At 39.4% G+C, this 71,466-nt stretch overlaps 2 protein-coding genes across 3 annotated transcripts; one reads left to right on the top strand and one right to left on the bottom strand.

Moving 5' to 3' along the window:
• Positions 1-15,425: 15,425 nt before the first annotated feature.
• Positions 15,426-61,367, top strand: TOP2B (DNA topoisomerase II beta). 2 transcript variants are annotated; one of them, XM_024738175.1, is made up of 35 exons: positions 15,426-15,591; positions 16,408-16,498; positions 17,810-17,873; positions 23,440-23,585; positions 24,422-24,519; positions 25,230-25,442; positions 28,720-28,893; positions 30,774-30,875; positions 30,958-31,095; positions 32,986-33,124; positions 33,441-33,598; positions 33,731-33,856; positions 34,787-34,897; positions 34,983-35,088; positions 36,546-36,655; positions 36,992-37,084; positions 37,181-37,295; positions 38,379-38,500; positions 38,708-38,856; positions 39,413-39,644; positions 41,654-41,788; positions 42,389-42,589; positions 43,556-43,751; positions 43,897-43,988; positions 46,802-46,957; positions 47,113-47,196; positions 48,782-48,976; positions 51,467-51,611; positions 51,836-51,997; positions 53,524-53,725; positions 54,646-54,722; positions 55,882-55,992; positions 58,170-58,292; positions 59,846-59,937; positions 60,866-61,367. In XM_024738175.1, exons 2-35 carry the CDS (start codon positions 16,411-16,413, stop codon positions 61,031-61,033), a joined length of 4,623 nt encoding a protein of 1,540 aa, XP_024593943.1. In that variant the 5' UTR covers positions 15,426-15,591; positions 16,408-16,410; the 3' UTR covers positions 61,034-61,367. The 2 variants fall into 2 exon arrangements, with proteins under 2 accessions (XP_024593943.1, XP_024593942.1); XM_024738174.1 differs by having other exon boundaries at positions 15,434-15,591; positions 58,185-58,292.
• Positions 61,241-66,877, bottom strand: RARB (retinoic acid receptor beta). Its single transcript, XM_024738176.1, has 5 exons — positions 66,839-66,877; positions 66,393-66,728; positions 65,446-65,650; positions 64,489-64,647; positions 61,241-62,899 (listed from the first exon to the last, which is right to left on the bottom strand). The coding sequence occupies exons 1-5, from the start codon at positions 66,875-66,877 to the stop codon at positions 62,703-62,705; spliced, it is 936 nt and encodes a 311-aa protein (XP_024593944.1). The 3' UTR covers positions 61,241-62,702.
• Between the last annotated feature and the right edge of the window lie 4,589 nt (positions 66,878-71,466).

Genomic DNA, 71,466 nt, shown 5'->3' with positions numbered 1-71,466 from the left:
AGACCAGGGTCACTTCCTACACACACACACACAGCAGGGTCACTTCACACACGCACACACACAGCAGGGCTACTTCACACACACACATACACAGCAGGGTCATTTCACACACACACACACACACACACACACACACACACACACGGCTCAGCCAACTGACTAGGCATACAGGAGAAAAATAAAAAGCCTTACATTTTCCCAGGGGACTTTGGATGCACCCTCCCTTTTCCAAAACACCCAAGGAGACTTTCCTATGGGCATTTTTATTAAGTTCTTCATTTTCTCTTTGTTTGGGTGAGGTTTAGGCGAGTTGTACCGCTAACAGGAAAATGTTTTGACCATTTATGTTTGCATGCCAAGATGATTTGCAGACTAATTTGCCAGACTGTCATTGTTGGATCTGTCCGAATTTTGTATATTACTTCAATAATGTAGTAAGTATGAACAGACTAGAGCCAGGAGAGAGAAAACGTCAGATAATAAGTTAGCCGTTCACGTGAACATGGTGGGGGGGCGGCGGGGAGGAGGGGGAGGTTTGCATAAATGCAAAAGAAGGCCTTTACCCTCGTTACTAAAATCAAACAACTTCGGAAAATGGAGTTAGCCAGATGGTTCTCATTCACCGTTTGGAAGTGTTGAGGCCTCATCAGTGTTTCCTCTGAGGACCTCTGATTCTCTGTAATGGTAAACATTTTGCTCCAAGATTTAATTGGTTAGTTTTAACATTTAAAAGCAATATTTTTGTTTACTGTTCCTTAACTTTGTAGATGATGAAATGACCACTTTTTCTTTCAATAGGAAATTTTCCTTTCATTTACAGAAGAAATTTCGTGAAACTTGGTGTCATTCAATATCAGAAAAATTCATTTGAAACTAAAATTGACTTACTGATTCAGTATTTTCTCACTGTAAACCTATATGGGAAATATAGTAAAATAAGAAATAAAAATCACTTAATCTTTTATTTATAAATTATATCCTCTTGAATTAGAAGTTTATTAAAAAGATAATCACTCCCTAAGTCTACTTTAAGATTTGCTGCTTGCTTTAAATTTGTCAGGTTATGTGAGCATCTTTATGTCCATAATATACACCATTGACCATAGACCATAGTTTAATTTTATGCGGGGGGGGGCAATATAGGGAGGTGGTTATGAGCATGGACTTTGGTATCATTGATGTAGATTCTGATCCTGCCTGACACATAATCACTGGGACTTTGCACAAAGGGACCTAATCTTTCTAAGCCTGTTTCTTCATCTGTAAGATGAGGTTGCATTGATAATTAAATGAGTAATATACATTGCTGGGCTTAATAAATATTTGTCTTTATCGGTGAAATTCAAGAAATACACACTGAGAAGAAAGTTGCTTTTACATAAAATATCTTTGAGCCAGAGTGAAAGCAGATTATTCCTTTGCAAGAGTTCAGGAGTTTGTTGCGGAGGTCATCTGTTTCTGAAGAGGGTTAATTTTGCCTGCTTTTTTGAAGCATGTCATATTGCTACTTGTTTGTGGGTAACAGGAAGAAATAAAAATTGAATCAGTCCCTGCTATCGTTCTTCTTTTTAGGGGGTGGGGGTGGGTAACACCATGTGTTGCTGGTAGTAACTTGTGTTGGGATATGTGCTACAGGGTAGTGTTAACATTGTCACTGCACAGAAGTTTACATTTCTGAAACCACAAAGCAAAGTGGTTTAAGATTATTAACTTCTCCTTAATAGTGTGTTGGGTTTGTGTTTGATTCGCAGTATCTTAACAAGATGCTTTAAAAAATTAAAAAGTGAGGGCTCCCCTGGTGGCGCAGTGGTTGGGGGTCCGCCTGCCGATGCAGAATTTCTTGAACTAACTTTTAGTTTGTAAAGCTTTTCTTAAAAAATGTTTATTTATATATATTTATTATTTATTTATTTTGGCCGAGCCGGGTCTTCGTTGCGGCGCGTGGGATCTAGTTCCCTGACCAGTGATCTTTCCCAGCACCCCCAGCCGCACTGGGAACGCGGAGTCTTACCCACTTACTTGACCACCGGGGAAGTCCCTGGTTTGTAAAACTTTGATTTGTAGACCCTAATAATCTGTTTCATTCAGTCAGTGTTTTATCATGTTTAAGTGGTTGCAAAAAACAAATTTTGGTTTATTAGAATACAGTTAATCACTATGTGAATATTGATCTTTTCCCAGTACTACTCTAATTTAGTAGATTAAGAAAAGAAGAAAAACCCACTGTAATGGAAAATATTAAGCCTGTAAAATTATGGTGGCCAGAATGGTATAAAGACACACTCCCTCTATCATCAAGCTTCAGTAGTTACAGCTCAAGGTCACCCACCTTTCCCCTCTCATTATCTTGAAGCAAAGCACATTCACTTTATCTGTAGATATTTCAGTATTCACCTCTAAACTGTAAGTTTCTTAAATATAAAACTATTAACATTGGAGTTTTTTAAAAGTAAAATTCAATGAAATATAAAGCATACTTTGTTTTGACTGTGAATATTTCTAATTTAGGAAACGTGACTATATTTAAATATTATTTAAAGATTTGTATTAAAAACTTTGTTATAGTGGCTTATTATTGCAAGTCTAAACTCCTCAACCAGACTTTCAAGCCACTTCTTTTATAAACTATGTGCCAATTGAAATTTATTCCATATCCTAATAGAGTTACCTCTTCACTTGTCCCCTGGGCATCATGTTTGTTTTTGTCACTTTGCATGCTTATCTTTCAACAGAAATGCCTCTCTCTTTACCAGTCTAAATCTTAATTACCCTTCAAGGCTAGCTCAGGGTCTCACCAAACGTTTATCTTCCAGTTTATACTCATCTTTTTCTGTCACCCTTATGGATCATAAAACATAAATATCTTTCCTTTTAATTAACTTTCATGTGTGATACTTTTGTTTTAACAATTAGATTATCAACTCCTGGAGTCAGACCATGTATCCTTTATAGTTTTTAGCAAAGAGCTGGATACATAATCCAACCTCAGTTATTGTTAACCAGTTAGATAATTGACATACTAACTTCCTCAAAAGTCTTCTGTCATTCTTAGGACAAGTGGTTACATAACAGTGTTCTTTAGATACATTCTCAAGTAACTAATTCCAGTTACAATGAGAACAATTTTTAGAAACTGTGCTAACTTTTCTGAATAGAAGTGGGTGTGTCCATCAGTAGTTTCAGATATGTTTAATACTTGGGTGATAGCAACAGTTGCATTTTACTAAGTACGTTAAAAAAAATAATAAGCCTCTTGTATTTTTAAAAATCTTAATACAAATAGGACTCAGTTTTAAGGAAGAGGTGAGATCCGTATAATTATTCCCATTTGCAGAGAAGGAAACGGGCTTACAGATTAGGTAACAAACTGTTAATCATGTGACTAAGGCAAAGGTGGGATTTAAACCAGGCCTATGTTCCTAACCATCATTTACACATTTCCCTGGCTTAAAGACAGTAACAACCAAAACAATTTGTCTTTTATTCCGTGATATCTTTCCACTAACCTTTCTTTTACTTTCACACAAAAAGCTACGGAGTACACGCCCCTTTCAGGGTGTATGTATTTTGAATAATGTTGTAAGTGTGATGCCTTTTAAGAGCATGGGCTACGAAATCACATCACTTGGTTTCGTAACTCAGCTTCTTCAATGCTAGCTTTGTTAGCTTACATTCTTCAGACCTCAGTTTCCTTGCTGTAAAAAGGGAGTCATTAGTAATGGTGTCTACTTGGAGCTTTTATGAGAAATGAGAGTACTCATATAATTCCCACAGTGCTTTGCCCATGGTAAGCTCTTAGATGAGTGTACACACACACACACACACACACACACTTGTCTTCCCCCAAAAAATCAAGGGATCAGTATTTTCACTTATTTTTTAAATTTTATTTAATTAATTTATTTATGGCTGTATTGGGTCTTCGTTTCTGTGCGAGGGCTTTCTCTAGTTGCGGCGAGCGGGGGCCACTCTTCATCGCGGTGCGTGGGCGTCTCACTGTCGCGGCCTCTCCCGTTGCGGAGCGCAGGGTCAGTAGTTGTGGCTCACAGGCCCAGTTGCTCCGTGGCATGTGGGATCCTCCCAGAGCAGGGCTCAAACTCGGGTCCCCTGCATTGGCAGGCAGACTCTCAACCACTGTGCCACCAGGGAAGCCCCGCTCACTTCTTTTGTCTGAGAAGATTTTCTTATATTGCAAAATGATCACCACAATAAGTCTAGTTAACATTCATCACCATACGTAGTTACATATTTTTTTCCTTGTGACAAAAACCAACTCTTAACAACTTTCAGATAGACAACACGGTATTATTAACTGTCACCTTACTGTACATTACATCCCCAGGAAATTATTTTATAACTGGAAGTTTGTACCTTTGACCACCTTCACCTATCTCCCCGCTCCCCCCAACTTTGGCAACCACTGATTTGTTCTCTGTATCTACGAGTTCGGTTTTTTTGTTTTGTTTTGTTTTAGATTCCACATACAAGTAAGATCATACAGTATTTTTGTCTTTCTCTCTCTGACTTATTTCACTAAAATTATGCCCTTTAGATCTACCCATGTTGTCCCAAATGTCAAGATTTCATTCTTTTTTATGGGTGAATAATATTCAATTGTATATAAACACCACATTTTCTTTATCCGTTCATCCATTGATGGACATTTATGTTGCTTCCTTGTCTCAGCTGTTGTAAACAGTGCTGTAGTGAACATGGGGATACATATATCTTTTCAAATTAGTGTTTTCATTTTCTTCGTATAAATACCCAGGAGTGGAGTTGCTGTATCATATGATAATTCTATTTTAAATTTTTTCGTCCCCTGCGTCGGCAGGCAGACTCTCAACCACTGCGCCACCAGGGAAGCCCCATACTGTTTTAAATAGTGACTGCACCAATTTATTTTAAGGAAAAAACTTTTAACCAGCTTTATTGAGATACAATTTACATACCATAAAATTCTCCCGTTTATAACATACATACAAGTCAGTAGTTTTATTTTTAAATTAAATTTTATTTTTTTTTATACAGCAGGTTCTTATTAGTCATCAGTTTTATACACAACAGTGTATACATGTCAATCCCAATTGCCCAGTTCATCACACCACCCCCCGACCCCCCCACCTCCGCTGCTTTCCCCCTTTCGTGTCCATACGTTTGTTCTCTACATCTGGACTGCACTAATTTACAGTCCCACCAACGTGTACAAGGGTTCCTTTTCTCCACATTCTGCCAATACTTGTTGTTTTGATAATAACCGTTCTAACAGGTGTGAGGTGATATCTCATTTTGGTTTTGATTTGCATTTCCCTGAGATTAGTGATGGTGAGCACCTTTTCATATACCTGTTGGCCATCTGTATGTCTTCTTTGGAAAAATGTCAGTTTAGATCCTCTGCCCATTTTTTTTAATGAATTGGTGTTTTGGGGTTTTTTTTTCTTTTGTGTGTGTGTTTTGTTGTTTTTTTTTTTTTGGTATTGTATGAGTTCTTTATATATTTTGGATATTACCCCTTATTAGGTATATGATTTACAAGTATTTTCTCCCATTTGCTAGGTTGGCTTTTAATTTTGTTGACGGTTTCCTTTGCTGTGCAGAGCTTTTTAGTTTGTTGTAGTCCCACTTGTTTATTTTTGCTTTTGGGATCAAGTTAAAAAAAAAAAAAATCATCGCAAAGACTGATGTCAAGGCATGTACTGCTTATGTTTTCTTCTAGGAGTTTTACGGTTTCAGGTCTTACATTCAAGTCTTTAATCATTTTGAGTTAATTTTTGTATATGGTGTAAGATAGGGGTCCAGTTTCATTCTGTTGCATGTGGCTGTCTAGTTTTCTCAACACCACTTATTGAAGAGATTGTCATTTTCCCCTTGTATATTCTTGCATCCTTTGTCATAAAGTAATTGACCATATACGCATGGGTTTATTTCTGTGCTGTCTGTTCTGTTCCATTGATCCATGTGTCTTCTTTAAATGACGTTCACCGTTTTGATTACTATATTACTTTGTAATATAGTTTGTTTGTTTTGGCCATGCCATGCGGCATGTGGGATCTTAGTTCCCCTGCATTGGGAGAATGGAGTCTTAACCACTGGACCGCCAGGGAAGTCCCTGTAATATAGTTTAAAATTATGCCTCCAGCTTTGTTCATCTTTCTCAAGACTGCTTTGGCAATTCAGGGTCTTTTTTGGTTCCATATAAATTTTAAGATTGTTCTATTTCTGTGAAAAATGTTGTTGGAATTTTGATAGGGATTGCATTGAATCTGCAGATTGCTTTGGGAAGTACGGACATTTTAGCAATATTCTTTTAATTCATGCACATAGAATTTTTTTCCATTTATTTTTGTCTTCAGTTTCTTTAATCAGTGTCTTATGGTTTTCAGTATACAGTTCTTTTACCTCCTTGGTTAAATTTATTCCTAGGTGGGGACTTCCCTGGTGGTCCAGTGGTTAAGACTCCATGTTCCTACTGCAGGGGGCATGGGTTCCATCCCTGGCCTGGGAACTACCATGCTGCACCGTGTGGCCAAAAAAAAAAAAAACATATTCCTAGGTATTTTAATTTTTATTGTTTTTGTTTTAATTGTAAGTAGGATTTTCTTAGTTTCTCTTTCTGATAGTTCATTGTTAGTTTACAGAAACACAACAGATTTTTGTATATTGATTTTGTATCCTGCAACTTTACTAAATTTGTTTATTCTAATAGTTTTACGGTGGAGTCTTTAGGGTTTTCTCTACATAATATCATTTCCTCTGCAATTAGTGACAATTTTACTTCTCTCTTTCTGATTTGGATGCTTTTTAGAGAAAGTATATTTTTTATTTTCACTATGGACATTTAAGCATTTCTTATGATATTAAGTATCCCTCATCTTCTACCTCTCTCCTTGTCCCTTGGTTTGGGAGGGCATTTCTGGAAGTACATTAATGCTGGGTAGATAACATGGCCCTCTCCGTGGTTATATGGGTGAAACGTGGCTGAAATGAATATCAAAGCATGGCAGCCTTGAGGGAGAAAAGAGGAGGAGATATTATAAAAGGGTAATGTGGAGTCTGAGACAGTCTTTATAGAAGATAGGAAAAGAGGCTTGTTGCTAAGCTTTTGCTGGTCCCACTTTTGTTGGCTTAGTGATGGTGAGATTTCTGTGCCTGTTGTGTGGATGAGTGGCTCAGTTCCTTTTTTGCACCAACTGGCAAACCATCTCCTTTCCCCTCTTTGGCAGCAATTCATTCTTCCACAGAAAAACAAACCATGGGCGATTGTCTCAAATTGCTGTATATCAGGTGACCACTCTGTGAACGGAAGAATCTTTCTTTTTACAGAATGATCTTGGTACATACTCTTAGTGAAATTAGGAGTTTGTTTTATTGGAATGTTTTTTTTTTTTCCTTTTCTGGTAGTTGAAGTATTCTTGATAAAGTTTGAGTCTTTGATAAATATTAAATCTATATTCTTTTATTAGAAGTTAGCAATATTGCAAAGTGCTATAAAATAGATTAATATTTTTAAATAGATTTAACGTATCATTTTGACATTTTTGTTATAATTTAAGAATTCTCAATAAAGCATTTTTTAACATGGCAGCCAGCTTTTGAACTTTAGAAAAAGTCAGTTATGGCATCATCATATGTATAAATCACAAATGATAGAATTAAAATTTTTTTAGATACCTGAAGGATATTTATCTTAATATGGGTTTATTTTGCATTTTCATTGCCTTTAGTTTTATGTGGGGATGAAAATGTGCCCTGAGTGCTTAGATTCCAGTATAATTGGGTGCTGGCGTTATTTATTACTATAAATAGTTTGGTGCTTTGTCCGCACAAAGACAATAAAATAAAATAAATTACAAATAAACTTAACTCATAAGATTTCAATTCTGTCAGACCTTAATGAAAATTTATTCTGAATGCTCTTTGTAGTTGATTATTTTCAATGGCATACTGTTAACTTTTATTCAATGTGGAATACTTAGTGCAATTACTATAGTACAAGATACCGTATTACTATGAAGATACAAGATAAGAAAAGGTTAAATCTTTTTTTTATCAGAAGACCCCTTTTTTTTATCAGAAGACCCCTTCCTTTTCATCGTTGAAAATGAGCATAATTCTGTTAGCCTGTAAATATCAAATGTATATCACTCTCCTTTTCATCTGTGCGCTTGAGAGTGCTTTTATAAATGTGTAGATATGAGTTTGCTGGACACTTTTTATAGAAGCTAATTTCTTGATTTCTTTTCTGAATATTATCAGCAACACCGATTGAACTGAATTTCTACTCAGAGTGACTTTCTTTTCAAGAGCTAGAGATAGTGGTAATAATAGCTGCGGTGAAGGTGATCAGTGAATTTTTCTCATTTAGTTTCTCTGTTCTCAGGCCAAGGATGTTTGTATTCACACCTGTTTGTTTTAGGGATGGGGCCATCCCACTGAAGCGGGGGGGAGTTGCCCTCCCTCCCTTACCTTCAGATTTTGAGTTTTAGTGGCCTGGACAGTATTCAGGGGGACACTTTCTGCTAATAAACAGGAGCTGCAAGAGACCATTAATCCAGGCTTCTGTCAGAAAAGCTGACAGACCTCTCAGGGGAGACCCTTCTGTGTTTGCTGCCCTGAGTCAGTGCGCGGTGCAGGCTGCCCTTAGTTGAGAGGAGGAACGTGCACTCCCTGCCTTCTACGCTGCCAGGACTGCCGCCTTGTTTTGTTTTCACTGAACCTTTTTGCCTAGATTCTAGTGAGAAAGTTGGGACTGCAGAAGTAATAAGTAGGTACAAACAGTGTCTCTAAAAAAAGAAACCTTCAGTTTTATTCTAGCTTATGTTCTCATATACATGGATTAATAAGCTTTTAAAATAGTTTAATATATGTTCATTGTAGAAAGAAAATGTCTATCAGAAAAGAACATGAAAAATATTTCTACTTCTCACAATTTTTATTTATATTCTGTTGGGTAAACAGCATTTCATATTTTTTCCTAGGTGTGTATGTATTGTGTGTAATTTTTTTCTGATGAAAATGGGTTCATATTTTTAAATATCCTTTTGTAACTTTATTCACTAAACAGTATAATTTTAATAACCTACTAATTTAAAATACTTGATTATATATAATTTTATATAAAAGTTATAGTAAGGGAAGTTTCTAATCAACACACCTATTTTTTTGTATAGGTAATTAATATTTACTCAATTAAATATCCAGGTTTAAAGGTTTATATGAAGTTTTGGAAATTATTTAATATCATCATGGAGAGTTGATTTGAAATATCTACAGATCATCTGTTTTATTATGGTATTCTATAAACAGTGCATAGTCCTTAAGCTTTTCATTACTTTAAATAGAATGGTACCTTTTTTTCTTTCCTCAACACCTGTCATATGACATGTAGGAAGAAATATTTTGGCATAAAATGTTTTAAGTATATTGTCACACTTATTTTTTAAGTATTTACGTATTATTATATTCCTGGAAAAGATTACAAATAATAATCTAACAAAGCCGACTACATATTACATAGTCTTTGACTTTTGAGACATTATTCTAGCAAGAATGACAACTTTTTGAACTGGATAAGGATCTGGCAGGTGCAAACCAAACATTCCCTATTCTCCTGTACCGATTTGGGAGGAAGAGATGGCGACTGGTTGTAAGGGGATGTGGAAAAAGTTATAAATCCTCGCAAAAGGAGTGAGGTGAGGCTCTACCCTGTTTTCCATACCAGTGTGCCAATTTAGCTCAGTGTTAACTCTCAGGGCTAAATGCAGAAGTCTCTGTTGGAGTCTAATCTTAAAAATGTTTCCTTTGTGGTGGGCTTTGTTTTGGAGGCGTAGCCTGGGATAGGAAAGCCTTTACTCGCATTGTTATTATAAGTTCCTGAGGTTTATGCCAGAATTGCAAAGTTCTAAGTTAATGGTGAGAGGTTACTGTTATCCACCTTTGAATGCATGGCATTTATCATCCTTAAGCACTTTCTTAAAGAATGAGATCTTGGTCATTATGATGGTTGTTCTAACTATCCTGAGGACCCATTTAAAAAAATGAGTTATGTTTTTATTAGATTTGTTTCTATAAATTATCTCATCTCGAAAAGCAAAGGGACATGATTAGAAATTTGGAGACTATCTGGCATTTTAAAAATAACAGTTCATTTTTCTGGCCAGCAGGTTCGTCATGTAATTAGCTTGACAGAAATAGAATATGAAGACTTTATGAAACAGAATTTTCTTATGTCCCAAGCTATTTTTAATTGAGCAGTGTTAATGGGTAACCTTATAAATGAAAGAATGTATAAGAAAATCTCTTTAATTTTATGTAAAATTTATGGCATTGGAAGATTGTAACTGATGTTTGAATTTCCATAGGTTTTATCTGTTAAAATTCTTGTCTTGCTTTAGACTACTCAGAAGTTATGTATTTTGATTTTTTAAACATACATTTGACATGTTTTTGAAAATAATAACTTTAAAGATGATGGTATGGCTATGCCTAGGTCTTGAAGTGGTATGTTGCTTGTTCAAATGCACAAAATCTCTCTGCCCCCCATTGTTTTGTCTTCTGATTGTTTCATTTCTCCTAAAATTCGAATACCTATGAAAATACCTTGCTGTGTCTTATATTTGAGTTATTTTGGGGCTCTGAAAAAACGGCCATCATAATAACTTTCTCTTAGTGGGATGTCTTAGTTGTCAGCATTAGGGAATCCCAGAAGGAGAGAGATGTGTTCTCTGTTGCTATGAAGAAGACAGGGAAGTCTTCAGACACTGGGAATTTTTGTTTGGGATCCTTATCTCTGTAGGAGTTAGAATTAGGATCACAACTTCTGCCTCCTTGGAAATAGCAGAGAAACTGGAATTATAGGGTGCCTCAGAAATGGGGCATTAGTGCTGGTATGTGAGGAATTATTGGCATGGCCTACAAAAGTGTGAAGTTTGAGATGTCATAAAACCATGCTTGGTATTCTCAGCCCTGTCAGTATATGCTAACTACATAGGTTACTATTCTGTGCAGGTTATTTTTGCCCACTCTTTACTATAGTCTTCAGTAGCTTAATGGCAAAGGCTTACATTTGGAAGTTTTGGGGAGCCCTGCAACCAGCCAGGTTCAGTCGTTGTCAACCTATAACCTGATAAGAATTCACATTCCTTGGAAAGTTTTGAAGACTACAAAAATTAACCTGATATCTTACAGAATTACCAAATATTTCTTTTTTTTCATTGCAAATATTTATTTCCATTATGAGATCTACAGAGGCATAATACTGTTAAAATGAGAAGAGTTTCTGAACTGTATACACTTTTTTTTTAACATCTTTATTGGAGTATAAGTGCTTTACAATGGTGTGTTAGTTTCTGCTTTATAACCAAGTGAATCAGCTATACATAAACGTATATCGCCATATCTCTTCCCTCTTGCGTCTCCCTCCCTCACACCCTCCCTGTCCCACCCCTCTATGTGGTCACAAAGCACCAAGCTGAACTCACTGTGCTATACAGCTGCTTCCTCCTAGCTATCTGTTTTTTATGGTTTTTTGTTTGTTTTTTTGTGGTACGCGGGCCTCACTGCTGTGGCCTCTACTGTTGCAGAGCACATGCTCCGGATGCGCAGGCCCAGCGGCCACGGCCCATGGGCCCAGCCGCTCTGCGGCATGTGGGATCTTCCTGGACCGGGGCACGAACCCACGTCCCCCGCCTCGGCAGGCGTACTCTCAACCACTGCGCCACCAGGGCAGCCTGTTCATATGTTTTTTATTCTCAATTTGTTAATATGGTGTATCATATTGATTTATTTGTATATATTGAATCCTTACATTCCTGGGATAAATCTGATATGAGAATTGCTACTCCAGCTTTCTTTTGATTTCCGTTTGCATGGAATATCTTTTTCCATCCCTCACTTTCAGTCTGTATGTGTCCCTAGGTCTGAAGTGGGTCTCTTGTAGACAGCATGTAAATGGGTCTTGTTTTTGTATCCATTCAGCCAGTCTATGTCTTTTTGTTGGAGCACTTAATCCATTTACTTTTAAGGTAATTTTCAATATGTATGTTCCTATTACGATTTTCTTAATTGTTTTGGGTTTGTTATTGTAGGTCTTTTCCTTCTCTTGTGTTTCCTGCCTAGAGAAGTTCCTTTAGCATTTGTTGTAGAGTTGGTTTGGTGGTGCTGAATTCTCTTAGCTTTTGCTTGTCTGTAAAGCTTTTAATTTCTCCGTTGAACCTGAATGAGATCCTTGCTGGGTAGAGTGATCTTGGTTGAAGGTTTTTCCCTTTCATCACTTTAAATATGTCCTGCCACTCACTCACTTCAGGCTTGCAGTTTCTGCTGAAAGATCAGCTTTTTTTTTTTTGCTGTACCCCGGGCCCCTACCTGTTGGCCCACGGGCGCAGACGCTCTGCGGCATGTGGGATCGGCATGTGGGATCCTCCCAGACCGGGGCACGAATCTGTGTCCCCTGCATCAGCAGGCAGACTCTCAACCACTGCGCCACCAGGGAAGCCCTGAAAGATCAGCTTTTAATGTTATGGGGATTCCCTTGTTTGTCATTTGTTTTTTTTCCCTTGCTGCTTTTAATGTTTTTTCTTTGTATTTAATTTCTGGTAGTTTAATATGTGTCTTGGCATGTTTCTCCTTGTATTTATCCTGTATGGGACTCTCTGCATTTCCAGGAATTGAGTAACTATTTCTTTTCCCATATTAGGGTAATTTTCAACTGTAACGTCTTCAAATATTTTCTCAGTCCCTTTCTTTTTCTCTTCTTCTGGGATCACTATAATTCGAATGTTGGTGCATTGAATGTTGTCCCAGAGGTCTCTCAGACTTTCCTCAGTTCTTTTCATTCTTTTTTCTTTATTCTGCTCTGCAGTAGTTATTTCCACTATTTTATCTTCCAGGTCACTTATCCGTTCTTCTGCCTCAGTTATTCTGCTATTGATTCCTTCTAGAGAATTTAAAATTTCATTTATTGTGTTGTTCATCGTTTGTTTGCTCTTTTGTTCTTCTAAGTCCTTGTTAAATGTTTCTTGTATTTTCTCCCTTCTATTTCCAAGATTTTGGATCATCTTTAGTATTATTATTCTGAATTCTTTTTCAGGTAGACTGCCTATTTCCTCTTCACTTGTTTGGTCTGGTGGGTTTTTACCTTGCTCCTTCAACTGCTGTGTGTTTCTCTGTCTTCTCATTTTGCTTAACTTACTGTGTTTGGGGTCTCCTTTTCGCAGGTTACAGGTTCGTAGTTCCCATTGTTTTTTGTGTCTGCCCTTAGTGTTTAAGGTTGGTTCAGTGGGTTGTGTAGGTTTCGTGGTGGAGGGGACTAGTATCTGTGTTCTGGTGGATGAGGCTGGATCTTGTCTTTCTGGTGGGCAGGTCCATGTCCAGTGGTGTGTTTGCAGTGTCTGTGACCTTATTATGATTTTAGACAGCCTCTCTGCTAATGGGTGGTGGTGTGTTCCTGTCTTGCTAGTTGTTTGGCATAGGGTGTCCAGCATCATAGGTTGCTGGTCATTGAGTGGAGCTGGGTCTTGGCTTTGAGATAGAGATCTCAGGGAGATTTTCGCCATCTGATATTAGGTGGAGCTGGGAGGTCTCTGGTGGACCAATGTCTTGAACTCGGCTCTCCCACCTCAGAGACAGAGGCCTGACACCTGGCCGGAGCACCAAGACCCTGTCATCCACACAGCTCAGAATAAAAGGGAGAAAAAAGGAAAGAAAAAAAAAGTTATTAAAATAAAAAATAATTATTAAAAAGTAAAAAGACGAGAGCAACCAAACCAAAAAACAAACTCACCAATGATAACAAACACTTAAAGCTATACTAAAAAAAACAAAAACAAAAAAACCGACAGAACCGTAGCACAAATGGTAAAAGCAAAGCTTATACAGACAAAATCACACACAGAAGCATACACATACACACTCACAAGAAGAGAAAAAGAAAAAAAATATATGTATTGTTGCTCCCAAAGTCCACCACCCCAATTTGGGATGATTCGTTGTCTATTTAGGTATTCCACAGATGCAGGGTAGATCAAGTTGATGGTGGAGATTTAATCCACTGCTTCTGAGGCTGCTGGGAGAAATTTCCCTTTCTCTTCTTTGCACAGCTCCCGGGGTTCAGCTTTGGACTTGGCCCCGCCTCTGCGTGCAGGTCACCTGAGGGTGGTCTCCAGACAGGACGGGGTTAAAGGAGCAGCTAATTCGGGGGCTCTGGCTCACTCAGGCCGCGGGGAGGGAGGGGTGCAGATGGGGGGCGAGCCTGTCGCCTCTGAGGCCGGCGTGACGTTGCACCAGCCTGAGATGCGCCGTGCGTTCTCCCGGGGAAGTTGTCCCTGGATCACAGGACTGTGGCAGTGGCGTGCTGCCCAGGCTCCCGGGAGGGGAGGTGTGGATAGTGACCTGTGCTTGCACACAGGCTTCTTGGTGGCGGCAGCAGCAGCCTTAGCGTCCCGTGCCCGTCTCTGGGGTCCGCGCTTGTAGCTGTGGCTCGCGCCCATCTCTGGAACTTGTTTAGGCAGTGCTCGGAATCCCCTCTCCTCGCACACCCCCAGAACAATGGTCTCTTGCCTCTTCGGCAGCTCCAGACCTTTTCCCAGACTCCCTCCCGCCTAGCTGTGGCGCACTAGCCCCCCTTCAGGCTCTGTTCACGCCGCCATCCCCAGTCCTCTCCCTGGGATCCCACTGAAGCCCAAGCCTCAGCTCCCAGCCCTGCCTGCCCCGGCGGGTGAGCAGACAAGCCTCTCGGGCTGGTGAGTGCCAGTCGGCATCGGTCCCCTGTGCGGGAATCTCTCCACTTTGCCCCCCGCAGCACTGTGGCTGCGCTCTCCGCAGTGGCTTTGAAGCTCCCCCCTGCGCCACCCGCAGTCTCCGCCCGCGAAGGGGCTTCTAGTGTGTGGAAACCTTTTCTCCTTCACGGCTCCCTCCCACTGGTGCAGGTCCTGTCCCTATTCTTTTGTCTCTGTTTATTCTTTTTTCTTTTGCCCTACCCAGGTACGTGGGGACTTTCTTGCCTTTTGGGAGGTCTGGGAGGTCAGGTCTTCTGCCAGTGTTCAGTAGGTGTTCTGTAGGAGTTGTTCCACGTGTAGATGTATTTCTGGTGTATCTGTGGGGAGGAAGGTGATCTCCGCATCTTACTCTTCCGCCATCTTGAAGCTCTTCCAGTATTTCTTGATTGAATAGTTGTAGGCTGTTCTAGCTATTCTGGTAACTATGTATACCTACTTTTTGGGCTCAGTCAAAACTGCAGTTTCACACTATATTATACAAGGTACTAGATTTTCAGTAAATAGACCTGTGTTCTCTTTAGAACTTAAAAATCAGAGCCTGAAAGATAATTTTGTTGTTAAAGAGAAAACCTATGTTATGTGTCCATATACATTTTAGTTTATCCCTTGGTAGGTTATTTAAATTTGATTTTTTGGTTAATTTTAGACTCTTTTTGATCAGAACAATGCTGCAAAAAAAGAAGAGTCAGAAACTGCAAACAAAAATGATTCTTCAAAGAAGTTGTCTGTCGAGAGAGTGTATCAGAAAAAGACACAACTTGAACATATTCTCCTTCGTCCTGATACGTACATTGGGTCGGTGGAGCCATTGACACAGGTAATTATTAAATTTTACTGAAATTAGATGTATATGTACTTCTTAATAAAATTTTGTAAGTATATGCTCTGTGAGTACACAATTTCACGTCTCTGGTAATAATAGAAAGTAGGGAGAGAGATCTAAGAGGTAGAAATGTCTTAATTTTTCACTAGAAATTAAAAAAACTGGGAGCTAAAAACTATCTGAGAAGTATAGAGACGTACAAAGTAAAATGGTGCTATGTGAACTTTTTAAAAGTTCTGAAGTTCATGCTGTGGTTTATTTTAAATTCTAGAATTTATATATACACATTGATGACTATTGTTTAATGCTTACTATGGACTGGGCTTATGCATAGCAATTTTTTTCTAGCAGTTAAATTTAAGTAAGTTGCTCAGACCTCAACTAGTGAGAGCTGGGATTCAAAGCTAGGTGTCTTTGACTCCAAAATCATGCTGCATTCATACTGTTTTACTCTGTGCTACTTATACTACAGAAAAATATAATGTGTGAAGTAAAAGTGTAAAGTAAACATTTTTTTTCCTATTTTACTTAAATACTGTTTCTAACAAGTTTTGGTGCCTTATATTAAAGCTGACTTTATGTATGAGTAAGAACACAGACTTGATACAAAATGAACAATTTCTCAATTTTGAGGCTATTTAAATTGAAGATGAATACAGCCAGGTTGACTGCAGCTGAAGTAGTATGTTTTTCTACTTTGAAGATCTAAGTATTTACAGACTAAATGACAAATATGGGTTTATGCTTTGTAAAATTTATGTTAAATATTTTTTACTCCGTAAGTTCTTTTGAATTTTTCTCTCAATGCAGCTCATGTGGGTGTATGATGAAGATGTAGGAATGAATTGCAGAGAGGTTACCTTTGTGCCGGGTTTATACAAGATCTTTGATGAAATTTTGGGTGAGTACTTGCTTAAGATTTAATGCATCTGTTTCTATTGATATCATTATAATGTCCCTATATATGTAAAACCAGACTTAGAAATTTTAAAGGCATATCTCTGGTTTTTATGCTGAGTATAAATGTTCTTCAGAAAATCTGTATTACCTTCTGTAATATGTTCATATCTCTGGACGTCATGTCTTTGTGTTTCGGTTTGTTCATCTGTAAAATGCATGTGTTGTATTTGATCAGTAATCCCAGGGTCATTGTATGGTCCTGTATGTGCAGTCGTCTGGGGGCTGCTCACATCCCAGTCAACAGGGGAGGGCATGTTAAAAATATAGATTCCAGGGCCTGATCCTTGCAGATTCAGTCGGTTTGAGTTGAGACACATAAAAATGGGCTTTTCACCAACACATTAGGTATTTCTGTTGGACAACCAGGTTTAACAACCATTGTTCCAAATACCTCTGTGCATTCCAAATCACACGATTAGTTAAATCACAACGAAGCGTGGATACCTAATTGACTCCTAGGGCAGGCTTGCACTTTGGAAACGTTTTTAGCCAAGGATTTTCTAGAGACTAATCAGTGCCACTTGAGGTTTCCTACCAGGGTTGTTTGGGTCTCTTGAAGCTTCTTTTGGTCTTTGGGAAAAAGATAGGAGAGTAAAACTGGTTAGTTACGTTTTGTACTTTTCACTCTTGTCTGCCAACTATCTGCCAGTTTTACTTTTAGGTTACACAGTGTTTATCAGGAACATGTTACTTCTGTGATTGAAGTTCAGTTTGACAGCTAGCTAACCCACTGAAGCTGTGGTTAATGTATGCAAGTATTATCAGTTATAGTTCATAGGATTTAAAACTTTAATTTCTAAGGATGCTAAAGAGTGCTTTTCTAATTCAAAAATAACTGGTTTCAGCTCAATCTGTCTATAAAATCACTAGTTTATTGAAGGAGAGCAAGAGAAAGTAGTTACGTGTTGCCAAGATAAAATATAATTAAACCCGATACTTTACTTTTAGACCCGGATAGGCGTTTGTAAACTGCAGATGTTTGTTTTTACTTAATTTGTTTTTATATATCATAGAATCATCCCCCCCCACTTTGTTTTGTGCTAGAAGACATAACCGTAATTTGGTGTGATATAAAATTTAAGAATATTATTTGGAAAATAAGATTTTGTATTAGAAGTTAGCAGTATTATTTTCATTAACTGTTACCATATGTAAATGTTTATATTGAGTAGTGATGTACGTGCAGCTGTATGTTTATGATTTATTATAACTTTATATATTTTATTACTTATCAAAATATTTAATTTTGTAGTTAATGCAGCTGACAATAAACAGAGGGATAAGAACATGACCTGTATTAAAGTTTCTATTGATCCGTAAGTATATTTCAAGTTTAATTTTTATGCTAAGTTGTTTTATTCAGATGTTCAACTTCGAACATTCCTCAAAGGAATAATGCATATAGTTAGTACTCTTGAGTTTCTTGTTGCTTGAGACCTTGTTATTTTTGCCTCTTTTGGCCAGAATGCTACCCTCTTATAGTTTCCTCTGTCATTCATGATCTTTTTCTCCAAGGTATTCAGTACTTCCTTATGGGAGCACTTGGAGACCATTTTTCTCCCTCTTTGATGCTGTGGATACTGTTTCAGCTGCTAGAATAATCAATATTTTCTTATTTTTGCTTTGGTACTCAAGGCTATGGGCTATTGTTAGTACTATTCCAGTTACATTATGGGTTAAATTTACTTTTTCATAACCAACATTTGGACTTTTCCATTTATAACATTTGTAAATTGGGAACTGCTGGTATTATAGAAGGTGTTCAGCTGATAACTACAGTGATTTTTTTTTTTGGTGGACTGAGGGGGAGTGAAAATAATAAAGTATTTCTAACTTAAAACTTTATCCTGTTTTTACCAGGATGCTTTTGTGAGATATTATGTTACATTTATCCTTTATAATTAGTAAATTAGTAATTTAGCATGATTTTAACATGAAAATTTTCTTTAACATGAAAATTTAATAATTCAGTTATAGCCTTACTGTCATTAATAATAATTTTAAGGACATGGTTAAGATAAATGATATAATAAAAATATAATTTACATTTAGTTATACCATGAAGTTGACTGTATCTTATATGAAAATATTACCACATAACTATACTGTTGAAGTTCTTGATTTTTTTCTTTCTTTCTTTTTTCATATGCATCATTTCTATAACAAATTCTTGAGAATCTGTATGGTAAGATGCACAGGACACTTAACAAGTTGCAACTTAGGCAGACACTTAAAAGGAAATTTTGGCTGCCAGGATTTCTTTTCTTCCATATTTAGGAAATTATCAGTTAAAAATGGTATCATTTATTATGTTTTAGGAGAGCTAGTAAGGAGTAATAGATGTTGAATTTTTGATATCTTTAAGCTTTTTTAAAAATCAGAACTGAAAGACTGAAAACTAAGGAAGAAGGCCTTTTCTTAAGTACATTCATGGTGAACATGATTACGATATTTGGTTCTTTTATCTTAATTGTTTTGACCACATTGATCCAACAATGTGGACTTTAAAAAAAAGATTAGAGGGCTTCCCTGGTGGTGCAGTGGTTGAGAGTCCGCCTGCCGATGCAGGGGACACGGGTTCGTGCCCCAGTCCTGGAAGATCCCACATGCCGCGGAGTGGCTGGGCGCATGAGCCATGGCCACTGAGCTTGCGTGTCCAGAGCCTGTGCTCCGCAATGCGAGAGGCCACAACAGTGAGAGGCCTGTGTACCACAAAAAAAAAAAAAAAAAAAGGATAAAACCCCATCATAACAAAGTGATCAAGCAGTGAGCTATAAAACAGCTCTATAGACCAAATAATGACTCTTGGTGGCAGGCTTTACTTTAAGTTTATTACAGATTTGGGACAAAGTAATTCTGTGTAACTAGTGCCTTTATTGCTCTCTTTCTAACTCCCTTTTCATTCAGCAGACATTTTTGTGTGAGTATAAGAGTGTCATAGAATTATAACTAAATTTATTTGGTTCTTAATGGCAATCAGATAACAGTTTCTTTTTTCTTATTTATCTCTAAGTCATTTTAACTGCTTCTGCTGGAAAGTTCTTTTATTTCATATAAAATATGTATATAAAACAAAAATTCATAGTCTACTATTCCAAGGAAAAAAGGGTGAAGGTAGTATATTTTTCACCTCTCCTTTCCTATTTTATTTTTGTTTATAAATTATTGATGAGACTCTTGAATCTGTCTCCTGCTTTTAATTAAAATATATATTTTATACACACATATTTAAAATTGGCAACAGACAACCATTTTGGGACATGTTGCTGATCCTTATATTTTATTATTTATTTATATTTGCTAATTTTAACAATAACATTTTGACTTTTGTGAATATTCTCCCATAAAATCATTCCTTATGTTTTTCCCTTACTACATATATTACAGAATTCATGCTACTTTTATTAAAATAAATTTTATTTCAGAGATGCAATTTTTGCTTAAGTTAGATTTCTAAATTAAGTCATTTTAAAGCAGAATTCAGATGGGGAAAAGTGCTGTTAGGCTGTTTATTTTATTGATCCATTTTTCTCTGTCCATTTTTTATATTCTTTGGGTTTCATTCTTTTTAACATTTTTGTATAGCAGATTTTATTTTTCTTTGTGCATGTGTGTACATGAACTCTGTGTAAAAGAGAGGTTAAATTTTGATAATGGGTTAAGTGTAGAGGATACACAGCACAGTTTAGCTCTTATTCCTCTTTTGATAATACTCTGTGACGTGGGAATAAAATGTAAGTAAATAGCCATGGTTGTAAAAACAAAACAAAACAACAAACAAAATAAAAGTAGGAATAGATTAGCAAGGAGTGCCATGCAGAATTTGGACAGTAATTCTAGAAAGAGAGTTTGAAGCAACTTCTTACAGGGGAGCTTAAAACCCATTAAATAGTATAACATAATGGTTAGTTGTTATTGAAACAACTTATTTGTTGGCATCTATTTGATTAAAATCAAATAACTGGAAAGCACATTAACCAGGGTTCTGTTTCTCTAGCTTACGTATTCTTATTTATTCAGGGTTGAAACTTAAAGCTGTAGCTTTCAGTGTACACACTCATACTGAAATATATGTACATATATGTATACATTTTTTAAAAATCACCTTCTGTATATTTTGTATCTTTTAATTTTTATTTGACATACTGTGGGCAGCCTTCTTTATTAACTTATGTAGATCTACTTAATTCTTTTTAATGTTTCTAAGTATTTTATTATGTCAGTATGTCATCATTGTTTAACCTCTTTCCAGCTAATGAATATTGGATGTTTAGATTGTTTTCCAGGTTTCTCGTTAGCTTTAATTATTTTGAAACTTTATTTATAGCTTATTCAAGGACATCATTCTTAATACTAATGTGAACATTATTGATGGAGCAAAGAATATAGTTAGAAAATTCTGAATCATTGTTTAGAGATTATAGAAATAAGTACCAGATCTAGGAAGTGAAATAGATTGAAATTTTGTAATAGGTGACTTTGATAGAAAATTTCAGTTTCATACTCATACAGGCTTATAGAATGTACTTGACATCAAGCCTCATTTTTTGAAACTGAGATGAAGATAACGCATTTACAAAGTGTCTTATTTTAATTATAGTACCACATGTACTAAGTAGCATGAAGAAATTTTAAGGGTTTTCTCATGAGTTTGTTGACTTTTTGTGTCATTCTGAGATGTTTAATATCTGTAATTTTCCATTCATTGTCTTTCTTCATTTCCTTCAGAATTCTTCTCTATAGTTTTAAACTCCATGAAGTGTCTTGTAAAAAAAAAAAATGCTTAATAAGTTACAGGTTTTAAGCCCAAGCTAGGAACTATTTGGAAGTCTAAAAAAGTAATGCAATACACGGCCCTTGTTTCTAAGGCCCACTATTTTGACATCTGCATTTAGGACACACAAGGTAAAGTACAGTAGCTAATTTTTTTTTTTTTTTTTTGCGGTACGCGGGCCTCTCACTGTTGTGGCCTCTCCCATTGCGGAGCACAGGCTCCGGACGCGCAGGCTCAGCGGCCATGGCTCACGGGCCCAGCCGCTCCGCGGCATGTGGGATCCTCCCGGACCGGGGCACGAACCCGTGTCCCCTGTATCAGCAGGCGGACTCTGAACCACTGCGCCACTAGGGAAGCCCACAGTAGCTAATTTGAAACCATTACATACTTACATATTCAGCTGTGTATTCTGTAGAGAGTGTTTACCCACAAGTGAGCTAACCTAATTATGTCCTGAGGTCTCCCGTAAATACTTTAGATTTTTTTGCAAGTTTCAATATAAGGAGGGTTGGGAAACATTGTTTTAGGCTGGGTAAAAGGCTTGTGGGAGAACTGAAGTCGTAAATTGATCCTTGAAGTTAAAGTAAAATTTGGCTAGACAAAGAGGGAAAAGGTAGTATAGGCAAGGGAAAGACCAATAAACAAAGAAATGGAAGAATTGGGAATGAACATGGACACGTAATAAAACTGACCTGTAGGAAAATAGGATGCATGTTGCAGAATAGTGGTAGTTCAGTTTGACTCTAAGTAATGATATGGATAATGGGCCTGGAACATGCAATAGAAGACACTTAAACTACTGATGTGTCCTGGAGCAAACAGTAGTGTGAGGAAAGCTGTGGTATCAGAATATAGTTAAGGGGAGTGGCTAGCTCTGTGTTTTAGCAGTGTTGCAGTAACAGTATTTAAGGTGATGCTAATTTAGACTCCTATACTGGCATTTGGAATGAAGGAAGGTCGGATACTGCTGAAACGAATCTAATAGGACAAATTAATGTCTTGATGATTAAACGACTTTAGAGAATGATCAGGAGATATGAATAAAAATGATATCAAAATTTAAGTCTCCGCGATTCGGAGAGTTGAACCTATATTGTAGAGCGAGGGAAAGAAGATGATGTGTTATTTTTTAGTTTCTTTTTCTTCTAAAAATTTAATTAATTTCCTCCTGGATCTTTGATTTTCATTTTGGCTTTTATAACTTTTTTTTTTAGTTGTAATAACTACTTCTAGTAACTCTAGAGAGATTAAGCTATGTATGTGTGAGTGAAACAGTGTGTCTAAGAATAATTGTGAATCAGATTGGCAAATGGTAGCTTTTTAAGGTAATTCTCAGTGAAGCTGTGTTTCTTTGCACGTTTGGCTAAGTGGGTAAAGGCATCATAATATATACTGCCCTGAAGCGATAGGGTAGGCAAAATTTTCCATCAGGACTATGGCCTACGTCAAGTTGCTGTTAACTGTAGGAACCTCTACTCCATACCACTTAGGACTAAAATGGATGGTTTTGTGACTGAAAAACCTAAAAGACCTGAAATAGGTAATACTTAACATAAACATAAAAACATAAACATAACATATTTTAAAACCATTAAGGTTAGTTTATAACAATGACTGCCACAATACAAACAACCCTCTAACATTTAGGCAGAGAATGGAGTACATTTCAGGCTGTTTTTCCCTTTCTGTCTGCCCTGCTCAGCAGTCAGGTAGGAAATAAAAATGGCCATGGCCACTGGCCCTGCAGAGCCCGGGTTCACAGGTGGCTCACTGGCAGGGCAGGAAGATCGTGGCTAATATGTATGAAAAGAAAATGAAGTTGATAGCTGGCTTCTTATAAAAGCTTCACTGCTTTTACTACTGAGAAGAGTTTTCCTGAGAAATTTTGCAGTATTACCTGCAGATCTTAGTGATCCTAATTTGAGTTATGACTCAGGGATAGAAATGTGTGTCCTCAGCAAGTATTTTCTTGGAAGACGAGTGAGTGTCTCCCAATTGGTAATGGCTGGCAAACTCAGGTTTATTCTGGGTTACATTACTTTTGATGTAAATTAATTGATACAGCTTATAACTATTTTAAGCTTTAAACTCTGCTTGTTTATTTACAGTGAATCTAACATTATAAGCATCTGGAATAATGGGAAAGGCATTCCGGTAGTAGAACACAAAGTAGAGAAAGTTTATGTTCCTGCATTAATTTTTGGACAGCTTTTAACATCCAGTAACTATGACGATGATGAGAAAAAAGTAACAGGTAAAATCTGATGTAGGCTGATCAGAATTTTTATTGAAAAATATTGCCCTCTCTTACTATTTCTATATAAAATATTACAGAAAAGGAAATCTGTATAGTTTTATTTATGAGAAAATCCTTTTCAGAGTTAATATATAAAAAATATCATGTTTAATTGTTTTCTTGGTTATAGTCTGATAGAGACTAACTCTTGTAGTACGCTGACTTCTGCTAGAACTCCTGGAGCTCTAACCTGGCTAACGGTTTGGGTTTTGAATTAGAGTCCTGATGAAAATAAGATGTGTATGATTCCTGTTTATGTGAATTTGTTTTTACATAAGCACCATGTGTTTTGGTATCAATTAAATTGCTTTTAAACTGATTTCTTTAAGAGAGTCAAGATTGAAAGTCTATATGAATAGAGTTGAAAGTGCTTTGACCAAAACCAGATGTTTTTCTACTTATTTACATTTCCTAAGTAGATGGATAATTTTTTTCCAAAACCAAGGCTCTAGGAAGTTATATAGATTAAAATTTTGTAATAGAGAAGTAACTTTGATAGAAAGCTCAGATTTCATACATAGACTTACTGAATTATAGGAGATACAAAGCTTAATGTTTTTGAAGTTGTGATGAAGATAATCTCCAAAATGCATATTTTAATTTTACTATATGTGCTAAATCTTAATTGTATTTTTCTTTAAATGAAAAATCTAAATATACTTTGCATTATCATCAATTGATTATTTCAGTAAGTGGAAACTGTTTTGCAACAGACCTGCTGTATGGTAGGTGAGTTAACAAAGTTTCTTTAAAGTCATTTTCATTAAACCTTTCACATTTAATTGTTTTTACAGGTGGTCGCAATGGTTATGGTGCAAAACTTTGTAATATTTTCAGTACAAAGTTCACAGTAGAAACTGCTTGCAAAGAATACAAACATAGTTTTAAGCAGGTATGATAGAAATGTGCCTAATTTTTTTTTTTTTTAATAATCATGTTTGTTGCTTTGCCAAGATAATAGACCTTAGGTAAATTGCAGTGATACCCATATAACTTTTTTTTAAAGCATTAAGCAAGTAATCAGAGTAAAAAGACTCCAGAATGCCTGGGATATTTTACATAAACCTATCTTTCTCCTATTCCTTTAAAACAAACACTTTACTTAACAGACTTTTCCTTTAACCTATTTAAGCAGTAGGGAAAATGTCTTGACCCTCACAGGCAGATTGAAATACATCTGCTTAGCGTGTTTGAAAAATTCCTTGTTGATTCGTCAAATTTACATTTCAAAGTTTTATATTTCACTTTTGTAGACCTTTGAAAATAGTTTGAAATTTTACATAGGCTAAAATTTGTCAGGAAAAGCATCATATCTTTTTATTTTTGTAAAATTCTGTATGGTCATGTTGAAGAATTTGAAAGATGTTTGAACTAACAATGTATAAAGTTGTGCAGTTTATTTTGCTTCTTTTCAGCATGAGGTTATAATAGTAGTATTAAAAATTTTTTCATTTATAATATCAGTTTCAAGAATTTGGTTTGTTGTGAAGCTGGAAAATGGATATAGTTGTGGTAAATGAGTGTTATCTCATTAGCTGAGTCTTTATGTATTATCAAATATAGAAGCATTAGAGAAACATTTGAATATTTTTTCTTTTACAGACATGGATGAATAATATGATGAAGACTTCTGAAGCCAAAATTAAACATTTTGATGGTGAAGATTACACATGCATAACATTCCAGCCAGATCTGTCCAAGTTTAAGATGGAGAAACTTGACAAGGACATTGTGGCTCTCATGACCAGAAGAGCTTACGATTTGGCTGGTTCGTGCAAAGGAGTCAAGGTTATGTTTAATGGAAAGAAATTGCCTGTAAGTGTCTTCTAAAAAAAACAGTTAATGCTTTGTGAATTTGTAGACAGCTTATAGTTAGATCTTGCTTTTCAAATCTAATCTGTTAATCTCTTTTGACCAGTGTGTTTAGATGATTCACATTTGAAGTGATTATTGATACATTTGGATTAAATTTACCATCTTGCTATTTATTCATTGTATTTGTTTGTTTCTTATTACCCTGTATCCTACCTTCTCTGGTTTTAATTGAGCTTTTTTTTTATGATTCCATTTTATCTCCTCTATTTACTTGTTATTATACCTGTTTTTAAAATGTTTTTAGTGGTTGCCCTAGGGTTTATAATACACAGTTGTGAATGATTTGAGTCCACCTTCAAATAATTTATCACTTCATGTGTAGTGAAAGGACTTTACTTTTTCATGGAAAGGCATTTTATTTTAAATATAGAAGTGTGTACATGTCAATCCCAAACTCCCTAACTATCCCTCCCTCCACCTTTCCCCCGCCGGTAACCACAAGTTCGTTCTCTAAGTCTGTGAGTCTGTTTCTGTTTTGTAAATATGTTCGTTTGTATCATCTTTTTAGATTCCACATATAAGTGACATCATATATTTGTCTTTCTATGTCTTCACTTTTATGATAATCTCTAGGGCCATCCACTTTGCTGCAAATGGCATTATTTCATTATGGCTGAGTAGTATTCTATTGTATACATGTACCACATCTTCTTTATCCATTCACCTGTCGATGGACTTGTTTCCATGTCTTGCTGTTGTGAATAGTGCTGCTGTGAACATAGGGGTGTGTGTATCCCATGTGTAGTGGAGGGACTTTATAACAGTACATCATACATTTCACTTTTACATGTGCTATAAACAACAGAAGAAGAAGGAGAATGAGGTGGAAGAAATATTTGAAGAAATGATGGCAGAAATGTTTCCACAACTAGTGATGTTGTTGTTAATGCTTTAAGCAGTCAGTTATCTTTTAGAGTAATTAAAAATACAATAAAGAATTATATTTTACCTTCATTTATTCCATTTCCAATGCTGTTAATTTCTTCGTGTGGATCTAAGTTTTTGATCTTAATCATATTCCTTCTGCCTGGAGATTTTCCTTTAATATTTATTTTCTGTAGAATAGTTCTGCTGGCAATAGATTCCGTCAGTTTATGTTTGTCTGAGAGAGTCTTTTCTTTTCCTTCACTCCAAAGGATACAGAGTTTCACTGAGTGTAGAGTTATGGGTTGATAGTTTAATTTTTTCAGTACTTTAAAAATGTCACTCCGTTGTCTTCTTGCTTGCATGGTTTCTACTGTAGTTCATATCCTTCTTCCTCGGTAAAGTGTTTTTCCTCCGGCTGCCTTGAAGATTTTCTATTTGTCTTTGGTTTTTGAGTATGCTATGCTTAGGTGTATATATGGTTTTTTTTTTTGTTGGTTGGTTGGTTTTTTTGGTGGTGTTTTTTGGTTTTCTTGGTACTTAGTCTCTTTGGTGTTTTCTGAGCTTCTTGGATCTATTGTTTGGTGTCTGTCACTAATTTTGGAAAATTTTTGGCTGTTACTTCTTCAAATATTTCTTACGTGCTTTTCTTTCTTTTCCTTTTGGTGTTCCAATTATGCATATATTGTAGGGTCCCAAGCTCTTGGACGTTTTGCTCTGCTTTATTCACTCTCTTCCCTTTGTGTTATAGTTTAATTTCTGTTGCTCTATTTTCAAGTTCATTGATCTCTTTCCTCTACTGTTTCAAGTCTTTTGCTGAGCCTGCCAAAGGCATTCTTCTTGTCTTCTACTGTGTTTGATTTCTAGGATTTCCAACTGATTCATTCCTAAAGCTTCTGTCTCTGCTGAAGTTACATATTGTCTGCCTTTTCCACTAGAGATTAACAGATTAGCCATAGTTATTTTAAATGTCTTATCTGATAGTTAAAACATCCATGACACATCTAAGTCTGGTTCTGATGATTGCTTTGTCTTTTCAGACTTTTTTTCTTGCCTTTTGGCATGCCTTGTAAGATTCTGCTGAAAATCAGCTATGTTGTATAGGGTAATAGATATGGAGTACCTAGGCTTTAGTGTGAGGGTTCATGTTAATCTGGACAGAGACTGGGCCGTATTTGCAGTCTGTTGTTGCTATGGGCACCAGATACTTTAGAATGTTTTTTGTCCCTTCTTTTCGCTTTGGGCCTTCCCTTGGAGCTGCCCCTCAAGGAGGGTCTGTCTCGTGTTGCTCTTCCAGCTGAGAACCACTGTTGTTATTCGAGGCCTGCTAGCCTGGTTGTAGGTTGTGGAGACCCCCATGTCTGACTAAGTCTCCGGCTTCAGAGCACACAGTGAGCCTGTGTCTCAGGGGTCTGACATTCACAAGAGTGTCTGCCCCTCCGTTGGAGGTGGGGATTGTCCCTTTGTCCTCTGTTCTCTCGCCCTAGTTGCAGCAGGTAATCGCCAGTGTTCTCATTCAGTATCCTTTAGGCTCCCTGCCCTGCAGAATAAGCCTTTTAAAAATGTAAACTTAAATGAGATGAGGGTGTTTTGCTGTTGTTGTTGTTTGTTTTTCTTTTTGATAAGGGAGATGGGTCTGGGTGGGATTCCCAGTGGCTGCTCTTCTCCCCCTGCTGGCCCCATGGGGGGAACTTGTTCTAGATTCTCTCTGATCTGCCCTGTGAAAACCTGCTCTACGGTTCCTGGAAAAGAGTAGGAACCCTTTGACCACAGCCCTCAAGTTATTCACACTCTCATGCCAGTCCACATGTGTCCTGTAGCGGTTAATCAGCAGCTCTGGCTTAAGGCTCCTATGGGCTTATATAACCAAGTAGCTTCTGTCCCAGTTAAGCAAAAGGCTTAGGTTCTGTGTCTCCCTACAGACACCTGTCTGTCTTCAGACTTAGGATGGCCAGCTGTCCTGTGATCCCAAGCTTTTGAAGATACATAAAAAATTTGTCACCTGAACAGCTGTTTTCTTGTAAGGGAGAAGAAAACTTCTCCTTCTTTGTCCTCTACATGTCAACTCAAACTGGAGGTCTACTTGGTCATTTTAAAAATTTAAAATTTTGAAAAATTTTATAATAATTTACCTGTCCAGCTGTCCCTTCATAACCTCTCTTTGTCAAGTACATGCGGAAATGAATTCCTTTTTAAAGGGCAGAAATCAAGGAGTAGAATAAGGTTGGGATCTGCAGATTGAGAGGTGTTGTGAATGAGGGGAAATGAGAGTATGAGTACCTGTTGGCATTCACCTAGTTCAGCTGCCAGTAGGAGAGAAATTGTTTCTTGTTTTTGTTTTCCAAATTATTAGGTAAATGGATTTCGCAGTTATGTAGATCTTTATGTGAAAGACAAGTTGGATGAAACTGGAGTGGCCCTAAAAGTTATTCATGAACTTGCAAATGAAAGATGGGATGTTTGTCTCACACTGAGTGAAAAAGGATTCCAGCAAATCAGCTTTGTAAATAGCATTGCAACAACAAAAGTAAGTCCACTAATTCTGTTTCCAAGTCAGTGGTAGAACAGTGCTTCATTAGAAACAATAAAATGAACAACAAAAACAAAAAATACCCAAATCTGCTTTTGTGAAATCAAAATTGACTTATGAATAGAAAAGCTTATTTTCTATGAAATAGCTGTCTTATAGTTTAAACATCCATTGAGAAATAAGTTTATATGATTAGTGTTAATAATTGAATACATTTATATCTTAAGACATTTAGAATGATAAATTCCTTATTCTGTGTTCTCTGAGTTTTGAGTGTAAAAGAACAAATAATAGGGGATGAGTCTGTTTTGGTGTCAGATTGTGAAATGTGTTAGCTGCCATTCTGAGGAGTTTGAACCCTTTTTTCTGTAGGCTTTTAAATTTCCAAATCAAATGAAATTCTTCTCATCTATAAGCATTTATCCATTGACCATAGTAAAATATTAGGCACGACAAGTGTGTATTTTAGAATAAGCTAATGCAGTGATCTGTCACTTTGTCACTCTTGTTCAAGTTTGAACTTATTTTTTTTTCTATTTTTTTTTATAATCTAGCATCACTTTCTCTAGTCAACAGAAATCTGTATCAGATATGATTGCATTTTGTTATGTGTAACAGAAACCTAGTATACAGTGGTTTGTAAACATGTAAAGGTTTTATTCTTCCTCGTATGACTGGGGACTGATGGTAGGCAGTGTTAGTCTGGTTCGGTGACTCCAGAGTGTCATCAGGGACCTGTGCTCTTCCTGGCTTACTCTTCTGCCACCCTTAGCATTTGGCTTTCGTTCTCATGCTGCATCCTTCCAAATTCTAGGGAGAGGGAATGAGTTTGGGCAAATGCATATGCCAACTAGAGCCTCTCCCCTTTGATCAAGAATGCAATAGTTTTGGGGCTTCCCTGGTGGTGCAGTGGTTGAGAGTCTGCCTGCCAATGCAGGGGACACAGGTTCGTGCCCTGGTCTGGGAGGATCCCACATGCCACAGAGTGGCTGGGCCCGTGAGCCATGGCCGCTGAGCCTGTGCGTCCGGAGCCTGTGCTCCGCAGCGGGAGAGGCCACAACAGTGAGAGGCCTGCGTACCGCAAAAAAAAAAAAAAAGAATGCAATAGTTTTTCTGGAAGCCCCATCCAGTAGACCTCTGCTAGCATCTCTGGCTAGAACTGGGTCAAGTGGCTACCTCTAGCTGCGAGGGAGTCTAGATTGGTGAATATTTTTAATTGGGTATGTTGCCAGTTAAAAACAAACAAATTGGGGTTTGTCAGTAAGGTAAAAGGAGAGAATGGATATTGAATGGACAACTGTCAATGGCTGCCACGGTCCCTAAGTGTCAGTCTTGTGAGTGTTACTGCCACCACCAGGCCAGTGTTTATTCTCACTTCCATGTTTCTTTTTTTTTTTTTTTTTTTTTTTGGTGGTATGCGGGCTTCTCACTGTTGTGGCCTCTCCTGTTGCGAAGCACAGGCTCCGGACACGCAGGCTCAGTAGCCATAGCTTACGGGCCCAGCCGCTCCGTGGCACGTGGGATCTTCCCGGACCGGGGCACGAACCCGTGTCCCCTGCATCGGCAGGCGGACTCTCAACCACTGCGCCACCAGGGAAGGCCCTTCATGTTTCTTTTTATTTGATTGCTTTCACTTTGTATGGAGTCTTACGGAGTTGCTAATTGGCTCTATGGCCAAAAAGACTTTATTTTTTAAATCCCAACTCTGGCATTCTGAGACTCATTTTAACTCTTTGGAAAATAGGGTTAATAATATAGTCATACTGAATTCACAAAGTTGTGAAGATTAAACGCTCATTCTAGAAAAAATGAATATATAACTATTTTGCTACCTTAACTATAGAAGATTTTGGATTCTATTTTTTTTCTGTCTTCAGGGTGGACGGCATGTGGATTATGTAGTAGACCAAGTTGTTGGTAAACTGATTGAAGTAGTTAAGAAAAAGAACAAAGCTGGTGTGTCAGTGAAACCATTTCAAGTAAGTGATGTTTTATATATTCTGTTGAATTATTAAATAATATCAGTTCTGATATTGACCTTTTTTGATATGTTTTCAACAGGTAAAAAACCATATATGGGTTTTTATTAACTGCCTTATCGAAAATCCAAGTTTTGATTCTCAGACTAAGGAAAACATGACTTTGCAGCCCAAAAGTTTTGGATCCAAATGCCAACTGTCAGAAAAGTTTTTTAAAGCAGTGAGTAAAATCTGTATTATTTTTCAGTGTTTTTTGTTTTGTTTTTTGTTTTTTTATTGAGAGTTGATTAAGTAGTTTTCTTGATTTATTCTAATTATTCTAAATCATTCTAATTATTTGGATTAGTTTCTTTCTTATATTAATTGTGGGTACAGGCATACTTATACTAAAAACTGGTATGCTTGATTCTGAAAACTTCAGAGGGTAGATAGACACTGTTTCATAAAGCAGTCGATTATTTTGCCAAGCATTAAAGTGGGGACTCATGTAACTAATTGTGTTTTTAGCTTCGCATTGTCCTTTATAAAGACAGATTTGCCTCTAAAAAGTGTACAGGTCCTTATAGGACTCCTGATTTCATCCTTTCTACTTACTTCAAATTCATATACTGATTTTTACCTTTATGTAGTTTTTTAAAAAAAATTTTGGTAACATATGCATAACAAAATTTACCATATTCTACATATTTTAAAATTTCATTTTGCTTTGTGCATATTTATTTAGGCTGCCTTAGCTTTTCTGAAACAAGGTGAGAGTATAAATAAATAATAAATCTTCTATTTATAACTGAGCCTTGTGGCTGTTAATAATTTCTCATAGCCTCTTATGTATCAGCAAGATTTGCCTCAGTTCTCTTGTTCACCAGGACCATCAAACATATATTAAATGATCCTATCTAAAGTGCCCTTAAATATGTTTGCCCTGGGAATGTAAAGATGAATAAATTACAGCCCCTCTTCTTTGGAAGTTTATAGCGTTTTGGAGGAGTATCATGTAATTGCAGTAGAAATAATATTTTTATCAAATTCTGGTATTGGAATTTCAAAGGTAGGGTCTTACAAACAAAAAGAAAAGTTGTTTTTTAGGTTTTAGTTAAAGGCCTATAGAATAGTACTGTTGGGTCTAATCATAATGAATTCTGAATACAGATAACCCAGTGTTAATGATAGCCCAAATTTCTGCCCTCATTAACAGTTGTAATTTGATTTCAGATTTTACACATTTTCATTTTTGGCAGAGAAAGTTTAGATTTGACAACATAGTTCACTTCTTTTTATATCTGAAACATTCCAGAAAACTATTTCATACACCTAAAATCATACTACCCAGGTTGATGAAAAATAAATAACTCCAACTTTGGAGACGCTTTACTTTTTCTTGTGGGGAGGTTGGGGGAGGTTTGACATCTTGTCACACATTAATTCACTGCAGAATGACACACATGTAATGTTGAAATCCTTAGTACCAAACTTTAAAAAAAATAAGGACTATTCATAAGGGTTTTTTTGTTTTGTTTTTGTTTTTTGGCCACTTCATGAGGCACGCGGGATCTTAGTTCCCCGACCAGGGATTGAACCCGTGCCCCCTGCAGTGGAAGCACAGAGTCCCAACCACTGGACCACCAGGGAATTTCCCATAAGATCTTTCAGTTTATCCTAATATTCCCTTCATGTTAATATTTCTTTGTCATAGGGAATTCAAGATTCACATTTTTGTGTTGAGGGACATCAAAAATGTCAGTGTCTAAAATTTCCCAGGTAGTAAATTCAAAGGTGGATCAGCTTTTACTGTGTTAATTTTCACAAAACTAACTTGTAACAAAAGCTATGTATATTTCTTATGGAGTTTATTGTAATAGAACTTTTTTCATATGTAGTAAGGTCGGCCTTTTTTTCATGTGTTTACATTTCAGTACAATAGGTCATTGTGAATAGCTGCCTGAGTTGGTTTTACTGTAGTTAGAATAATATTTACCAGCATATATCACAATTATTATCATCACTACTATTGTTTTGCCTTATAACTGCACAGATTCCAAGTATTACACTAATTTTAGCTAAGCATATAAACTTCTGGCTTGCTTGTATATTATTACTCTTTGATTTTTAGGCCTCTAACTGTGGCATTGTGGAAAGTATCCTGAACTGGGTGAAATTTAAGGCTCAGACGCAGCTGAACAAGAAGTGTTCATCAGTAAAGTACAGTAAAATCAAAGGTATTCCCAAACTGGACGATGCTAATGATGCTGGTAAGTTTCAGATTTTTTTTTAGATTTTAAGTTTGTGTTTATTCAGTTAGAGACTGTTTTAACTTTCCACATATAGAGCATAGGGTTCTAAGTTCAGAGTATGGTTTTACTTCACTAAAATTGCCATATGTACCACAGATTACTAATTTTCGGGGGGGGCTGGAGTTCCATAAAATGCACTTAATTTTTAAGTTACCCTGAGCATGGTGTAAGATGCTCTTACAGCGCTCCGTGGTCACTGCGATCATCAGTCTCTCGGCTCCGCACTGTCGTGGGCGGACTGGAGAACTTTGGAATGTGTGTCCTCTGCCCCCAGGTGGCAGGCACTCCCTGGAGTGCACGCTGATACTGACGGAAGGGGACTCTGCTAAGTCGCTGGCCGTGTCCGGACTGGGCGTGATTGGGAGGGACAGGTACGGGGTCTTCCCCCTCAGGGGCAAGATCCTCAACGTGCGGGAGGCCTCTCACAAGCAGGTGCGTATCTGCGCCCGTGCCCGCGGCACTTGAGTGCCTCGCTAGCACTGTGAATTTTATGCATCCCTGCGACTCACCTTTGGTCTCTGGAGACACTCTAAAACACTTTCCGTCCTTTTCATATTTGCACAGATCATGGAGAATGCAGAAATAAACAATATCATTAAGATAGTTGGTCTACAATACAAGAAAAGTTATGATGATGCAGAATCGCTGAAAACCTTACGCTATGGGAAGATTATGATTATGACTGATCAGGTTAGTTTAAAAGTTGCCACATATTAAAACATATCTTTTTCAGAATGTCCTTTTGATATTTGTTTCATGAAATTTGTCCCAAGATGGTAGACGCAGAAGTGATTGTGTTTACATCCGGGGGAGGATACTGTTTAATGGCACAGTTTGTGTGAAGCACATTCTACATTATCTAATTTATGGTAACCACCTCTTTGGTTAGGTATTTTCAAAATATTTTTAAATGCAATAAGTATGGGAAGAGTAGAACACACTGTAGTATTATGGGGTTGAAGCCCACCTATCTATAAGCAGGAAGGAAATGGTGAAACTTACAAGAAAGATTAATCAATAGGATAATGGCTAACATTTGTATATGATGGCATAATTTGGCATGCACAAAAAAATTGGAGGACCTGAATAGTGAAATGGCAGTAATTAGGAAAGAAGTAGAAAATTGAAAAGGAAGAATTCCACATGCATCCAACTGCTTGTCTCTTACATCCTCTAATTGAAAGGATTTCTAGAGAAAATATTCAATGAGCAGCTGCTGTATAGTTTTAAGCAGAAATTTATCAGTTTTTATGTTAAGAGAAGACTTTTGAATACCTGTACTCCATGGATTTCTCCTTCCAGTGAAGTAGCATTATAACCCTGTTTCATTAATTTCCATCTTTAAATCATTCTTTTAGTGAAATCTGGGCAAACTATAAAAAAAAATGGTAGCATATTTAATGACAGAAAGATTTAGTCTGTCACTTTGCTATATTCTTTATTTGAATTTTAAGAAAAAAATTCTTTACGGTGATCATCCAAAGAATGTTTTGTAAAGCACAGTGGTAAAATTTGCATGGAATTTTGCCTCATCGCTGCATTCATACATCTAAAAATTTGGTTTTGTAAGTAATTATATTTCATAAGTTATTATAGCACTCTTTACTAACATTTATTTAGGATCAAGATGGTTCTCACATAAAAGGCCTGCTTATTAATTTCATCCATCACAATTGGCCATCACTTTTGAAGCATGGTTTTCTTGAAGAGTTCATTACTCCTATCGTAAAGGTACTATTTACATTAATATATTTTTATGCTGTTGTCTTAAACAGTAGCAGAAAATCTAATTTTTTTTTTTAATTATTCATTTAAGGCTAGCAAAAATAAGCAGGAACTTTCCTTCTATAGTATTCCTGAATTTGATGAGTGGAAAAAACATATAGAAAACCAGAAAGCCTGGAAAATAAAATACTACAAAGGTTTGTATTCTAAAACACTTAAATTTTGTGAAGTTACTACTGACGTAAATTTATTTTTATGAGAGCATTGTAAAATATTTTGAAAGTTTGTCTCTCTTAGCTTTTAGAAACAGCCATGGCTGATTTTTAAAGAACTGTTAGGGGGCTTCCCTGGTGGCACAGTGGTTGAGAGTCTGCCTGCCGATGCATGGGACACGGGTTCGTGCCCCAGTCGGGGAAGATCCCACATGCCGCGGAGCGGCTGGGCCCGTGAGCCATGGCCGCTGAGCCTGCGTGTCCGGAGTCTGTGCTCTGCAACGGGAGAGGCCACAACAGTGAGAGGCCCGCATACTGCAAAAAAAAAAAATTGTTAGGGAAAATTTTATGTAAGTAGAGAGAGAGTGGTATAATGGGCTTCCCCGTGTTCTTAAACAGTCACCATTCTGCAGCCAATCTTGTTTCATCTGAACTCTTGTCATTGCCACCCCATTAGTTTGAAATAACTTCCAGGTATTAATTATTTCTATACTACTTTAGTATGTATCTCTAAGAGAATTTATTTTATTGTCCATAATACCATTATCATACCTTTCTTTAATAACCTTAAATATTCAATCCACGTTAAAATTCTCCTGATTGTATTAAAATGTTCATTTTTATAGTTTTTATTTTTTTTGAATCAGGATCCAAACAAGGCCCACACATTGGTTTTGTTTGATAAGTCTATTTAATCTTAATACATTACTTCTCTTTTCATATTTTTTCTTGTAATTTAAATGTTCAAAAAGTTGGATTGTTTGTCCTGTGTAATTTCCCCTATTCTGGATATTGCTCATTATCCCTATATATATTTTTTTTCTTGTGGAGAGAACATTTTAAGATCTTCTCTCAGCAATTTTCTTTAATTAATTTATTTGGTTACACTGGGTCTTAGTTATGGCAGGTGGGCTACTTAGTTGTGACTTGTGGGCTCTTTGGTTGCGACTCGTGGGCTCCTTAGTTGTGGCTTGCCAGCTCCTTAGTTGTGGCATGTGGGCTCCTTAGTTGTGGCTCATGGGCTTCTCAGTTGCGGCATGTGAACGCTTAGTTGCAGCATGCATATGGGATCTAGCTCCCTGACCAGGGATGGAACCTGGGCCCCCTGCAATGGGAGCGTGGAGTCTTATCCACTGTGCCACCAGGGAGGTCCCTCTCTTAGCAATTTTCAAGTATACAATATAGTATTATTGACTGTAGGCATTATGCTGTACATTAGATTCCCCAGAACTTACTCATCTTAAACTGAAAGTCTGTACCCTTTGACTGACATCTCCCCATTTCCCTCTCCCCCCAGCCCCTGGCAACCACTGTTTTACGCTCTGTTACTATGAGTTTGACATAGATTTTTTTTTTTTTAGATTCCACATATAAGTGAGATCATACAGTATTTGTTTGTCTCTGTCTGGCTTGTTTCCACTTTTATTTTTAAAATTGTGCAGGGTTGGGTACCAGTACAGCTAAGGAAGCCAAGGAATATTTTGCTGATATGGAAAGGCACCGCATCTTATTTAGATATGCTGGTCCTGAAGATGATGCTGCCATTACCTTGGTAACAAAGTTCATTTTAAAAAATCTCTCCTAATATCCATTCCCTCTTTCTGCCATACTTTTCTTTCAATCTTGGTTTTCTGTGATAAGTCTCTTTAGAATTCTAAGCCCAACCTAGTTAATCTTGGTGTCATTCCCCATCACCGCAGATTATGCCCTGCTTTCATAGTTCTTTAATTCAGACACCACTCTTGAAGTGTATTTTTGATAAAAGCATATTGGAAAAAAGCTAATTTCCCAGAAATTAATAATTAGTTATTTGCCTTTATAAATTTTAATTTTATAATGAAATTCTTTTTATTTTTAATGTATGAAATTGTTACCTGGAATCTTTCAGGCATTCAGTAAGAAGAAGATCGATGACAGAAAAGAATGGTTAACAAATTTTATGGAAGATCGGAGACAGCGTAGGTTACATGGCTTACCAGAGGTTAGTCATAAAGAGTGGTGATCTGGGGAAGAAAGAGAAAAAGGCTAGAATTCATGCAGTAATCATGACATAATTGCTATATAACTTTTCTCTTAGCAATTTTTATATGGTACAGCAACAAAGCATTTGACTTACAATGATTTCATCAACAAGGAATTGATTCTCTTCTCAAACTCAGACAATGAAAGGTCTATACCATCTCTTGTTGATGGTAAGTAGCTTTTGTTTAACACTTTTTCATTTTTGTATGTCATTGAGTATATTTTAATTTAATGTACTTTAACCCATCCTTATAATAAATTTAAAAATTCTGAAGTTGCTCTCAAGATGTTTAGTAGTTCTGAAATTTTGTTTATTTGGATCTTTCAAACCCTTTTTGAACTTTTTAAGAAAATTAACTTGCAGAATTTTAAAGCTTTTGCCCCAAGTTGTTGGAGACTTTTTAAAATAAAAAGTAAAATGTGATTTTGATAAGTTCTGAAGTATTTATTGGAGACTGAATTTTAAAAACACCTTTACTCCTCAATACCCAAAACCTAATGCTTTTAACTTATTTAACTTGACAGAAAAGTTAAACTGCTACCCAGTACTTAGAGCAGATTTTAGTCTTCTATCTAGAGCATTTTGATCTTTATAACTTTTAGCAAATTAGTTGATCTTCACATTCCTTGGTATTTCAGCTAATAATAGATGGTTCTACTAATCCATGTAGTTCTAGCTTTGAGTTACATCCGTCCTCTGATGTCTTCCCTAATAATCGCCGTCTAAATTGGTCTCAGATGCCTATAAACGTCTATGCCGATAATTGTATGCCTCTTATTTTATTTGTGTTAATTTTCCTCCTCAATTAGATTGTAAAATTCTCAAGGAAAGTGGCCATATTTTATAATCCTTTTGCTTCTGCCATGCTCTGGGCCCACGTTGATGATGATGATAGCTAGCATATACTGAAAAGTATTACTGTGCTCACTGGCCTAGAGCAAGAAGAATGCTCACATGAGTGTTCGGGAACTCCTATGAAAGGAATTTGGTGCCACTGAGCGGTTCTTTAAGACCGGAGGGTGTCTTTCTATTGGTTCTTCACTTTGGAATAGATTGAGATGGTATAAAATGTGTTAGTATGTACTCGTTTTGTTACAGAATGTCAAGTAAACAATTTTACTTATTTTTCGGAAGCAAACTATATCTTTGCTTTTTTCTCTTGAATATGTAAAACATTGTTGTCACTAAAAGAAACATTACAACTATATCCCGAGCAATATTTTTAAAAGAGGGTTGTTGTTTTTAAAAATAGGCTTTAAACCAGGCCAACGAAAAGTTTTATTTACCTGTTTCAAGAGGAATGATAAACGCGAAGTAAAAGTTGCACAGTTGGCTGGATCTGTTGCCGAGATGTCTGCTTATCATCATGGAGAAGTAAGCATGGAGATTGGAATTAATTGAGAACTATACTTATGGTCATGAAGGAGGATAGCAGAAGGATAATTCAGCATAATAAAGTGTTTTTTATAAGTTCTTTGAAAATGTAAAAGAGTTGAGAGTTTGGGTTTTAATAAAAATTAGGAAATCCATTTAGAAAATCTGGAATGTGAATGTTGTATTCTGTCTGTTTCTGTTCTGCAGCAAGCACTGATGATGACTATCGTGAACTTGGCTCAGAACTTTGTGGGGAGTAACAACATTAACTTGCTTCAGCCCATCGGTCAGTTTGGAACTCGGCTTCACGGGGGCAAAGATGCTGCAAGTCCTCGTTACATTTTCACGATGTTAAGGTAATCATTTGCTGATATAGTGGTATAAAGCTCTATTTGAAGTTTATTGGAACTAACTAAATGTGTGATAGAATTATAACTACGGAGAGAGGTGATTGGGTATTATGTTGAGGGTGAATGTTCCAAATTATTTGATCACATATAGAATGAAATTTGTTGATCTCAGTTTTTATGAATTATTGGTGGAACCAGTCGTAATGAATGTAAGGATTTTTTCTGATCCAACTTTACTTTTTAGGCTGAAGATGGGTTTTGTGGTTTAGTCAGAATAAGAGGAAATCCTTAAAAGGTAATTTATCAATACTAAGAATTTAGGAAGGTAAGTCAGTAAATAACAAGTAAAACAAGACTGTCTTTGTGCCTGAGAGAAATATATTTGGTAATAAGGTTAGGTAAATTTTATTGTTAAATTTAAATTAAGCACGTGTAACCAAAGTTCTTAACAAATGCATTCTTTTTAAAAGATTTTTTGAAATGTAAAGTCTTTAATTATGTATGAAGTTTTATTTTCTAAAACCATGATATTGCTCCATATCTTTCTTTTTCCTTTTATTAGCTCTTTGGCAAGACTGCTTTTCCCTGCTGTGGACGACAACCTGCTTAAATTCCTTTATGATGATAATCAACGCGTAGAGCCTGAGTGGTATATTCCCATAATCCCCATGGTTTTAATAAATGGTGCTGAGGGCATCGGCACAGGATGGGCTTGTAAACTACCCAACTATGATGCTAGGGAGATTGTGAACAACGTCAGACGGATGCTGGAAGGCTTGGATCCTCATCCCATGGTGATTACGTAGAAATTATTGCTTATGTTGTTTTAACAAATGATAATGTGTAAACTACAAAGGCCAGTCATTTTAGAAAAGTAATGGAATCATTTTCATTTTAGAACGTATTGTAGACAGTAAGGACCCTATTAGTGTGTAACTTGTTGTGTGCTTACTGTAAAAGGTATAGAGTTTGGGGGACTTCCCTGGTGGCACAGTGGTTAAGAATCCGCCTGCCAATGCAGAGGACACGGGTTTGAGCCCTGGTCTGGGAAGATCCCACATGCCACGGAGCAGCTAAGCCTGTGCACCACAACTACTGAGCCTGAGCTCTAGAGCTCACGAGCCACAACTACTGAGGCCCGTGTGCCTAGAGCCCATGCTCCGCAACAAGAGAAGCCACCGCGGTGAGAAGACCACGCACCGCAACGAAGAGTAGCCCCCGCTCACTGCAACTAGAGAAAGCCTGCACGCAGCAACGAAGACCCAATGCAGCAAGCAAGAAATAAATAAGGAAGGAAGGAAGGAAGGAAGAAAGAAAGAGAAGCAAAAGATATAGAATTTGGAAAAAGCCTGGATATAAGGTTTATGGGAGAAACTGTTTATTAAAATTTTTAAGTACCCTGTAGTTCAGGCTTTCAAATATCTAACTTATATAGAAGATAACGTTTTTATGACAAAGTTATATGCAACTTTATGTTATTGTTCTTATACTGCTAAGTCATATTAGAGCCGTTAAGGATGCTTAAAGACACCTTGTATATATTTTAATAATCCCCATATTTTTCATTTTTGCCCTTACCTTACATCATTCATCATGTTCAGTTCTTCCCCCAAACTCCCTCCAAGAAAAACCCTCAAAAAAGTGTCTTACGCTCTTCTACGTGATTTAAAATCATCTAGAAATTTCCCTTTATCATGATACACTTAAATAGAAGAATATTTGTATTACAAAAATGATAGTGCTCATTGTAGAAAATACAAATAAGCAAAGAGGAAAAAATACTCCCTGTATATAGAAACAAACTGTTAATATTTTTAAGTATTTCTCTCCAAGTTTGATTTCATATTTGTATTTTAAAAGAAAATTAGATTATGGGGATGATTTAACATCCTTTTTCTCCTAAATACTTTAAAGTACTTTAAAATATTTCTAACAGAAGTATCAAATTAATTTTAATGATTATAGCATTTTATTTTATTTCAGATACATTTAGAGTATTTATTGTCTCAGTGTATTTGATCAATACTTGTTTCATATATATATATATATATATATCTTCTATATATGATACTGTGCTAGGTGGTAAGATAAAGAACCATGATCTCTGTCTTCAAAAAGTTAATCTGTTGTCAAGATGAGACCTCTGGGCATGAAGTTTGCCGTGACAGAAGATATTAACAGTTGCTCAGTGAGCAGAAGTGTCCTATGCTGTACGCCTGATTTCTTAGTGATGATAACACATAGGAATTTTAGAAGAGGGAGAGATCACTTGTCATTAGGCTGAGAAGGCTAAGTAAGATTTGTATAGATGCATGGGGTGTGGAGAGCTGAACAACCGTCAGGCCTGGTGGGTAGAGTGAGTGAAAGTGAGAATATCCAAAATATTCAAGAGAAACGTGGAAGAAGAGTAGTGATCTGGAAGGCACATCACTGGAGAAAGCGAGAAGATTAGCTTGGCTTGTAACCTAATGTCTGAGGAGTTTGGATGTGAAGGATCTTTAATCTAGGGGAGAAGGAAGGATGGAGGGGTAATCTGGAAAAAAAAGGCGACATTCTTGGAAGAACAGGAAAGGTGGTGCTGAGGTTTTGAGATTTGGGGGGCTGTTGAGAGTATATTAACAGAAGCTGTGAATTCAAGATTGAGTGATCATTTGGAGAGGGCCTACTGCCGACGAGAGGAATTTAGTTTCAGTTGTGTGAACCTGTCGGTAGCAATAGGTCATCGACTAAGGGGCATTCAGAGGTGGCACTGGCACTCAGGTGAGAAGTCGGGGCCTTTAGGTATTTTTATTTTTCTCTACAGCTTCCAAACTACAAAAACTTTAAAGGAACAATCCAAGAACTTGGTCAAAACCAGTATGCAGTCAGTGGTGAAATATTTGTGGTGGATAGAAACACAGTGGAGATTACAGAGCTTCCCGTTAGAACTTGGACACAGGTTGGTATAAGACGTGAGCTGCCTGTGAGCTGTGTGTGGCAGTTGTGTTAGGCAGTCCTTTCTGGTGAGAATATGATTGTTTGCTCTGTGTCTGTAGTGTTTAAACATTCATGTATACACTTTTGACACATTCATTGGAATATTCCAATGGTAATTTAAAAGTTATCTAAATGTAGAATGACTTAGCTAGCTTTTAAAAAAGACTATTGTCTCTGTTTATGTTGCAATGACTAGAAGAGTACATAACAAATCGTGTTTTGAACCCTTATAAATATGGTCAATAAACTTATGTCATTCAGTATTGGATCTAAAAGTACGCGCGTCACCTGGTCAGTGCTAGTTGATGCCATCTGCTTTGTACTCTCAGCCTCTTGTTGCCTTTTGAGTATGAGCTAGATCAGAACCAGTACCTTGTATATCGTCTTTCTCCGTTGAGATCCCCATGTATTGTCAACTGTAGTGACTGGACAGGAGATGATAGAGATGAGGTTTCCCCTTTTTCCCCACTGGAATCGAGAAGTTTTAAAGATTGCATGACTTATAGAATAACAACATGAATGTGTGTCATGAAAGAATTACTTACTTTAAAATCTTTTATAGGTATACAAAGAACAGGTTTTAGAACCTATGCTAAATGGAACAGATAAAACACCAGCATTAATTTCTGATTATAAAGAATACCATACTGATACAACTGTGAAATTTGTGGTGAAAATGACTGAAGAGAAACTAGCACAAGCAGAAGCTGCTGGATTGCACAAAGTTTTTAAACTTCAAACTACTCTTACTTGTAATTCCATGGTAATTGACTAGATTTATTATGAATGTAACCTTGCATTCTGTAAGTTGGATTTTTGTAATTGGCTTCATGATGGGAGTAGCTATAGTAAGTCTGAATGTGTTTCCCCCTGTATGTTTGCTAAAGAATCTAGAGGTACATTCCCTTTCCTCTAACGTTATCCTCTGCTATCTTAACCCCAACCCTGCATTTGTGCATCTGGGCTTGAACACACAGGATACACATACCCTCACACACGCTGACTGGAAGTTCTGAGGGTGATTGTTGCAGGGTCTCCTTGTGCCTCATGCCTGTTTCTATTAGCATTTTCGTTGTGGAGTTCTTATCTCCTCATGACTCTAATCTGCTTTATTAAACTTTAGATAATTGGGGAGGAAGATAAAAAGTGAACATGTATGATTACCCTGTTCCATTCCAAATTAGCTTTTTAGACTTGAGAAAGAGTAAGAGAAAAAAATCCAGCAATAGCACAGTGACTGAGAAAAAGTGCCATAGAGAAGAAGTAAAATTTCCCTCTAAATTGAAGTTTGAGTGAATTATATGGCCCATTCATAAAAAACAACAAAGAGAGAGGCAAATGCATGCATGTCCATTGAGTAATGGGAGAGGGAGAACTTTAATATTTAAAAACTTACAGATAGAATATGCTTCTTTTTGGTTTGGAAAAAAATATATTAGGTGGCTTTATAGCCATAGTTTATACAGTTTTAAGTAAGAACCTTTTTTTTAAGGACCTATTTTTATCTTTCGAAATTATTCCAATTTTAAATATTTTCATAGTTTTGAGAATAGAATTTTATCGGTTTCTTGGAGCCACCAAAGGAGTATTTACTTAATAATTTTATTCTGGATTTTAGGGGTGGTGTGTATTCATATACGTGTATTATGGTTATTTTAAATACTGTAGCATACAAGTTAAAAATACCAACACAGATTTATATAATCTTCAAAAACTTTGTTTTGTTTAGGTACTCTTTGATCATATGGGATGTCTGAAGAAGTATGAAACTGTGCAAGACATTTTGAAAGAATTCTTTGATTTACGATTAAGCTATTATGGTTTACGTAAGGAGTGGCTTGTAGGAATGCTGGGAGCAGAATCTACAAAGCTTAACAATCAAGCCCGTTTCATTTTAGAGAAGATACAAGGGAAGATTACTATAGGTAAGATGCAACCTTTAAAAATTTGAACATTAGTTAAAATGGAAAAAAAAACTTTATTAATAGAAGACGTTTTTATCAGTAGAATATAAACAAATACAAATTGACTCTCTTTTCTTGATCCTAACTTTATTTTTCCCTCACATAGAGAATAGGTCAAAGAAAGATTTGATTCAAATGTTAGTCCAGAGAGGTTATGAATCTGACCCAGTGAAAGCCTGGAAAGAAGCACAAGAAAAGGTAATCATTTGCAGAACGAGACATTCAGAGAAGCTTTTAAAAGCAACTTCCAAAACAAACAAAAACCCCAACCCCTAAATTTTGAATTTAGTACTGCTAAAGGTGCTGAGTAGTCTGTTTGGAGACTGAAGTCTTCTGTGTATCCACAAAACAGATAGGGTGCAGGAACTTGCAGTGCACACCCACTGCCAAGCACTTTGCCAGTGTGGCTCAGCCAGGGCCTGGAGAAATGATTCCGGTTGGAGAAGGTTGCTCAGCCTTCTTTCTGAGCCTGCCGTTGAAGGACGGTGGTGGTGGTGGTGGTTTTGTGAGGTGCATGTCACTGTCTGGGAACTACACTGGTAGCACAGAAATCATTTCCCCCTGGGCAGTTTGTGGCCACAATGTGGAATCTACTCACCACTCACTTGATCTGGTTTTGGTGTACGCTGGGGAGACTAGAGACAGAGAATGGTCAATATTTATCACTATTTATCGAGTACCAAGTATGTGCTCTGACCTATGCTTAGGTCTTTAGCTGGAGATCTTAAACCCTGGAACTTCAGATTAAAAGTCTGATGTTTTATTAAATTGTCCATTTTAGATCATAGAGTACTAATATTAATTCGGTAAATGGGATATTGAAATGTGAGATTCTTCTCAAGAATTAGCTTCTTGCTGTCGTGGACAATTTAAAAAAAAAATGAAAAGGCAGTACAGCATTGTGATTGAGAACACAAATGTACAAAAGGAAGAAAGTTGGAAATGATTAATTTTCAGATACTTAATTATAATTTATATATATGCAATACTGATAAAATTCACATCTTTAAAAAATAGTTATGATTATGTGATGTAATTTGAACTGAAACTTTAAACTTCCCAACATTCATGAGTTCTCAACCATAATGTTTTTCATCAAACTCCATTGAAATAGTGTTTTCATTTACATTAATTTTTTTTAAAAATTTTGAACTGTCAATAGATTGCCATATGTTCGAGTGAGTAAAATTAGAATAAATTACATATTTACCAATTACATGTTAAGAGAATAGGTTTATTCATTGTTTGAGGAAAATTGGGTAGGACAATTTGGGGGAGTATTCAAAATTAAGATGACTCAAGCATGTTGCGTTCCTTTCAGTGTGTTTTGTTGCATTCTTAAACCCCAAATTACGGTTTATACACTACTTGCCCTTCTGTATCCTTGTTGGTTTAAATTATATCTTTAAAAAAAATTAGCTAGTAAGCTAATGAATTTAATGTTTAGTTTTAAAGAAATAAAGGTGTTTAGGGTTTGAGAATGCCCTTCTGGCGGAAGTAGACTTCATGGGTAAAAACTAGTGCTTGGATTCAATAATTTCATTGTTACCCTCAAAATGTTCCCAGCATCTTGGCCATGTGTTCACTTTGGGGGTTCAAGAAACAAAAGGAACTGCTCTTACGAGAGTGTCCTGTTGTGTAGAGTTGGAGAAGAGAGAATTATAAAGCCGATAATTAGAAGATCAAAAACATAGTAGAATTGTCATTGGAACTTGAAAAGTTGCTTGCTTTTTGTTTTTTTTCCCTGAAAGTATCCTTAGTCATCTTCATGATAACAATGATAGATACAAATATTCATGGAGCGCTCATTAACAATACTTGGTGTGTCATCAAAACCTAGAGCAAATAGACTTCTAAAGTGTGGGTCTAAATAGGATTTTATGACACCCTAATAATAATATTTTAATAGTAGTGTAGCAACCTAAAATTCCATAGCAACACACTATTTCATGAAGAAATTTTAAAAACTGTAGACTGTATTACTTTGTCATAAATTATCTAGGTACTTAATAATCTATATCAACTCAACAACAGCATTCTTTATTTGGCTAATGTTACTTAATTGAGTTTATACTTTTGTTTATGTAATGAAGCATCCTGCTTTGCAATTTTTATTTTTATTACTTTACTTCTAAAATACACCTAACGTTTACTTTGTATATACACGTTATTTTACCAAAAATTTTAAATTAAATTGTAAAGCTTTTTTTTTCTCTTTTGATTGCTAGAAGTGAACTTTTGTTTTATGGAGTATCATGGCTAACTCAGTCATTTTTAATTATCTCAGTGCCTTTAAAAATTGAGATGCAATTTTATTTAACAGCTGTTGTTATTTAAAAAATTTTAAAGATGATGTCACCTATAATAACTTGTATAAATTCATTGGACTTTGAAATTTAACATTAGCATAAGGCTTATTTATTGCAACTGCTCCTATGAAAGAAGGCCTTACAGATAAACTTTTAGGATAGCCCTTGTGACTCTGACTCACCAGCTGTTAAATGCTGGAGTGAGCTTCAGCTTAGTCCTTGAATGAATGTTGTTGCTTGAGGGAATCTTTATCAAGAATTCATCCGTAATGACTGACTACCTTAGCATATTTATTATAACTGTAAAACATTCTTCATAAGTGATATTTATTTTAGGTTTCAGATTGTTCATTCACCAATATAAAGATCTGACAAGATGCATGATAAAACATTAGTTCTGCTCTATTAATTTTAAGATGTGGTGTCTTCTCAAGCAGTTAATTTTTCACGAGATTCCTGGATAGAGGCTGCATATATCATTCCTTTTGATGATTTTATTGTGCATTTTTAGAAAATTTAAACTTTTTATAGGAAATATATTTTCATAGATAATCTTGCAGATAATCTAAAATAAACCCACCACCCTGAAGATGTAGCTTTAAGAGTATAGCATTATGGAATTTTAAACTCAGTATTCAATAAAATTCAACATTGATTTGATATTATATAGGACTTTAATATAAAGTTTATTATTTTTTACAGGCAGCAGAAGAGGAAGAAACACAAAACCAGCATGATGATAGTTCCTCTGATTCAGGAACTCCTTCAGGCCCTGATTTTAATTATATTTTAAATATGTCTCTATGGTCTCTTACTAAAGAAAAAGTTGAAGAACTGATTAAACAGAGAGATGCAAAAGTATGAACTTTTGTGGGTTAAATAATTTGAAACTTTAAGTGCTATCCGTATCTTTTTCTTTTCCAAAAATAAAGTTTTATTTAGCCTTTATGTATACATTTGAAAATTATACATTTAAAATTGAATGTTTAAATCGTACTACTTTTTTATTATAGGGGCGAGAGGTCAATGATCTTAAAAGAAAATCTCCTTCAGATCTTTGGAAAGAAGATTTAGCAGCTTTTGTTGAAGAACTGGATGTAGGTTAAGTCTCCATTAAAATATATTTGGAAAAGTAATGTTTATGAAACAAGAATGAAAATTTTTTAAATTAAATTATCTCATTGTTTCCTTTAACTCTACAAAAGTTAATATGTTTATAAGCTGCAGAGGATTAAGCTTCTAGCTCTGTGAAACCATAAAGAAAAGTTATATCTGATGCAGATGAATAAAAGCTATGGAGTTGAAATTTAGAATAAATTAAATTCTAATACTCTCTGCTAGTTAAAATTTCTTAACTGACTTCAAATTAGCTTATTGATTCAATTTTAATGTTTTCCCCCAAAGAGGTAAGAGCAGTATATATGATTGAATATACGTACTTTGAGTTTTAAAAAGTAGAGTGATAGTCTCCTTAGACTTTTAATCGAGAAATTTTAATATTTTTTGTTATAGCTTAGTTTTCTCCAGGTAGAATTCCAATTTTAAAAATAAAAGAAAAATGTAGAGAAAGATGTAAAATAGAAACTTTTTCTAAAATTGCCTAATTTGTTTTTAAGCAATTAACTCACTTAAAATCTTAGAATTAAATTCATAGTAGCAGTATGATCACCTGATTTTGAGTAGCGCAAGGTAAATTTATTATTACTCATATGATATTACTTATATTTATTACTTTTTAGTTGTTTCATTGATTTACTGTCCACGTTCTAATTTTATTTTTATGGCCCAAGTCAGAATTCGAACTCTTAAGAATGAGTGTGGTGTATTAGTTGCCTAATAAAATTTCTGGAATTGTTTAGTCCTATTGTTCTGGGTTCCCTTAATGATCTTTGAAATGCCACAATATAATTATGCCTTGATTTATACTTTTCTTGTATTGTTATGAGTTAGATTTTTTTTAAATTGCAGATCTTTTTTTTTTTTTTTACTGCTGACTTACACATTTAAAAATTAATATCCATTAAAAATGAAGCAAACTAAAACAATAGTAAAGAATAGCTTCATATTTGTTAACAGAACTTCCTGTTTGTGTGATTTGCTGGGATTCTGATGATACCAGGTCATCAGAAGTCTTGATCCCATAATACGTTTTAGGATCCTAGAATTGGAAGGGACCATATAGGTCATTTGGTTACTAACCCCTTGTTTTGCAAATGAGAAGCTAGTTAGATAGAACTGGGACTACAGCCCAGGTCGTCTTCTTTTTTTTTTAATATTATTTTATTTATTTATTTGGCTGTGTCGGGCCTTAGGTGTGGCACGCGGGCTTCTCTCTAGTCGGGGTGCACGGGCTCCAGAGCACGTGGGCTCAGTAGTTGCAGCGTGTGGGCTTAGTTGCCCCATGGCATGTGGGATCTTAGTTTCCTGACCAGGGATCACACCCGTGTCCCCTGCATTGGAAGGTGGATTCTTAACCACTGGACCACCAGGGAAGTCCCCAGCCCAGGTCTTCTGACTTAGAATTATTTAGTTTTTTCTTAGATTAGATCACCTGAAAGGAAAGCTTTGTTCCTTACTGAATGGATAAAGTTAGATTTGACTACTTATGCAGTAGTAACTCTCTTTTGTAATGAGTTGTCTATGCCCCCGCCCTGTTCCCCATCCTTAATCATTACACTCCAGAAAGTGGAAGTGCAAGAACGAGAAGATGTTCTGGCTGGGATGGCTGGAAAAGCAATAAAAGGGAAAGTTGGCAAACCTAAGGTGAAGAAGCTTCAACTGGAAGAGACAATGCCCTCACCTTTCGGGAGAAGAATAGTTCCTGAAATTACTGCCATGAAGGCAGATGCCAGTAAGAAGTTGCTGAAGAAGAAGAAGGTACGTGTCTCTTGTTTTAGCTCATTGGTGGACTCCACCTCCATAATGATGTATGTAGGTATTTTAATTTTACTGTGTACTTCAGTCATGCTTTATTTTTTGTTTCTATTATGTTTCACTGTGATTGGAAATCACTTGTTCTGAGAGCAGTTGATCCATACATAGAATGAAGACATATTAGTCAAGGACCCACATATGTGTAAAGACCTACCCACTTGATTCCATTTCTAAAACGAGAGAAATATGGCTCACGGGCCCAGCCGCTCTGCGGCACGTGGGATCTTCCCAGACTGGGGCACGAACCTGTGTCCCCTGCATCGGCAGGCGAACTCTCAACCACTGCGCCACCAGGGAAACCCTACTCAGCATTCTAAATTAAAATCATGAAACAACAACAACAGAAAGTTTATCAACTTTAAAATATAAACTTTAGTTCTATATCATGGCCAATTAAGGAAGTCTTAAGAAAAGAGTCTGTTTGGCTTTCAAAGTAAGCTTTCAACTTTTACTATTTGTTTTTACCTTTAGTTAAAAAGTCATCAAACACAGCATATATCATTGGCATTGATGAGAGTTAGAGGGGATTTAAAAGCGTGAGACCTGCCTACCCTCCAGCAGGATGCGAACAGTTGGCCAGAGGAAGGAAGTGTCGAGAAGGCTGCTCAGAGCCTAGAAGCAGAGGCCTGACGGTCTCGAGGGAGTCTGATTTTTCTAGGCAGGTTGATTTAGAGCCCAGGGGATATATAGGTTGATGCATCCCACAGTCTATAAGTAGAGCTTGGGAGGTGAGCCTGAGAGCGGTGGTCTGTACAAAAGAGTTAAGAGTTGAAGCCTGGGGGCACTGTGCTACCAGGGAGATCCCTCTCTTCCAGGGTTCTGATAAACGGAGGTCTCACAGGCTCCCCTGCACATAGAACTTGCTCTCTCCTTAGGAAAACGGTTCTCTCCTTTTCTGAAGGTCTTAGCCAGGATCCGTTCTCAGCACACTTCTCTTCACCTTTCATGGTCTCCCCAAGTGACCTCGGTTGTGCCCAGAGCTTTTATCACTTACACTGGTGACTCTTTAATCGATGTCCTGAAGCTGTAATGTTTCCAGGAGGGCCAGGCTAATACAGCCACCAGAATGCCCAACGCCCAGCGGACTCAGCATCCCTGCAGGGACCCATCCATTATCTGGGTTTCAAAACTGCCCTCCCACCTCTGCGCCTGATCCCAGTTCCTGGCACTACCAGCTGTCACTAACATAGGCCGAAAACCTGGGAGTTTTTTCATTTAGTCTGTAACTCAGTCCTACTGACTGTCTATGAAAGTTCCAAATAACCACCCTCTTATCTTGGTCCACACCGACACAGTCTTAGAATTTGGTATTTTCCCTGAGATAATTTAAGGTGAGCCGTGTGGCTCCAGTGATCCTGTCTCTAGTCATCCAGTCACGACTTCTGCCTTCTTCACTTCAGTCCTCTCAGTCTTGTCTCTCAGCACCAGAGTGATGTTTCCAAACAACGAGCCTGTTGTTACAGGTGATTCCTGGTGCACAGTGATTTAGCACCCGCACGCCTGCCTGCTTCCATCTGGCTGCCTTTCCCCCTTACCTTTCATTGAGTCCTAGCAGACAGGAGTCTTTATCTTGTGCCTGGGGCGCGCTTCCTGCGTTCCTTCTCCTCACCTGGCGAATCTACCTGATTCTTCAAAGCCCAGTGGGAAAGTCCCCCTTCTCTGTGGTGTCTGCTCTGACCCTCTGCGTTCCTTCTCCTCACCTGGCGAATCTACCTGATTCTTCAAAGCCCAGTGGGGTGTTTGCTCTGACCTTGCCCTAGGCCTCCCTCCCTCTGTCTCAGGGTCAGGGGACTTCATTATGTACTGCTAGGCATTATAAGACATGGGTTGCTTATTTTCATTCAGTAACCTGAAGATTTTTTTCTAGTATATAGAGGCGTGAGGTATGGGAACGTATTTTTTCAGGTACCTTGTGGTATACTTAGCTATGAGTCTGAAAGTCCGTTTGATAATCAGAAGCTGCCTTCTTATTTTTCATAGTTGGTTTTAAGTAGCTGTCATGTCATAGAAGGGAGTGATAAGCAGTGTCATCTTCTACAGCTGCATGAGATAAAGTAAAACAGGGTCTGATCAAAGTCATTTCTTAGGACCTCAATAGAATCACGCTTTATATTGTTTTTTTACTCATCTGATATGAAAAAACGATCTCTTGGCTGGAAGTGTATCTCTGAAGTATATGGTGTTAATTTAACTTTTTTTTTTTTGCGGTACGTGGGCCTCTCACTGTCGCAGCCTCTCTGGTCGCGGAGCGCAGGCTCAGCGGCCATGGCTCACAGGCCCAGCCGCTCTGCGGCATGTGGGATCTTCCCGGACCGGGGCACCGAACCCGTGTCCCCTGCATCGGCAGGCGGACTCTCAACCACTGTGCCACCAGGGAAGCCCTAATTTAACTTTTATTTTTACTTATGGTTTGGTTTTCTTTTCAATGTGTAGGGTGATCTCGATACCACAGCAGTGAAAGTGGAATTTGATGAAGAATTCAGTGGTGCGCAAGTAGAAGGTGCAGGAGAAGAGGCATTGATCCCGTCAGCTCCTATAAATAAAGGTCCCAAACCCAAAAGGGAGAAAAAGGAGCCTGGTGAGGAATTGTTAGAGTATTTTTGTGTGTCAGAAAATCTGTATGTTCAGGATATTACTAGATTCTTTTGATTGTACTTTTTTTCTACTAGTTGAAGTAATGTCTTCAGTTTTCACAAATGTTTGTTATTTTATCATGAAGTTTTCATTACAGTAGTTTTATTTTTACTAATGACGTTTGGATAGGTATTGATACATGTCTTATTGTTGCCCATTTGTTTTTAGGTACCAGGGTGAGAAAAGCACCTACATCATCTGGTAAACCCAGCGCAAAGAAAGTGAAGAAACGGAATCCTTGGTCAGACGATGAATCCAAGTCAGAAAGTGACTTGGAAGAAACAGAACCTGTGGTTATTCCACGAGATTCTTTACTTAGGAGAGCGGCTGGTATTCTGATATATTTTATATTTTAATATACATTATGGTTTGACAAAGTTAGTATTATTCATAAGTTGGTAGTATTAGTATCATCAGTGTTTCTGAAGCACTAAACCGTTAGTATTTCAGAAATTGTAGTTCATGAAGACAAAAAAACCTTTACGAAATGCTATTTTCTAGCAAAGCTGGACTGAATTTCTCTAAAGTGAATCATGTTTTCTTACCGATTTTTGTTACAAAGTTTGGGTCGTATTCCCTCCATAGTTGGAAGATGTTTAGTTAAAAAAAACCTACCTTGGTGTATGTAGTATACCAGCAGTGATGGATCCATAGAAGTGCTATGTAGTGTTCTTTTCGTTTTCCACCCCTTGTATCATGAAGAATTTCCCCTACATGAGGAGTCTGGTTCCATATGCACACAGTGTAATTTAGATAATTACACTGTTAGAGTTAGGCTTGCAGAATCCCATTTTGCTAATACATATTGCTGTTAAGCATGTGATTTGATCCTTTCTGAATCATTAATTTGAAGTCTTCAAATAATTGAGAACTGATGTGTCTTATTTTATAGATTCTTCTCAAATTGTTAAGTCCTAATTTACATAAAATGAATAATAAAATATTATTGTTTTTATCTCTGGGAGATACTTTTAAAATTATATCTCAGGCCTTTAGTCACTAAGTGACTGAATTTCTTTTCCTAATGTGCATAGGTCGTATAATAGAGATGAATTTAAAAAAGTTTTTTTATTATAGTTGATTTACAATGTTGCAATAGTTTAGAGGTGAATTTTTAACACAGTAACAAGTTACATGAAAATTTATTAAATGCTTTCAAATTGTATTTAGGCTTCTTCCATACATCTAAAATGAAGTGTAAAATTGCAGAGCATCCAAATGACTTTTAAAACTTTATTCCATAGTATATGCTAGAAATTATAGTAAATCTTACTTGCATTATACCAGTGTGCCTTTCTCCATAGTTGGTACCTTTTTATGCATTATATTGTTTTGCTAATATATTGAGGTCTTATCTCTATTTTTACTATTCATCTGAGAAATGACTGTTTGTTATTTCATAGTAAAACTACTGTGAAGAGAAGATAGGAGTTTTTATGGAAGAGGTTAAGAGAAAGTGCAGCACTTCCTAAAGACCTGTAAGAGCTGTCTTTCATAATTGCAGAAATGGGAAATCTCATATTAGCAGTCACTTTCACAGTGGCCATAATGACTGCTTTCCTCACTGTTCTGAGTAAGATTTAAGCATGACAGGCAGCATCCTGGTGGTCTCATCAGCTCACCCTCTCCCGAGGCAGGCAGTGTTGCCCCAGAGCCTCCAGGGAGTACAGGACAGATGTCAGCACCATCAGAGTAACTGAGGCAGAGTGGTCTTTTGCTCTCTAATGCTTGTCTTTTTCTTTTTTTTCTTGTATATTTTAAGAGACAGCTGGAATATATTTCAAGTGTGTTGTTTGGAATAGTATTTCATGTTGATAAAGCTGGGTTTGAGTTTAACACTCTTATTTTTGTCCTAGCTGAAAGGCCTAAGTACACATTTGATTTCTCAGAAGAGGACGACGACGATGCCGATGATGACGATGACAATAATGATTTAGAGGAATTGAAAGTTAAAGCATCTCCCATAACAAATGATGGAGAAGATGAATTTGTCCCTTCAGATGGCCTAGATAAAGATGAATATACGTTTTCACCAGGCAAATCCAAAGCTAGTCCAGAGTGAGTAACACAGCAACTGCTGTTCAGCTATATGGTGCAGCTAGGTGTCGGGACATCTGCAGCGATCTTACAGTCAGCTCCATCCCAGGTCAGGTCCTTCTCATGAAGTAATATATCTGCTTAATATTACAGCTGTTTACATAACCGTTGCTATAGTTTAGAGCACGGGTTGGCAGATTTTTTCCATAAAGGGCTGGATAGTAAATATTTTAGGCTTTGCAGGCCATATGGTCTCTGTTGCAACTACTCAGTGCTGCCCTTGGAGCAGGAAAGCAGCCGTAAGTGATACGTAAGGGAATGAGCGTAGCTGTGTTCCGGTAAAATGTTGTTTACAAAATTAGGCAGCAGGCATACGGGACACAGCTTGACCACTCCTGGTTCAGAGAAGAGTTATTAAATCTTTAGAATTGAGAGGTTTAATTTTCCTCCCTAGCTTTGGCCTTGATTTTTTTCTTGCCTCTGGTGAGTGTGAACACATAACATGTAGGATGTGAAGTCTGTGAACTATTTCAGATTTTTAAGGAAGTATTTTAACCACAAGCAGTCAAGTATTAGAAGTCAGATTATCGCCTCTTCTGATGGACTTTCTTCTGGGATTTTTGCCAATAATTTACTGATGTTAAATTCTGAAGAGGTTCTGTCAACCATAAAATTTAGTGATATCTTGAATAACTTTAAAGTTTTGCTTTTCTGTTAAATCATTGGTTTGTCTGGTGTCTCTGTGTGTATGCATGCACACTTACACTTATGAGAGAGAAGAAAGGAGTTTGGTTGCCCTGTCTTTAGCAAAGGGAAACAAATGAGAGAACTAAAATTGTGTTCTGTAATTATAATCCTGCAGGACATATTATATATACATTGTCAAAGTTGAAACCAGATACTTACATTATATTGTTGTGTTTAATTTTTCTTTCTATTAGAAAGTCTTCCCATGATAAAGGTCAGGATTACGGGAATCTCTTCTCATTTCCTTCATACTCTCAGAAGTCAGAAGATGGTATGCTCATTTAGTCTTTTTCTTGGTTACTTACGTATTATTGCTATGGATTTTTTTGAGTAAAAAACTTACCTTCATTTTACATTTTCCCCAATGTAATAAGGTTTATTTAGTTTTCCTGAGGTGATTCCCAACTGATTGGTCAAAATCAGCATTATGGAAGCATTTACGTGGAGAAGCAGTTGCAAACGTGTGTGTGTGTGTGTGTGTGTGTGTGTGTAGTGGGGGGAGTGTGAGTGTTTTAAGGAGAGAAAAAAGTATAGACAGAGAAATTCTGGAAGAGCAAAATTTAATTTTCATGGCAATGTGAATGGATATATGACAGCTTTTTTTTAAAGCTACAAGTGTACCAATATGCAGATTTGTTTTACTGAACCCCAGTAGCTGAAAGACTAGAACCTTCATAGAAGCAAATTTAATCAGTGTGTGTACTTTTTTATTGCCTACATTTCTGTGTGTGGAATTTCTAAGGTCAGAACAACCTAGTTACATTTGAGTTACTGTTTTCCATTTTTTAAATACACACATACATGTAGATAGATGCGGTACAGGTTCTATAAGTATTGATAGATATGCATTTTTGAAAGCATGTCAAAACAGCTATATAAAACTTTCACATCCAAGTTGCCATTTTAAGAGTCCCTGTTTTGGTTTGAGTGGGGGAAGGATGGAGGGAGGTATTGATTAATTAAATTGAGTGTAAAAGTAAACTGAAGGTAAGCCTACATGCCTTTTCAATTAACCTTTAATGACGTAAAGTTGATGGGCGTTATTACTGAATTACTGATATTCCTGAAATGGTTAATTAGATGTGTAGATGCTAAAAATAATCACAGTGAGAACTTTTTAATGTCTCATTTTAAAATAAGTCGTATTTATTTTTGAATTGGTCAGTTATGTTTTAAATGATTAGCGTTTGGGACTATTAGGAATTTTTATTACTGTATGCGTTTCTATGTTCTACAACAGAGTAACTTTTTTGAAATATAACATTGTTATATTATTTTCCGCTGTTTGTATACTGTGATATGATCACAAAATAGAAACTTACAAGATCTATTATCTAGCTAAAGAGATGTCATCAGTAAAAAGCATCAGTTTTACTACTAAGTGGTCCTTATAGAATCTCTTTACTGAAAAAAAACCCTGTAATTTTTAGATTCAGCTAAATTTGACAGTAATGAAGAAGATTCTGCTTCTGTCTTTTCACCATCATTTGGTCTGAAACAAACAGAAAAAGTTCCAAGTAAAACAGTAGCTGCTAAGAAGGGTATGTACTTGTATTTGATTTTGTTAAGCATTGCATAAAACATACAGAGACGGTTAAAGGAAACTTAATGTAATTTGAAACTATTTGCACTAGGACTTCAATAGAAAATAGGTATGAAGTATAAATGTGTATGAGGAAAATCCCTCTTGTTTTTTAACCATGTGAGGTAATTATTCAGATGTCTGTAAGACTTCATTTTAAAGCTGCTGTAATTATAACCCCATGCATTGATATGGAAAGACAGCTTTCTGGTAAAGCTGTGCTGTAGTTAGTTGTTGGGTTGTGAAGTAGGCTGAGAGTCTGTGCTGATAGCAGTTGCCTGCCTCAGCTGTGTAGGCCATGCCTTAACTCCTCCCGGGAGCCATCGCTCAGCTCAGTCTGGGCCTCTTGTTGTTTGTGAATCATGCAGCTTTCTTTTCCGTAACCTTAGATTGTTTATGAACAAGTTGGTGGAGTTGATTCATGAATCTGTTACTGGTACTGAGGCACACACCTTGAAGGTCAGTGTTAGTGCTTTGGGTTTAAAAGATAGTCACCACTTACCCAGCAAGTAAATCAACAGTCTGGAGTGTCCCTTCAGGATCTTGGAAGCGCACGGCAGACACCCACCATTGTAGACGCACAGGTGTGCGTGCAGGACAACAGTAAAAGCCCCTGCTGTTCTGAGCACACTGGGGCGGTGGCGACACATTGGCCCTCCAGCCTCTAGCCCCGCCCTGGCCGTGGTCTCTCTCTACTGAGGACTTTCTCTGTTGCTGTGCCCGCCACCCTTTACCCGTGACTGAGGAAAGCTGGTCTGCACGTCTCTCAGGGTTCGTGCCCCTCAGGTTAGCTTGCTCGGGTTTCATGCCAGCTCTCCGCTTCCTCACACGGTGAAGCTTCCAGAGTGATGACAGCTCGACACCCTCCCGTTACCCGGCCCTCTCTTCACCGTCTCGTTCTGCACTGCCTTGCTGTACCTCCCCAGTGGGCACTCCTAACTCGAGGCTTTGCGTTAGGATCAGGTGCGGTCTGCTTCTGGAGAACGCAAACTGAGACGGGCCCTGTAATTCCCCTTTAGGCATCTTTTTATCATCTTGATATGAGCATCTTACAACCACCCTGAGAACTGGGGAGCCCCTTTCCCTCTCTGAACGTGTCAGCCCGTTTGCTTCATCAGGCTGTTCACCCCCATTAGACCTAACGAGTTAGCTTAGCATTAACTGAAAGGCCAGCATGCGCAGCCACTCCTGTCCTGTGGCTCCAGTGCTTCACAGCAGATGGGCTCAGAGGCTGCACGTACCTGACCTACACCCGCCCGGTAGCGTCGCCAGTGCCACCTAACACTGCAGGCCTGGAAACGTCCCAGGAGAAAGGGTCGTCACTGCACCTCCCCACGTGTGGAGCCCGCACTCCTGCCGGGGGCTGCCCCGTGGCTCTAGCGGTAGGAAAGCCCACAGAGCCTGCGGGCCGCTCCTGCTGTTCCAACAAGGGGCCTCACCTTGAGCACCGTGTACTGGATCGCGATCACGTTTTCCGTATAAGGAGCGTGGGTGTTTTTAATAGAAAAGTGTAGTTAATTCAGTACATTCTTTTTTTTCAAATTAGGTTTTACTAATCACACAAGTAAAGGCTGATTTATCAATTTTCATAGACTGTAAATGAAGCAAAGTCTTTAAAAACAAAATTCATCAAAATAAAGGCCTTTGGATCTATTATCCACTTACCTAGAATTTTCATATTTCTTTTCCCATAAAAGTACCAAGTCTGATTTCAACCTCTGAATGGAAGTGAAGTTTCTATTCGTGGTATTTGAGGGTCCCATAATTTTTTTTTCTCTAAAACATTTTAAAAGTTAGAACTTAACATGTGGTTATACTTGGCGTTAGCATTAATGTCTTTTTACTACTGCTTTTTAAAAGTTATTGCTTAATTCATTTTAATGGCCCTTGTTAATTTAAAATATCTCAATTGAATTATCAAAAGGCAAATTATGAAAAATTAAATAAAAACCATTTGTCACGTATGAGCAGTTGTTTGCCTTTACACTGGCACCAAACGGAGAGAAATCATTTTATTATTTAAGGCTACTCAATTTCATATCAGCAGTAAGAAATTCCATCGTTATAGGACTCACTCCAGCTTGAATTGTTGTAAGACTATCACATTGATCTATGAAATGGAAATTTGCTTAATAGGAAAACCATCTTTAGATACAGCCCCCAAGCCCAAGAGAATTCCCAAACAGAAGAAAGTAGAGACTGTAAACTCTGACTCGGATTCCGAATTTGGCGTTCCAAAGAAGACAACAGCACCCAAAGGTGAGGATTATCTTTGTATAACCCTCTAGCATATTCCATGTGGCAAGTGTTTAGTCTCTTCTACTAACTGAATTTAGAGAGACTGGGTACCTCTTTTAAATTGCTTCACTCCTCAGTAAGCAATGTTCTAAGAATCAGTGCTGAATTAGAGTCCAAAGGAAATACAGCAATTTAGTCCACTTTGTTTACAAATCAAGAAACTGAGACTCAAAGAGGTCAAGTAAGTCAGCAACTTGCTACCAAAGAATGGTTCAGAGACCCCCTGCAGCGGACTCCCTGGAAGTGGTTATAAAAGGCAGTGTGGGGGGGGTCCTCATTAAAGTGTGAGACTCCTTGGCGGAGGCTGGAGCGGGGACCCTTAGACCAGAGCCCTGTCCTCATGTGGGAGCTGAAACAGCTGTCCTCAGGGCCCCCGCAAGGGCACAGCACCAGCTCCTCTCCCTGCTGTCTCCTCTTTGCCTCTGGAATCTACGAAGTCCTTAAAGATGCTTAAAAAAATATGTAAGACATGATTTCTCTAAGGGTAGCTGTTCAGTCTTTTGTCCAACTGATAGATACTCTCATCAACGTGTTTATTTCTTAAAGCGTTGGTTGGGTTAAGGAGATACAGACCTACAGGGAACCGAAGGGGCAGAAAAGAAACATAGTGACTAGGGAGGTTGGTACTTAGGCTGTGCATGGTTTGAAACCTTTATAAATTCAGTAGTGCCATCTCATCGATTCATTTGATCAAGTGTGACATCCCAAGACCATTTAGGCTATCTTAACTAGTACAATCAGTCATAGCTCTTAAAGTTTAAAAAATTTAGAATTGCCGTTTACTTTTTCTCTTTCTCTGGCATCACTGTAGGATGGAGAACGTTTGGTGACCGTTTACATGTTACCTTCTCCTCTTCCTCCTCCAGTGATGAGCATGCAAGATTAGGTAGATGAAAAAAAGAATAGGCCGCACGGGGTGACTCTAGTCTGAGAAGGAATATGGATTTGACAGATGGGCTCGTGATTAATACTGGGGAATTGACTGTAGGGCTGTGCTACTTAAAACGGGATATGCAACTGGCTGTCACTGCTGTGTGGCAGGAGAAGTTACAGTAAGCACCCAGACCTTTACAATGTGTGCTAATAAGAAAGTATGTCTTGCTTTTCTAGTAATTCATCTATATTTTTAGAAGTATTGGTCTATGACAAATTAGAAACTAATTTTTTTCATTGCATACAATTTAACACATTCTCTTCTAAGAGATTTTCTTTTCAGGCCAAGTACCACCTGTGCAAAATGCCAAGGTTTCTTTGATGCATTAGGGGTTCGGTCATTAAAGTTTGTCACCAGCACTTTCCAACTAATTTAAATGTATTGGTGAAATACTCCTTACTCATGTCAACCCCAGAACTGAAATGATGCTGACACACTGTTTCTATGTTAATCACAGTAAGAGATCAGGATTGCAGTACCAACTGGGCATGCCAAAGAAGTAAAAGTATAGTAATGCTTTGACACTTTTAATATTGCACTGATTAACCTTGGGAGAAAAACCCCTTTGTATCATTTTAAGGTAAAGGCCGAGGGGCAAAGAAGAGGAAAGCATCTGGCTCTGAAAACGAAGGTGATTATAACCCTGGCAGGAAAACCTCTAGGACAAGCAAGGTAATTAGGAGCATCTTTTTAATGCAGTTTTAAGAATGTTATGTAATTGGCTTAGTTCGCTTGTTACTGTAATGTCTTGTAACAGATTTAAACCTAGCACGTCTTATCCATAGGGGGCTTGTATATGGTTAAAGAATTATCCACGTGTAAAATTTATATAATCGGGACCACCTCTTGGATAAAGGGCAGCATAAATCAGCCTGCTTGAGTCTTCCACGGCCTGCAGTGGCAGAAGTTACATGCTACCCTAAAGTATTACTTTCCAGACCAAATTAAGGCTATTTCTTTTGAACTCGAATTTATTTGACCAGGACTGATTTACTTGAATTCATTTGACCGTGGCTACTTTTCCCAATTTGTCTGACCCTTCTCCAGCAGTACACTATCTCTTTAAGGTAAATTAATAACATCAAATGCCACCCTTTTTTCTCTCTCCCCCTTCCTTTTAAAACTTAAAAAACACGAACAGATGACTTTAGCTCCGTGGTGCTCTCTACACTGACGTTTTCCATCCAGTCATCTGCTGTGACTGTGGCCCATCCTGGTGACCTTCCTCTGCCTTTTATAAACGCTTCCTGCGTGCACTACACATACTGTCCATAAGTCTTATTTTCCTCTTATGAATTGATAGGTACTTACCAATAAGACAACTTGGATTTTAACTCATCTGTGCATTGTGCAGATTTGCTGGGTAACACAAGCTTAGACAGAAATAAGTACTGGTGGTGTCATGAGATCACCAAGGTGGCACATTATCCCTTCATGAAAATGATGAGGTAACTGGCTTCCTGCTTGAGTTAGCGTTGCAGTTCGTATTTCCCAAATATAAGTGAAGTGTGAGGAATAGTAATTCTTTTTAACACTAGTCTTTTTTTTTCCCCCCCCCCAACTTCGGGGTTTTAAATCTCTTAAAAAAAAAAATGTCTAGAAACCGAAGAAAACATCTTTCGATCAGGATTCAGATATGGACATCTTCCCATCAGACTTCACTTCTGAACCACCTTCTCTGCCGCGGACCGGTCGGGCTAGGAAAGAAGTAAAATATTTTGCAGAGTCTGATGAAGAAGAAGATGTTGATTTTGCGATGTTCAATTAGGTGCCCACAGAGCACAGAAAACAGTTTTCAGCAGATAACTTGTGTTGTCCCTTTTGTCTTTTCTGTCTCAAGACTTTTGTACATCTGGCTTATTTTAATGTGACGATGTAATTGACGGTTTTTTATTATTGTGGTAGGCCTTTTAACATTTTGTTCTTACACGTACAGTTTTAGGCTCTTTTTTACTCACTGAGATGTCATGTACTGTCTGATTGGCTTGTAGAATTGTTAGACTGTCGTGCATTAGCACAGATTTTAATTGTCATGATTGACTGATTGCAGACTACAGACCTGCTTTTTGAAATGAAATTTAAACATTAAAAATGGAACTGTGTTCTCCGTCTCTTTACTGAAGGTGAACGTGCAGTAAAAGCTCTCATACACCTTTAAAATAAATATATTTTATTCTTTGCCAGGAGACTCCATGGAAAAAGGTAAACAGTATATGAACATAGAAAGAAGCATTGTTAAACAATTTCAATGTACAAACAGAGCCAGTGAAAGTACATCACAGACTTGCTAATATATCAAAAAAAAAATTTTTCCACTAGTGCTTAAATGAGAACTAAGAAACTGACAGACACTTGGGTCTGTTAACCACTCCACCCCAGCCTCCACTCCGTTCGTAGTGACTGACTGAACCAGGCCAGAGGACGCAGATTCTCTGCCGGTGACTTTGGGGAGGCAACGCGAATCCCCCCAGTATCAAGCGGGAATCAGGAAGGAGGATACAGAGTTAGTTACACGGTGCAGGTGAGAGACCAGCCCGTCATTATCCCATGAAACCTCCCTAATGGCTTGTGACTAGGTAAACAAAAACTTATATTAACACTGAAAAGTGTTTGCCTTGGAGGCTATCATTACTGTAAAAATGTATCTTTTAAAAAAAAATTGTGTAGTTATGTCATTAAACAAGTAATAAACCACTTTTAATTTAAAGTGACACCCACAGTTTAACAAATGACATTTGATACCTGAACTGGCAGTTACACTGATAACAGAATTCTCTTCTGCTAGAGCAGTGAATTTGTCGTATACTTCACTGGGCAACATGAAAGAAAAGATGCGGTCTGAGAGCATCCAGAGAGCAAGGACAAGCTTCTACACTAACTAAAGTAGAACACCTTTAGCCTTATCTTGCCACACCGTACGACAGTCCCATTTCCTTTCCTCGACGTCTTGATCTGCGAAGGCAAGAGTTATCTTTTTGACCCTTTCTTGACATGTACAGTAATCTGTTTCATAACCTTGGTGTCTTGGTTATTTGGAGTATGCAAGACAAAAGGAAAGCACCAAACGTATAGGAGAGAGAGAACAGAGCCATACTTCTGTATGTACAGAGTCTTCAGGAACTTAACCAGGGGTAAGTCATTTTGACTGGGTCTTTGCCATGCAATCTTGAGTGTTCACAGAGGAGAATAGAAGCTTTTAACTGGTTTTCGGTTGCATGAAATGGCTGATTGATTTTTAGAATTTAAAAAGTTTGTACTTCTAGGTAAGTTAGACAGTGAGGGGTATATACTGATACATATGAAAACTTCTTGGTCCTTCTTGAGTTTGAATATATTTTCAGTCCAAAAACTAAGCAGCAGTAAAAATGTTTTTTCCTTGCATTTTAAATCCCAGGAGTGAAGGTACTGGGGAATGTTGGAAGTGGCTAGAAAGTGTCTTATTGCAGCAGTGGTGACTGACCGACACCGCTGTTCTCCACGGAACTGGGCGAGGTGCTGGGACTGTGCTCTGCTGTGTTCCCACTCGAGCTTGGGGTCAAGGGTTCATGTCCTTCAGAATTCTCCAGCATTTCCTGAATGAGAGGGGGCATGGAGCCAGGAATTTCCATTTTCAAGGTAATTACACGTTCTGCACCTTTTCAAAAGAGATCAGAGAAATCTGGTAGAGATACGGAGTCAAGGTGATAACCAGGGAATCAACTTTCATCTACTTTAACAACGGTGGGTGAAAACCGTGCTACTGGGGCCTCCCAGAGGCTCTCCTAATTTGACACCATTAAAACATTTCCACTTCATCTGTAGAAGAGCAGCAGAGATAGGCTGACATACTTAAATGTGACAACTCCACACCTCTGTCAGCTTTAGGAAACAGTATCAGTATATATTTACTCGACAAATTTGCAAAGAGAAGCTCCTGGTAAGAGACCAGAAAGGGTATATCTTGAAGAGAGACGGTGAAAGGAGAGCAGTTCCCCACAAGTGCAGGCAGGGACTTGAGAAACAGACGTGTGGCGAACGAGATCACCCACTCGATGTAGCACCGTGCTGCCCAGGAGGGTGGCCGCTATGTACACGCGAGTGTTTACACCTGCTAGGTTAACTCCCGAAGGAAAAGCGTGCCTCGGCCACATGAGCCCCATCTCAAGGGCCTGAGAGCCACGTGTGGCTGGTGGCCACTGGACGATGCGGGTTACAGAACGTGTCCGCTCTGTTAGCACTGTCCAGCCAGGTACAGGGAGGGGCAGTATGAAGTTCCACAGCCTCGCGGATTTAAAATCGGAGACGGAGGGGATATGGGGATGTATGTATACGTAGAGCTGATTCACTTCGTTATATACAGCGGCAACTAACACACCATTGTAAAGCAATTATACTCCAATAAAGATGTGAAAAAATAAAATCAGAGACGTCACAGTGACAGTGGTCAAGACTGGTGACTTCTACACTTAATCCCAAGCTAGGGATGAACTCAGGGTCTCTTAGAAGGAGCTCAGGAATTGAAACTCCTTGTCAAACACGTTAGCTGTGCTTCTAGGCACTTCCTGAAATGCCGAGTTTGTTCCCTGGCTCACCAGGCCTTCAGGGAAGGGGAGTGACAACCGCATGTCCTGCTCTCACACTCGGCTGCCATGTGGCTCCAGGCACTTCTGTAATTGCTCCAGTCGCCATACTAACTGGAGATCACGAGGGAAAAACTGTTACACCTCTCAGGAAGGCAAGAATCCCTTTGCTTAGAGGTGCAGAAGTTAAATCTGCCTACACACTGAGAGAACGGCTACACTGATGTAACCAGTCACGGTCACCCTAAGCACTACTCATTTTTTCTTGAGGTTTGGGTGTTCGGGAAAAACTGCAATCAAGTTTACACAAACCAGAGCACGTATGGAAAGCGGGAATGAAATGTACAAAACGAGAAACTTAAAATGCCGGTCATGTAGTATGCTCTCTTGGAAACAGTTTTTCTAATCACTCAGTCATCTGAATTTTAAAGCTCTCCTAATCTACTGAGATCACTGAGTAGGGTAAGACTTGAGGTTTTACTGTTTTTAAGGGCAGGTACTATTTAATTCCTTTTGATTCCAATGAGAAATGAATTCCAGAATAATAGCAAAAGGGCAGCTACTATCAAACATCCGCAATCGAAACACAGGGTTTTAAAAAGCAATACAACGTGGTCAGGACCGCAAACCCACCTGGTGGGTGAGTGCAGCGTGGCGGACATACCTTTAGCACTGATGCTGCGGAGATCTGTGATTTTCATGAGGATCTTTGGAAACATGTGAGGCTTGCTGGGTCGTCTCTTTCTGATATAAATTTTTAGTGCTTCCAGCAGTGGTTCTTGTAGCTTATCTACTTTTGTTGGTTCCTCAAGGTCCTGACGGTCTAGATTCCAGGAGTAAGGTATTAATCAGTATCAGGGCAGAAAGAGTTACGCATTTGCAGGCTCGAGTTTCTGCCCAGTTCCCCTCCCTCGGTTCCACTATATCGTAACCTTATTAATTTGATGATTCAGGCACATAAACGAATCTGAAGATGTGTGCAACTGCCTTAAGCAGTGATACTTGAAAATGTCCACATTTTGAAGGCTGGTTGCTTTTGTCCCCGGTAGAGAATTACTTCTCGTGACCAGGAGGTGTCACTACTGAACTGAATTAAAGGAAACCTTGAGCAGGATGGTTAAAAAGGCACAATCAGCCCCCTACTTGATGCCAGTTAACTCGTTAACCACACGTGATTCGGCCTCCCGTGAGCCAGGAGGGGTCACTACAAAGAAGAACCATATTTCACCCGAGACCTCCCAAGGATGGTAGGGGGCCAACACAGTGACTTGTAATCTCAGCCCCTGAAGAGCAAACAGCACACGCAAGTTCCTTGGCTCATCCTAAAAATGTCCCGCGGCAACTTACGTTACAACAGTCTAATCCTACCTTTAAAAAAGCACCTGTGGTAACTGGAGAAATAGCATTTTGGGATTTCAGAGCAGAAAAACCCCAAATGCCTTTATTTAACTAACAAAAATATTGAAAAATGCAACGAACTCTAAGCATGCATGCCCGGCTTTATCCACATGTCCTTTTCCATGCAAACTAACTCCAAAGTGGAGATGAGGAATTTCCCAAAAATTACAAGTGTGAGTTGCTCTTCACGGACCCTCCACGAGGGTTTTCTAGGTGGCGGTACCTCCACAGATCAAGCAGATGGCGCTGAGAAGGCCTGTCTCCGTGTCGTCCATCTCCAGAGGCAGAAGCTGGCCGGCAAAGGTGAACACGAGGTCGGTCAGGGGGCCGAACCCGGCGTTGTGCATCTGGGTTCGATTCAGGGTCAGGCCGTCCGAAAACGTCATGGTGTCTTGCTCTGGGGTATACCTGGTGCAGATTCTCAGAATCTGGAAGAAAACCACCACGTTTGCATCACCAAAGCGAGCCTGGCCCGGCGGCCTCCATCAGATCAGGGCAGGAAATCACGGGAAGATTTCCGAGGAGCTCTGGCAGCACGTGAGTCTCTGCCCACCCCCGCCTTCGGGGTGAACGTCTGTTCCAGCTCTTCCCTCAAAAGACCACAGAAGTCAAAACATGGCTAAAGTTCTTTAGGGGATAATAAATAGGACACAGAATTTGAGAAATATCTGTTTATGCTAAAAGTAATTCATCTGACTCAAATAAACATTTACTGAGTACCTACTTATGTCCCAGGCACTGTGCCAGGTGCTTATAAAAAGAGGAAGAAGATTTTTTTTTTTTTTAAAAGAGCTTACAGTCTACCAAAAAAGAAGGCCACTATTTACCACTTATTAAATGCCTGGTGTATATCAAGCGTTACACGTGCTCTCCATTCAACCTCGTGAAGAACTCGGTGAGGTGAGTATGTTTATTTTATAGACGAGGGGCCGGAGGCTCAGAAAGGCTAAGCTGGGTGCCCAGCGCCACACAGCTGAGATGTGGCTGACTGATGTATTCCAAGTGGGACTCCCGCTGGGATGCCCTGACCACGCAGCCCCAGACGACCGTGACCCACAGAGCAGAAGCAGAGCAAGCAAGGTTGCCAGGGCGCCGGCACAGGCAGAGCTTGGGCACAGCCGGCAGGAAGCCACGGGCAGGCCCACGGACAGGAGGCGGCCGTCAGCTCACCCCAGACGTCTGGTGGGTTTCGCTGGAAAAGCGGCCTGGGCCTCCTGCCACCTCTGCCAGCCCCGCCTGACATGCCCTCGGTCTGTAACCCTGCGGCCCGCGGTCACTGCACCGCCCACTCAACCCCCAGTGCCCGTCAGGGCTCTGCGCACCCGCGGCGCCGATCCGCCCAGAGCCGAAGCGCTGCACCAACCGGGCCTCCACGCTGGACTCTCCCTCGGAGGAAGCCTCAGAGCTGCTGGACAAGTTCACTCCGCCTGGACCCAGCAGGCTGGGGGAGCTGAGAATTTCTCCCAGATGCTCATGTGACTGGGTGTGGTCCCCACGACCGGCAGCCTAGAGGACACTGCCACCAGCGGGTCCGGGGCCCTTCCTGTCCGTCCCATGGCATGGCAGAGGGTCGGCTGGCCCCCTGAGAAAGCCCTGCCCGCTCTCCGCGACCCCACCACGGCTCCCGGAAGAAGAATTTCTGCGGAATCTTGCATTGTCTCAGGGAAGTGCCAGGGGTTTGGGGCAAGGACGCTTCCGGTGGGGAAGCCCTTCCAATCTGATGGGCAGTGTGGGTGCAGGAGCCTCACAGCCACTGGACCACAGCAACCAGGGAGGGGCCGGGCCGCTGCAGGGAAGGGCCAGATGCTCCCGTGCCGTGGCTGTGTCCCCCCAGTCCCCAGGAAGACGCAGACAGGCAGGACTCCAGCGTGGACGCCCCGTGGAGGGAGGCCGTGGCGGCCCTGCTGATGAGAAGGTCTGCTGTCACGCCTTCCCGGTCAGAAGACGTCTGAGAGCAGCAGATGGCCACGAGCACGCCCCACCCAGTGCAGCAACAGCTGATGCAGGGTGGATCGCCGACCACACGGGGCCCATGCCTGGTGCTTCTAACCGCGACTTAACTTCTGTATCAACCCACGAGGCAGACGCTACTGTCACCCCATGCTACAGGCAAGGCACAGACCCCAGCAGCCTGTCCTGGGTCACGTGAGTCCCAGGAGGCATGGCTTGCTTCGGGCCTGTGCTCTCCACCTCTGTTCCCGGCAGCCAGCCACCACCCAAGCCCGGGTGCCCCTCTCGGGGAGGTGACCGCTGGCCCTGCCGAGGGCCTTCTGCAGCTCCCAGCCTGGGCGGCTCTTCACAGGACCTACCTGGCTCGCAGCGGTGCGTGCCCAGTGGCCTGGAGAGAGAACATCGCACAGCCTTCGGGTTCCGCGGGAGGGGCTTGGGCGGAACCAGGAGCTGCGCTCAGGCTTTGCGTGCCCGGCGCGTGGCCCGTGGCAGCCCAGGCGTGAATGTGCGTGGTTATCAAAGCACCACAGAGACTCCTTCCCTGGAGGGGACCAGCTGCACCTCTCGGACACTTGTCCAGGGACACCGCCCCCTCCCCCGGGCTCAGCCATTCCCTCTGGGTCCCTGTGGCCGGCCTGTGGCCCTTCACCTTGGTGGCCGACAGGGCCTGAAGCCACGCCATTGTCAGAGCAGCAGAGGGACCCAGACGTCATCGGGCACGAGCCTTCGCTCCCTCGGAGGCCCGAGAGCACACGTGTGACCACACGCGTGACGGTGCCAGCATGAGACTCCCAAGCCCCAGCCCAAGGTCCCTCAGCGTCTGGAGAGGCGCCAGAAGCATGGCCTTGGTGGGGGTCACCATGTGCTCGGTGTTGAGGGGCCAGAACCTCTACACACGCTTCCAGGTTGGATCAAACAGGCAGCAAGCCTCTGCAGCTTCGTGCATGGGCGCCGCGCCCGCCGGGGTGGAAGAGCTGGGTCTGGGGGCCGCCCGCAGCTCCCCCGAAACCCGAGCCCAGACGGCAGCGCACGTGGCGCCCATTCCATGTGGCAGGGCTTTCCTCACAAGTGGCAGGGCTTTCCTCACAAGCTGCAAAGTACGTGGACTCTGATGAAGCAGTGAAACCCTGTCCTGTTGCCCCTCGCCCTACAAAGTTCAAAGCCAAAACCAGGCATAAATAGGCGTCCAGCGGTGAGGGCCTGGGGCTGGGCCAGGCCGCCCCGGGGACAAACCTCGGAGCTCCGGCTTGTTACGCTAAAGGCAAACGCCAGCGGCCGCCGCCAAGCGCTGCTCCAGGAAAAACTGCCCTTCATTTGAAAGGAGGGGGTTTGGTCTGGGAGGTGGAGCACGCGGGCCCCACGAGATGCGTAAAAACAGGCCCAGCCAGGTCGACCCTCCAAAGGAGGGGCGTGGCGGACACACGGAGCCCGCTGATGGGCAAGGCTAACCCTCCTCAGGGCACGACGCCCTACCCTCGCCCCCAGGGACGCCGAGGGTCGCCCACTGCCTGCCGGGGCCACGGAGCATGGGGCGTGGGGCGCAGCGGCCCCGTCCGCTTCTGTCCTTCCACCTCTGCAGCCGGACCCACTGCTCAGCACGGTCATCAGGGCACCTGGGCGTCGCAGCCATCCCCCGGGCGTGCGGTCCTCTCCAGGCCCCGCACCGCCCCTTCTCCCCGCGGCACCGCCCCCGCCTCTCCGCACGCAGGGGGCTCTTCTATTCAGGGCTCGCTCAGCTCAAGGTCACCTCAGCAGGGAGCAGGGAGCAGGGAACACGCGTCCTAAAAACCATTACTTTGTATCACTCACTCCACCCCATTTTTTCGAAATAGGAGATACACTGGTTTAAACATTGAGGCACAACACGCGTGGTGGTTTTAAAACATTCTCTGCTCCTACCCCCTCTGTGGAGCAGAGCTTCAGCCTCCTCCCCTGGAGAGGGGGCTAGACCAGCACTTGACCTGCAGGCAGGATGCAGGGCAGTGAGGGCATGTCACAAGGCCACGGGAGGCATGGCCTCCTGTGCCTGTCCTCCCCAATCTCCTGTCCTGGGGAGGCTGGCGGACGTGTCACCGGGACGTGCACGTAGCCCCCAGGGAGGTCCATGTGGCCAGGAGCCTGGCCCTTATGGTTAGGACTCCACACTCTCACTGCTGAGGACTCGGGTTCAATCCCTGATCGGGTAACTAAGATCCCACAAGCTGTGCAGTATAGCCAAAATTAATTAAATTAAAAATTAAAAAAATTAAAACAAAAAAATACATCTACAGGGATTGGAGATAAGATGGCAGAGTAGAAGGACTTGAGCTCACCTCCTCTGATGAAAACACCAAAATCACAACTAATTGCTGAACAACCACTGACCAAAAAAAACACTGGAGCCTACCAAAAAAGATACTCTACATCCAAAGACAAAGAAGAAGACACAACAAGACAGTAAGAGGGGTGCTTTCGTGATATAATCAAATCCCATACTGCCAGTGGGTGACACACAAACTGGAAAATAATTATATGGCAGAGGTTCTCCCAGAGGAGTGAGACTTCTGAGCCCCATGTCAGGCTCCCCAGCCTGGGGGTCTCGCGTCAGGAGGAGTCCCCAGAGCATTTGGCTTTGAAGGCCAGCAGGGCTTTAGTGCAGGAGCTCCACAGGACTGGGGGAAACAGAGGCTCTACTCTTGGGGGGCGCACACAAGGCTTCACGTGCACTAGGACCCAGGACAAAGCAGTGCGTCCATAAGAGCCTGGGCCAGACCTACCTGCAGGTTTTGGAGGGTCTCTCGGGGAGGAGGGGGTTGGGTGCAGCTCAATGTGGGGAAAAGGACACTGGTGACAGAGGTACCAGGAATATTCATCAGTGTGAGCTCTCCTGGAGGCCGCCATTTTGGTAAAAATGTCCCGCGGCAACTTACGTTACAACAGTCTAATCCTACCTTTAAAAAAGCACCTGTGGTAACTGGAGAAATAGCATTTTGGGATTTCAGAGCAGAAAAACCCCAAATGCCTTTATTTAACTAACAAAAATATTGAAAAATGCAACGAACTCTAAGCATGCATGCCCGGCTTTATCCACATGTCCTTTTCCATGCAAACTAACTCCAAAGTGGAGATGAGGAATTTCCCAAAAATTACAAGTGTGAGTTGCTCTTCACGGACCCTCCACGAGGGTTTTCTAGGTGGCGGTACCTCCACAGATCAAGCAGATGGCGCTGAGAAGGCCTGTCTCCGTGTCGTCCATCTCCAGAGGCAGAAGCTGGCCGGCAAAGGTGAACACGAGGTCGGTCAGGGGGCCGAACCCGGCGTTGTGCATCTGGGTTCGATTCAGGGTCAGGCCGTCCGAAAACGTCATGGTGTCTTGCTCTGGGGTATACCTGGTGCAGATTCTCAGAATCTGGAAGAAAACCACCACGTTTGCATCACCAAAGCGAGCCTGGCCCGGCGGCCTCCATCAGATCAGGGCAGGAAATCACGGGAAGATTTCCGAGGAGCTCTGGCAGCACGTGAGTCTCTGCCCACCCCCGCCTTCGGGGTGAACGTCTGTTCCAGCTCTTCCCTCAAAAGACCACAGAAGTCAAAACATGGCTAAAGTTCTTTAGGGGATAATAAATAGGACACAGAATTTGAGAAATATCTGTTTATGCTAAAAGTAATTCATCTGACTCAAATAAACATTTACTGAGTACCTACTTATGTCCCAGGCACTGTGCCAGGTGCTTATAAAAAGAGGAAGAAGATTTTTTTTTTTTTTAAAAGAGCTTACAGTCTACCAAAAAAGAAGGCCACTATTTACCACTTATTAAATGCCTGGTGTATATCAAGCGTTACACGTGCTCTCCATTCAACCTCGTGAAGAACTCGGTGAGGTGAGTATGTTTATTTTATAGACGAGGGGCCGGAGGCTCAGAAAGGCTAAGCTGGGTGCCCAGCGCCACACAGCTGAGATGTGGCTGACTGATGTATTCCAAGTGGGACTCCCGCTGGGATGCCCTGACCACGCAGCCCCAGACGACCGTGACCCACAGAGCAGAAGCAGAGCAAGCAAGGTTGCCAGGGCGCCGGCACAGGCAGAGCTTGGGCACAGCCGGCAGGAAGCCACGGGCAGGCCCACGGACAGGAGGCGGCCGTCAGCTCACCCCAGACGTCTGGTGGGTTTCGCTGGAAAAGCGGCCTGGGCCTCCTGCCACCTCTGCCAGCCCCGCCTGACATGCCCTCGGTCTGTAACCCTGCGGCCCGCGGTCACTGCACCGCCCACTCAACCCCCAGTGCCCGTCAGGGCTCTGCGCACCCGCGGCGCCGA

Source organism: Neophocaena asiaeorientalis, unplaced genomic scaffold (assembly GCF_003031525.2).
Source record: "Neophocaena asiaeorientalis asiaeorientalis breed wild unplaced genomic scaffold, Neophocaena_asiaeorientalis_V1.1 scaffold691, whole genome shotgun sequence".
In the NCBI taxonomy this organism is placed as follows: Eukaryota; Metazoa; Chordata; class Mammalia; order Artiodactyla; family Phocoenidae; genus Neophocaena; species Neophocaena asiaeorientalis.
The sequence above is the reverse complement of the archived record's forward strand: the minus strand, read 5'-3'. Positions and strand labels throughout refer to the sequence as shown.

Coding starts and splice junctions, on each gene's coding strand:
- RARB (XM_024738176.1), bottom strand. CDS start 66,877: ATGCAAGATTCCGCAGAAATTCTTCTTCCGGGAGCCGTG. Junction 66,729..66,838: donor TTCTTCTTCCGGGAGCCGTG/GTGGGGTCGCGG, acceptor AGTGTCCTCTAG/GCTGCCGGTCGTGGGGACCA. Junction 65,651..66,392: donor AAACCCACCAGACGTCTGGG/GTGAGCTGACGG, acceptor GTTTTCTTCCAG/ATTCTGAGAATCTGCACCAG.
- TOP2B (XM_024738175.1), top strand. CDS start 16,411: ATGTGGGTGTATGATGAAGATGTAGGAATGAATTGCAGAGAGGTTACC. Junction 38,501..38,707: donor CTGCTTATCATCATGGAGAA/GTAAGCATGGAG, acceptor TCTGTTCTGCAG/CAAGCACTGATGATGACTAT. Junction 54,723..55,881: donor CTCTCAGAAGTCAGAAGATG/GTATGCTCATTT, acceptor TGTAATTTTTAG/ATTCAGCTAAATTTGACAGT.